The following is a 72,089-nucleotide window of genomic DNA, read 5'->3' as shown; positions in this document are numbered from 1 at the left end:
ACAAAAAATGAATACAGGTGTAATATATAGGCCAAAGACATTATCATTAGCAGACGACCAACTGTTATTTCAAGAACTGTCTAGTTTCTGCAACCGGGATTTATTGATAATGGGTGATTTCAATTTTACTGACATTGATTGGATGACCCTTGAACATGGCCATATAGGTAGTCGCTTGATTGATTTTCTTGGTGACAATTACTTAATTCAGCATGTAAAAGAGCCCACAAGACATGGAAACTTACTCGATCTTTTGATCACTAGCCGCGAAAGCATGGTAACTGATGTAGAAGTCGGTGAATCTGTTTTAAATAGCGATCACAACTTAGTTAGATTCAAACTCCTAAACAATTTTAGAATAGATACTTGTTTCTAAAATACCCGATTTCAGTAAAGCTCAGTTCATAGGACTACGTCAGGAGCTTCAGCTTACAGATTGGGAGGCAAAATTAAACGAAAGACCTGTAGATCAGATGTGGGAAATATTTCAAAATACGTTCACTAAGATGATTCATACTTACATTCCTTCTAAGGACAGACGTCCCCCAAATCAGGCTCGCCCAAAGTGGCTCGACAAAGAAACTGAAAAAAGTATTGCTAAAAAGAGACAGGCTTATAAGAAATATAAGTGCTCGGGTGCATCTAATGACTATGAAAATTATGTATCAATATAGAACGATTTAAAAAAAGACAATATGGAAAAGAAAACGACAATACGAAATGAACATCGCTGATAAATCCAAAGAGAATCCCAAAGAATTCTATAGTTACATTAGAGATAAAAAGGTTGTTAGGAATCACATTGGTCCAATATTATCTGCTGACGGTCAACTTGAATATTCAAATGAAGGAATGTGTAATATCTTAAACAATTATTTTAGCTCGGTATTCGTAAACGAAACACCTCAAAGTGAATTCCAAACTGAAACCTGTGAAAAGTCTGGGGTAAACTTACTCACTACGGTAAATATAACAAAAGAAAAAATTAAAAGGTGTATAGACAAACTCAAAGTTAATAAAACACCAGGCCCTGACGGTTGGCATCCAAGAATCTTAAAGGAAATGAAAAATGAGATTGTTGTTCCATTAGAAATTATTTTCAAGAAATCAATCATATCCGGAGATGTCCCAAGAGAATGGAAGCTAGCTAACGTTACTCCCATATTCAAAAAAGGTGACAAAAAGAAACCAAATAACTATAGGCCTATCAGTTTGACTTCAATCGTAGGAAAAATAATGGAAACTATCATCAGAGATGCTATCGAACATCATTTAGAAAGTAACCGTTTGATAAATGATAGCCAGCATGGTTTCAGACGGAAACGTTCATGCGTGACTAACTCGAATTCTACAACACAGTTATCTCGAATTATGACAAAAGAAACAATATAGATTTGATATATCTAGACTTTGCAAAAGCTTTTGATACCGTCCCACACGAAAGACTACTTACTAAATTAGCTTTGCATGGAATAAGTGGTAGCCTATTAGGTTGGACTAGTAATTGGTTGAATGGTCGAAAACAGAGAGTTGTTTTAAATGGAAAAACTTCTGGATGGAAGAATGTTGCAAGTGGAGTTCCTCAGGGTTCCGTTCTTGGGCCACTTCTATTCATAGTATATATAAATGATATAGACCATGGACTAAAATCTACTGTTTCCAAATTTGCTGATGATACAAAACTGTGCTCAGTGTCAAAAGATCACTCAAACAAATAATATATTCAAGAAGATTTAGATCAAATACAGCAATGGACTGAAAAGTGTCTAATGAAAAATAACACAATTAAATGCAAGATTATGCACATAGGTTTATATAACAGTAAGTACGATTACAATTTATTTGGTAATTATTTAACAAAAGAGGAAAGTGAAAAAGATATCGGAGTAATCAATAGTAACTACCTCAAATCATCCAAGCAATGTATTTCAGCCTCTGAGAAAGCAAATAAGATTCTAGATCTGATTGCGCGATCTTTTGATTTCAAAAGTCCATCACTCATTAACAAGCTATATAAATCGTTAGTTCGTCCACATTTGGAATATGCTGTTTCTGTATGGTCACCGAATCTCATTAAAGACATTGACAGACTGGAAAAAGTACAACGGCGAGCCACAAAACTGATTCCAAATATCAAAAATAAATCATACGAAAATCGACTAAATCACGTGAATCTGTTTTCCCTAAAAAAGCGTAGACTCAGAGGTGACTTGATACAGGTCTTTAAGATTTTAAAGGGAATTGACAACATCAAAAGTGACAAAATTTTCACATTGAATGAGAATCAGACAAGAAACAATGGTCTCAGACTATCCGGAAATAGATTCAATTTAGAAGTAGGTAGAAACAACTTTGCCAACCGTGTAGTAAATGAATGGAATAAACTTCCTGAACAGGTAGTGCAATGTAGTTCAGTTCGAAGCTTTAAGAATCAGTTAGAAAAATACCTAAGTAAGATGCTGTAATGATTATAATTTATGTTATATTATTTGTTTTTGTTTTGTTATCATTTGTCTGTCTGATTTTCATTTATTATTAGTTATATGTCAATTTATTATTATTTACTATTTACCTGTTTGTTTATTATTTAACTATACCTATGCATTTATTTATGTATTTTATTTGTTATTTACATTATTATAGTTTTTATTTATTGTTTTATTATTGATATGATTTTTTTTTTCGCATCCGACCTAGATATGGATCAAAAGGTCTCCTGTCGGCATGCTCCGCCTTTGTAATCCTTTGTAATTTGGGAAATTTTTTCCAAATAGGCATACCAAGGAATACGTTGCTCTGACCGGTTTAGTGGTCAAATATGGCGATGTTTTCGCCTTGCCAGGGGATCCACTTACTGTGACGCCTCACTTCCTACACGAGATCCGGACCATTGGACCTCCAGTCTACCGCAAATCTTATCCCATTCCTGAGATGTATAGAGCGGAGATAAGGGAACAGATTAGTGATATGCTCACTAAGGGGATCATTCGCCCATATCGTTCTCCTTACAATGCTCCTGTTGTTCCGGTTGTTAAGAAGGATAAAAGCCTTCGTCTTTGTCTTGATTTTCGTGCTCTAAACAGACACATCCTTGATGATAGGTTTCCTCTTCCACACATTGACTCCATGCTTCGAAATCTCTGCTCCAGCGTCATATTCTCACTGCTTGATCTCAAGCAAGGGTATCTTCAAATCCCATTAGCGGAAGGTAGCTGTGAGAAAACGGCGTTCTCGACGCCTGAAGGGCATTACGAGTTTACGTCTCTCCTTTTGGGCTTAAAGACGCTCCATCGTGCTTTCAGAGAGTGATGAACCAGGTGCTCTCGGGCCTGTTAGGGGTTAGTGCGATGGTGTACATGGACGATATTATCGTTCTGGGAACATCTTGGGTCGACCACCTCAAGAATCTTGAGGATGTCCTTCGGAGATTGCAAGAGGCAAGCCTCTCTTTGAGGTTGGAGAAATGTCATTTCTTCCAGAAGGAGGTCGCTTACCTGGGTCATGTTATATCCCAGGAAGGGATAAAGCCTCAGAATGATAAAGTCCAAGCTATCAAAACTTTTCCCCGGCCGGTGCGTATGAAAGAGCTACTTTCATTTCTCGGTTTAGCGGGATACTACCGCAAATTCATTCCGAACTTTGCGGCCATTTCCTTGCCTCTGGTAGATATGACAAAGGGTGACGTAGCAGGGAAGCACAAGAATCCTGAGCTTGGTCCTTGGACACCTCCTCAGTTAGATGCATTTGAGTTCCTCAAGTCCCATTTGTCATCCACAGTGGTCCTTCCTTATCCTAACTTTAATAGGAAATTCTTGCTTACTACTGACGCCAGTGATTCGGCGATTGGGGGCGTGGTTCAGCAAGAGGATGACGAAGGTAGGAGACGCCAACTCCCCTATTTCAATCGCACTCTGAACGAACACGAGCGTCGTTACAGTACAATAGAGAGGGAGGCGTTAGCGGCAGTGTACGGTCTCGGGATCAATCGCCCGCTGATTATGGGATACCCGGTAAGACTTTTGATCGATCACAGACCGTTGGTCTGGCTCTTCACTGCTAAGGGCACAAACACTCGGATTCTCCGGTGGCAAATGGCGATCGCCGACTTCGATATCGAAGTCACATATATCCCAGGAAGACTGAATGTTGTCGCGGACGCACTCTCTCGGATACGGGGGGCTGACCATCCTATAGATGATTTCATAATTTCCCACATATCCACGCGTGGACGGGGTAACTCTGAGCCAAATTCTGAGGAGGATACCATCACGTGAGACCAGGTAACCATCTGCAAGGAGCAAGATGCCCACCCTGATTGGGGTCGGATTAAAGAGTACCTCCGAGGGGCCACGTCAGGAGTTCCTAAAATTCCGCGCTTACGAGTTCCGATAGGGGAGTTTCGACTCCTACCCGACGGACTCCTATATCATGCGCGTAGAAATGCGTACCAGTTAGAGGAGCTTCGACTGGTATGCCCTGAAGGAGCAAAGGCAGCAGCCTTACGTATTGCACATTGCCTTCCTATGGCGGGCCATGGCGGGCCATGGCGGAGTCCAAGTTACTCTGGAACGGCTACAAAAATTTGCATTTTGGCCGAGAATGACGGAGGATGTGAAGGAATTCTTAAAGAAATGCAAAATCTGCATCATGTGTAAACCTTCCTATGACCTCCCAGCTCCACTTAGACAGTTCCCTGACGTAAACACTCCATTTGAAAGGGTCCATGTTGACCTTATTGGCCCATTAATCACCACCTTACATGGTGCGAAATACATTTTGACAGTTGTCGATGTTCTGACCCGCTTCTTGGTTGCTGTACCAATCAACTCTAAAGAAGCGCGGATTGTAGCCAAAGCCTTCCTGGACCACGTCCTGGCAATACATGGTGCTCCGAGACAGGTGATCTCTGATGGGGGAGGAGAATTCATAAACGACACGTTCAAAGAGGTGATGGAAATGGCGAACATCAAGCATCACAAGATCACTCCTTGCCATCCCTCGAGCAACGGGATCGTTAAGAGAGTCAATGGCACCATCATAAAAATCTTACGGTCCCTTGTGCAGGACAATCAAACAGGCTGGGATCAAATGCTCCCTTTAGCGGTCTTAGCCTACAATTCTGCATATCATAGAGTCCTGCGGGATTCCCCGTATTTCCTCTTGTTCCACAGAGACCCTGTCCTCCCTATAACGGAGTTCACGAGGCCAAATGTCCCATTGTATAATATGGACAAGTTATCGGCCGAAACAATGGCCGTAGCAAATTCATGTTTTGACCGGTGTCAACAGTTCATCGAAGCTGCCACAGTTGAAAGGCACACCAAACGGCCGAGGACACGCATAAAACAGCTTGCCCTTGGTGATAGAGTTTATGTCACAACAAGACCTAAACAGGGGGTAAGTAAAAAGCTACAACCATTGTTCCAGGGCCCATATAGGATCACCAAAAGGGTGAGTGATGTAATATACTCAATTAAAAATATAAAATCAGGACGTGAGTTCTCTGTCCACACGGACAGAATCCGGCAAGAAGGAAATCTCTCTGTGTGTGAGAACAAAAACGTAAGGAGAGCATTCCCCACACACGAGAAGGAACCCCTGGACCTCCAGGAGGATAATGGCGGCTCACATTAGCACGCCGATTCAAAGGTCTTATAACTGCTCCGTGTGTCACATAGCACGTGAGATGATCATTAGAACTATGTTTTTCTCATTTTCAGGTCTTCTTCTTTTGTCCATATTTGGTTTGCAAGGCCCCCCCCCAATTTTTTTTTAATAATAATAGTAATAATAATAATAATAATGATTAATAAACACAATCTTTGATAAAAAAAAAAAAATCTTTCTTTTTTTTTCTTTTTTTCTTTTTTATGTCGGCGCCCACGCCATCCATGGAAACAAATTTCTGCCGTCTCTTTTTGTACTTCTCCACATATTCCCCATTCACCCCGAGTCGGAACAGCAATTTCCTGCCAGCGGGGGACCACCATGGAACAGCACGTCGCATCATCACAGGCGAGAACGTGGAGCATGGAACAGCTCTATGAGATCACTGGCAAGGCGCGTAGTGCATTATTATCCTACTGTTAGCAATTTTCTTGATAATAATGACTCTTGATAATAGTGTATTCTGTACATATCCATTGTGGTTATGATCCACGCATATACCCCTCCTGTGCAAAAGTTAATGCTGCTGATATTTTTTACAGATCTACGAAGGACAAAATTGCAGCCAGCAGCATTATGAGCACCAGCGCGGAGTTCCCACCACGTTGACAGAAGGACCTCACGCCTACGCACGACCAACACATCTGCTCCGTTCTCTTCTTCCTATTTTTTTTTTTTTTTTTTTTTTTTTTTTTTTGCATTACCATTATATTTTTTGTTGGCACGTGTGTCGCGAAGGGTTTTTTCATCGATGTGATTGCTGTCTTTAGGGAACGCACTTTGGTGTGTTACCTCCTGACGCGTACGCATCGATTTTTCCCTCACGCCAGAGTAGATTGTTTTTTTGTTGTTTCGGTAGTCGTTGACTTTTTGGCGGGGGGAGGAATGTGGCAAGTTGGTTTTGGCGCGTATGGTGACCCAGAGAGTGGCGTGGCTTGGACCTGGTTTGGCGCCAAAGAGTGGCGTGGCTTGGACCTGGTTTGGCGCCAAGAAGTAGCGTGGTTTGGTCAGTGCCCACGCGGAATGCTGGTCAGTGCCCACACGGAGTGCCCACGCGGACAATGAACGCACCCTTGTCCGGGCTGATTCCGCCCACCGTAGACCGCGTGGGGTAGGCCTAGAAGTTGATTGGACCACGCATAGCATCTGGCCGCTGGGCAGCTTTAAAAGGCAAGGACTCCAAGCACTGAAGGTCAGTTCAATCGTGTAGGTCCAGGGAACAGACGCGACGCGGTGTCAGCTGACAGTGAAGCAGTCCATACGCCACGTGTAAGGCAATCTCCAGAGTAAGTACTTGCCACAGTTCAGTGTCCCCTTATAGTCAGACTCCGAAACATTTGAGACATAATAAAGAGAGCCAACCCACCTGTGTTTAATATAGCCCAGCTCTGTGCCAGTCCTGGCCGAGTGGTATGTCAACATACCACACATACAAGTCTCCCTTGCAGAGAACATCCGGTACTTGTGGGCAATGGCATACACCTCAAGAGCCTGTTTAACAGACTCTAGATCCATCTGATCCACGTAAATGTGATCCAAAAGTTTCTGGAAAGCATGAGGGGAATCCTTTGGAAGGATGAGCTCCTTCTCAGTAGCCAGGGGTCCCATCAGCATGGTGCCAAACACAGAGGAGCTCATAGACAGGATCACCCTGTGGGCCTGGGGGAGTCATGGATTACTTCAAAGTCTTCTTTGGGCAACTAGTATGAAAGCCTCATCCACCTTCCTGAAGGAGGAAATTTTGAATGCGAGTCCCCCCAGACCTACCTTGAAGGTTAACTCATACTCTGGAAATACAATGTCTAGGTCACTGTTCTCATCCGGTGTGTACATATACTGCAGACGCTCCTTACTATTCTTCATTAAAAGCTGCCACTCCTTGCCCGTTCCTGAATTGGCCATTTTAGCTCTTCAATTGCTGTCTGAAAATATCCTATGATTTAGTTATGTCAATGAAAACACTCGCATAACCACTGGCCTTTCCATCAGTGATTCCCTGGTTGAATATACTTGTATGGCGCATAATTTGAATTATGCGTCCTTATTTCAAAACAATCTATTTTGATGTGAACTGCATTCCAACACCTATATTCTGTCTTATCCAATATAAATTCATCAACAGTGTTACTGTTTTATTGCTAAATGGTGTCATGAGCACAATCATGCAAGTGTGGTTATCAGGTGCGGGAGGGTTCTTTCTATGGGGCTTATGTCTGGGGGTTGTTTTTGGAGTATTGAGTTTGATGGACTGTCTTGAAGCACTTGTTTAGTGATTTAAGTGTATGTGCTTTTTCTCCAGATGTTTTCTGTGGTATAAGCAGTCTCTTATAATATTTGAGTAATATGGTCCTGTTTATTTATTTTTTTTTTTTCATTCTGTTAAAGGTGCTTCTAAAACATAGTGTGCAGGGTGTATAGTGTGTAGGGTTTTGGTGAGTTCCTGTTCATTTTCAAGTAGTTTTCTATGGGGAGGATTTCGGTTTCTGTATGCAGGTATCCAATAGGGGTGGTTATGGTGAATCCTGTCATTAATCTTAGTGTTCCATTCTGTATACACATTAATACATATATGCATACCATGGGAATAATAAGAAAATGGGAACCTTTCTTGACATTTACAACCTGGGACTGAACAAATATGTAAAGATTAATGGAAGGAAACAGAAACAGGCCTGGTTCAAAAAAGAGTGTGAGATTGGAAAAATGTAATTTTCGCAGGAAAATTAATATTTCCCTGATACAAACCTGAGGTACTCCTTACCAAAGGATACTTTCGCGTAGCGCAAGTTTTCTACCGCTAAACACTGTGTGTTGTTTTAAAAACACCTCACTCCGTGGGGCTGGGCAACGGTTATCCTCAGTAAGGGGCCCTACTAGGGCAAGGGGGGGCCCCCCTTCCCCCACAAGCCTAGCACGCTAAACTCCATTCTCTGAGCCAGGTATGAAATTAATCACAAGGTTTGACAGGCAAGGGAGAAGGAACTATTAGAGGGGTGGCTGAGGAGGGCCATTAGAGGTAAGGAGTACCTCAGGTTTCATATTCAGCTCACTACTGAGGTTGAGTCTCACGGCCGCCTACCTTTTCTGGACTCCGAAATAATAAAAAACTGTAAAGAATCTCTTTTCAGAGTTTACAGGAAGCCCACAAATAAAGACGATTTAATACACTTCTACAGCGCACATGATGAAAGAACAAAAACAGAAGTGGTAATAGGTTTCTTCCTTAGAGCACTGAGAATTTGCAGTGTTGGATCTGTTGGTATATTCCTTAATCGTTTTTATACTCGGCAGCTACACAATAGACCATAATCTATTCAATTTTCTCACAACTATTCAATAGATTCAATGTTTAACAATGGCGGGTGAGCAGCGAAGTTTGGCTACTGATACGTCACACTTCCGAAATTTTCTGATGATAGCCGAAGCTGTTTTCGAAGTGGAGACGGTCTAATCAAAGTTGAAAAATAGTTTCTGTTGCCTAAATTCAATTTTAAGAGCAAAAATATTTAATGGGAATGATCGGCAATGCTTGTTTATTTACTTTCCTTGGAGTTTTGAGAAAAAAAAAGTATCTCACTTGTGTATTGTGACCTTTGAACTGCGAAAGCTGTTTTGTTTATTCATTTATACTCGTACTGTGTTGATTTTATTTTTCTACTGTACTAGATTTTTAGATATTGAATTTTAGTATAGATAAATCACAAGGACTGATGTAATAATTTCTTGATCCCCCAGCACTGAAAAAATAGCAACAGACAGTGTACTGGCGTAGGGTTGCCGTTTCGTAGAATTTTGTACCAAAACGTTGAAAAATAGCGGCATGTGGCAACTGCACAAGGGCATGAGGAATTTTTTTCTACATATCAGTGGGCTGTTCAAAACATTCAAAAACTCAAACTTTTGTTTAAAAATCATAGAACTAGTTATCAAATAATAAATGGTACATCAAAATATGACTTTTATTGGTAATTGTGTTACTTATGAAATATTGCACCCCAAAAGATACGTTATCGGCTGAAAGAAACCTGCACAGCGAAGCTATAGCGATAATCCCATACCACACTCCTGGTCATATGGCCATTTCCCGAAGGTTGAGTGTGGTTTGAATTTTCCGCCAAAATCATCGGAAATTTAAAATTCCCGGCTCTGTGCAGGCATGCGCATTGTCGACCCCACCTCCCCCTCCCTATCCCCTCCCTTCTTACCCGGCTAGCTCGAGCCGGGCGTCGCGTCACTTAGATCGCGGAAACGGGACGGAGTGGTTAACTCGCTGCCCACATGGGAGCAGGCGGTCCCGTTTCCTGCTGGTTAATCGTCTGTTAGTTTTATCGCTTTCCGCTTGGCTGCTGGTTTGTCCCATTCTTCGACTTTGATTTTATACGAGCACAATCCGTCCCCGTCTTCGAGCCGTCCCTGGTAAACAACCCGGGTCCTCTCGGAGGACAGGGGACGTGTCTTATGGTACGGAGTGTGGCGCCTCCAGGGTCATCAGGCCTCTCGGCAGCGCCATACCTCCGACCATCATCGGTCCTCTGTTGCCTCACGGTTTGTATCAGCCCCTAGGCGTAGACTTTGACCATATACGATCGCAATACGTCCGTCTCCAGGCCGTCCGTGGTAAGAACCCGGGCCTCTTTGAAGACAGGGGGACGTGTCTTATGGTACGGAGTGTGGCGCCCCCCAGGGTCATCGGGCCTCTCGGCAGCGCCATACCTCCGACCATCATCGGTCCTCTATTGCCTCACGGGTTGTATCAGGCCCTAGGCGTAGACTTTGACCATATACGATCGCAATACGTCCCCGTCTCCAGGCCGTCCGTGGTAAGAACCCGGGCCTCTTTGAAGACAGGGGGACGTGTCTTATGGTACGGAGTGTGGCGCCCCCCAGGGTCATCAGGCCTCTCGGCAGCGCCATACTTCTGACCATCATCGGTCCTCTATTGCCCCATGGTTTGTATCAGGCCCTAGGCGTAGACTTTGACCATATACGATCGCAATACGTCCCCGTCTTCAGGCCGTCCGTGGTAAGAACCCGGGCCTCTTTGAAGACAGGGGGACGTGTCTTATGGTACGGAGTGTGGCGCCCCCCAGGGTCATCAGGCCTCTCGGCAGCCCCAAACCTCCGGTCATCAATGGTCCTCTAACAGCCTCATAGCTTGCTTCGTCAGGCCCTAGGCGTAGACTTTGACCTTATACGATCGTAATCCGTTCCCCATACGTCTTCGGGTCGTCCGCGGTAAGAACCCGGGCCTCTTTGAAGACAGGGGGACGTGTCCTATGGTACGGAGGGGGTGCCCCCGAGGGTCATCAGGCCTCTCGGCAGCCCCATACATCCGACCAATAATGGTCCTCTAACGCCTTAATGGCTCCCTTTGTGAGGCCCTAGGCGTAGACTTTGACCTTTTCCACTCGTAATCCGTTCCCCATACGTCTTCGAGTCGTCCGTGGTAAGAATCCGGGCCTCTCGGAGGACAAGGGGACGTGTCCTATGATACGGAGGGTGACGCCCCGAGGGTCATCAGGCCTCGGCAGCCCCATACCTTCGACCAATAATGGTCCTTTAACGCCTTATAACTTTCTTTGTCAGGCCCTAGGCGTAGACTTTGACCTTTTCCACTCGTACTCCGTTCCCCATACGTCCTCAAGTCGTCCGTGGTAAGAACCCGGGCCTCTTGGAGGACAAGGGGACGTGTCTTATGATACGGAGGGTGGCTCCCCGAGGATCATCAGGCCTCGGCAGCCCCATACCTCCGACCTTCAATGGTCTTCTAACGCCTCACGGCACCACCCTCCTTCCAAGTTTCTTAAAAAAAAAAAAAAAAAAAAAAAAAAAAAAAAAAAAAAAAAATCACCACCCAGTCCTTCTCATGAGCCACAGCCAACCTCTTATCAACTTCACTTGGCTTGAGTTTAAAGATGACTTACCTGATGTTCCACCCCCAAGTAAAACACAAAAGAACTTTAGACTTAGGGAGTCTAGTGTTAGTTAAAATGAGTATAAATTAGTTCAAAGAAACTACAATCATTTAGTGTAATGAGAAGAGGAAAATCAGTTTTAAATAGTACAGTTTAAGTTGGCGCAAAGTGCTAGGTATTACATAAATAAAATGCCTTGACCTTGAAAAAAAAACACAGGTCGAAATGGACATGACTTCTCCTATTCAACTTAAGTTAATATATAGTCATGATGGTCAAGAATTTTACCATGTTGAAATTAATTTCAACGCTCACTGTAACTCAGATCGAAATGACCATGACTTTTCCTATTCAACTTAAGCTAATCTACAGTCATGATGGTCGAGAATTTTACCATGTTAAAATTAATTTCGACGCGCACTGTGACTCAGGTCGAAATGGACATGACTTTTCCTATTCAACTTAAGCTAATCTATAGTCATGATGGTCAAGAACTTTACCATGTTAAAATTAATTTCAACGCTCACTGTGACTCAGGTCGAAATGACCATGACTTTTCCTATTCAACTTGAGCTAATCTACAGTCATGATGGTCGAGAATTTTACCATGTTAAAATTAATTTCGACGCTCACAGTGACTCAGGTGGAAATGGACATGACTTTTCCTATTCAACTTGAGCTAATCTACAGTCATGATGGTCGAGAATTTTACCATGTTAAAATTGATTTCGACGCTCACTGTGACTTAGGTCGAAATGAACATGACTTTTCCTATTCAACTTAAGCTAATCTGTAGTCATGATGGTCAAGAATTTTACCATGTTAAATTAATTCAACGCCCACTGGGACTCAGGTCGACATGAACATGACTTTTCCTATTCAACTTAATTTAATCTACAGTCATGATGGTCGAGAATTTTACCATGTTAAAATTAATTTCGACGCTCACTGTGACTTAGGTCGAAATGAACATGACTTTTCCTATTCAACTTAAGCTAATCTGTAGTCATGATGGTCAAGAATTTTTCTATGTTAAACTAATTCAACGCCCACTGTGACTCAGGTCAACATGAACATGACTTTTCCTATTCAACTTAATTTAATCTACAGTCATGATGGTCGAGAATTTTACCATGTTAAAATTAATTTCGACGCTCACTGTGACTTAGGTCGAAATGAACATGACTTTTCCTATTCAACTTAAGCTAATCTGTAGTCATGATGGTCAAGAATTTTACCATGTTAAACTAATTCAATGCCCACTGTGACTCAGGTCAACATGAACATGACTTTTCCTATTCAACTTAATTTAATCTACAGTCATGATGGTCGAGAATTTTACCATGTTAAAATTAATTTCGACGCTCACTGTGACTTAGGTCGAAATGAACATGACTTTTCCTATTCAACTTAATTTAATCTACAGTCATGATGGTCCAGAATTTTACCATGTCAAAATTTATTTTAACGCTCACTGTGACTCAGTGATGTCACGGTATGATAAGATGACGTCATTATGTGATAAATTGACGTCACGATGTAGTCCTATGACGTCAATTTGTGTCCCTGTGACGTCACGAGACGATCCTATGGCGCCATGATCAATCCGGTGACGTCACAGTATAATCACATGATGTCGCTAGGTATTAAACATATAGAAGTCCGCTTGTGGGTGATGAGACGTCACAAATTGCCATAGCACACTATTGGATGAAGACGCTCGCCACGGGCTTCGAGGACTTCCCGCGGGAAGACTTGGGGTGAGTTGGATACATACCGAGGGTCCAGGCCCGTCTTCGTAGGAGACGCTCAGGGAACGTCTTCACCCAGGACGAAGCCTCTTGACTAACGCCCACGGACGAGGTCGCTCGTAAACGAACTTGGCCTCGCATACTCCCTTTCGGTTTCTCGCTTACCCCGAGGATCTTCACGAAACTAGTGAGAGTGGTAGGCGTACGTTGGACGGAAGCAAGCGTCTCCACACTCATGTTCCTAGACGGCTAGTTGATGCATTTGCCCACCGGGGAGGGTGCATCGGCCGACATCTCAGTGGCTCTGAGTGTGTTGGCGGACGTGGAGTTCGGGGTGGACTGGGACGGGTCTGCCCTTGCTCCCACACAGAGACTTTATTGGCTCGGGATTGAGTGGGACACAGTCAGCGTCCTTCGGGTGCTCCCCTGCGCCAAAAGAGCGTGCTTCTCTCACACGTCCTCCCTCCTTCGGTGGCGGGGGGGGGGGGGGTTGCCTCAACTTCGCGACCCCGGCCCTTCCACTGAGCCGCTTGGGGCGCCGACGGCTGGTCCGGGAGGTCGACAGGAGCATACTGCTTCTCCCGCGTGACCTGCCCGGGCCGAGACCCTCAGCACTCCACAGGTTGTTGCGTCCCTGGCTTCGGTCGGGGGCCCTACGCCGGTCGCTCTATCCAGGTTTCAAGAGATCTACGTAGTGTAGCAACTACGCCCACAAGTGTTCGAGTCGTTCTCCCTCCGCTACGGCACCTCAGAGGTGGACCTGTTTGCCTCCCCAAACACGACCCAGCTCCCCCTTTACCTCACCTGCATCCAAAGGACACGCACAGGAGTCCCAGACGCCTTCACGGAGGACTGGAACAGCTGGAGGTACGTATTCATTTTCCTCCTCCAGCGACACTAGTCCTCCTGAAGGTGATGCAGACCCTCAGATCCTTCAAGGGTCAGGTCCTCCTGATAGCTCCCTACTGGCTAACCCAGCCGTGGTTCGGGGAGCTAATGAGATGGGGCCCTTCTCCCCTTCTACTGGGGTCAGCCTGCCTAGCCAACAGCTTTACCGCGCCTCTCCAAGCGTCACTCCAACTTGATAATTGGAGTTTCTACGGGGAGCTCTCAGCCAACTCTTCTCTACAGAGGCAGCAGACAAGATGCTCAGAGCTCACCTTCCGTCCTCAGTGCGGCAGTGTGGGTCCTGCTGACGGAGATTCCGGAACTGCCTTCGGAGACGCGCGATGGTGACCATCTCCGCCAGCATGGTCCCGGACTTCCTGACTTGGCTGGCTACCTCCACCAACAGGGCACCGGCGACTATCTTGCCTCACTATACAGCCCTCACTGATCCGCTACTCTTTGGCATGAACATCCGAGTGCCACAGAGGGCGTGAACCCTCCTAATGAAGGGGATCAGCGCCTCGAGAGAGCCGAGACATCAACCGGTCCTGGCCTGGTCCTTTCATCGTGTTCTGCTGTACCTTGCGTTCGAAAGGGCCATCATGGTGGAAGAACACTTCCCTCGACGCGTCGCCTTTCTGCTCGCCTTGACTACGGACTACAGGGCTTCACAGCTGGCGGCAATCACCCGCCACCCGTCCGTCTCCAAACTGGAGGAGGACAGCTCGGCCCTAACCCTCTCTCCATCACCAACATTCCTGGCCAGGAACGGCCGAGCGGACGATATGATCGGCCCTCTCAGAATACAATCCTTCCGGGAGGGAGGACGCCCACATCCACTGCGCCCGGTCCGTGCGTTCGAAGACTACGTGGACCACACGGAAGAGATTTCTGAGGATCATCTCTTCTACAACTCGAAATTTAGGATTCCCCTAACCCCGAGGTCCGGGCGCACCTGCCCTTCCGCTTTTTGGGAGAGAGCCGACCCGGGCCATGCCCCGAACGCCCACAGCATCAGGGACTTTGTGGCATCGCTGGAGTTTCTCCGCACCCACTCTGTGGTTTGGGTGCGGGACCTAGGGACTGGACATCGACGACTCCCTTGGGGACACGGTGTCTCTACCACTCGGTCGCCCCTGTCCCATGTGTCGCCATGGAAACGGCTCCACCCCTCTCATCTCAAAAAAGTGGAGGGGGCAAAGGGCGACCGAGGAGTGGGGAGGGGCCAGGAACCGTTGAACAGGATACAAATTTCGTATAATTTACGCATTGTGTGAACAGTGCAATGTTGTGCATATCACATTCTTCGGCGTGGGTACTTGACGTTTCTTTCTCCCCTCTACTGAGTGATAAAATGAATAAGTCTCCCATAGGAAAGACACACGTAATAACGGTTTGATTCAGGCTTCACCTCTCCTCCCACCTGTCCTCGTCTCATGCATAGCTTCGCTGTGCAGGTTTCTTTCAGCCGATAATATTTCTTTGTCGCGGCTCGTGCCGCTTAAATTCTTCTTATCGGCTTAAGAAACCTGCACAGATTTAGGGTCCCTCCCTCCTCCCACAGGCGAAGCCTTCATTTCTCATTGAAGTGACGCGACGCCCGGCTCGAGCTAGCCGGGTAAGAAGGGAGGGGATAGGGAGGGGGAGGTGGGGTCGACAATGCGCATGCCTGCACAGAGCTGGGAATTTTTAAATTTCCGATGATTTTGGCCGAAAATTCAAACCACACTCAACCTTCGGGAAATGGCCATATGACCAGGAGTGTGGTATGGGATTATCGCTATAGCTTCGCTGTGCAGGTTTCTTAAGCGATAAGAAGAATTTAAGCGGCACGAGCCGCGACAAAGAAATATTTTTACGGTGTAGAAAAAAAATCTACGCTAAAGTTTCAGCTTTCTTTTAGCGATAAAAAAATATATATATCTTTTATATCTTACTGAATATGTTAGGGCATGGGGGCCTTATATACATTCAAGAATAAAAAAAACTAGAACCAACATTTTGTCAAAGTTTGACAAGTATATCTTGCTGTGGAAGTCTGCACACGTCCGAGAAAAATTAATGCCCAGGTATGGCAACACTCCCGTTCTACACGGCAGTGTAGAAAAACGCGGCAACCCATGTCAGACTATAAAAATAGTCTTTGCAGTGCAGTCTTCCACTGAACCACACTCAGGATCAGGTTAGCGCTTGGCTTTTGTTTGACTTCCTTTGTTTACATCGTCTCTGCTCCGCCCGCTTCTTTCATTTACTTTTCTCTTGTTTTCCAAGGTTTGACACTATTTGATCATTACAAAATTTCTTCTCTAAAGGAACCATGGCAAGGATTTGGGCATATTATTGTGTAAGATGCATTACCCTCAGATAGGGCCATATACGAGCCCTGAGCTCACCCGAGAGGGTAATAGCCGTCAATCACGTGTCCAACACGTGATCCAAGGCTGTGGTGAATCACAGATGGCTTGATAATTCAAAGAACTTCTTATATATTTTTTATAAATTAATGTAATGAAATACAGACAGAAATTTTAGTTTTATGTGAAGGTCGTCTTATACGTCGGAGACTCGGAATATGTAGTATTTCTTCCACCTCCAGCCATTTTTGTTAATCTGTAATCTGTAGAGGTACCCTCAGCCTATCAAAAGGTTAATGAAACCTTTAGATGCACGCAGTTAAATTTTACTTTCCCTACACACACACACACATATATATATATATATATATATATATATATATATATATATATATATATATATATATATATATATATATATATATATGGTTTGTCAATGGAAAATATCGGTAGGTACTGAATTAAAGTGGGCTTTCAAGTCCTTATTGCCTTACATTCTAAGCCAATAATTGAGGAAGAATCAAGATAGAATTGAGGTAAAAATTAATGTAGATATTTATTTCTGGCACTGACATCAGTACCTAGTTTTACTTATGAGTTGTTTTACAGTAGTTTCTATCGAAAAAAGTATTTGTTACTAGTTGGTAACAATAGCAAAGTTACACTTCAAATTCAGATATTGTCCTTCTTGTTAGACATGATTAGGGTGTTTGCCATGTGTATCATCATGCTTCTTCTCGATGTGTTTGGGCTTAGTCACGTGATGGGATTTCGTTTTGTGGACAACGTGATCCTTGTGAGGAGGTTCTTCCTTTTTGGCTTCCTTTGGCGCAGCTACTTTGGCAGTCTTCGGTTGTTTCGCACGGGATGGCATGGTACAATCAGAGGTGTCAACGTTGTAAGGCCAGTCACAGGAAATGATGCCCTGGTTCCACACAAGACCTGGTGGACACTGCTCTTCATGGGCAACTCCATTGAAGCACCAATAGTACTGGTAAGAAAGAAAAAATAATGGGTCTCAGTAGTCCATATATGGGAAGTCGCTCCTGTGGTAAGTGCCAAACACACTGTACTTTCTGGTAGGAGTTTATTGTGTAGGTCTACACACAAGTATGGCCGGAAGTAGGGCATGAGCGCGTCATGATGGCAAGGCTGGGACCCCTAGTATTCGCTGGTGACAGATTGTTTCCGACCATGCTTGTATGTAGACCTACGCAATAAACTCCTACCAGAAAGTACAGTGTGTTTAGCACTTACCACACTCCTGTTGGAAAAAATTGAATGAATCTGTCTCAATAGTCTATATCTATATACAAAGATAAAGTGTTGGGTGGGTGAGTGCTTGCCTTGACTGCCTACCTCCTTTACAAAGGGAAAGAAACATTTTGGTGTATACTTAGATAGATACATGGACCATAGAGAGAGCCAACACTCTCACCTATATGTCCCCCAAGGCCTCAATCAACTCTGATTATTTTCCCCATATTTTCACAAGAGTAGTATCTGCTTGCTTCCTCCTCGTCCATCTCCTCTTGTTAGCACATATCACAGGAACACATTCACACTAATACAACACAAACCATAGTCCAAAGTTTCTTCCCTGAGAGATCTAAAGGAAAGCCTCAAAGATCATTTACTGATATTAGTGTATTACCTTATCACACATTACATGGGGGAAGTAGTCCTGAACAGTACAGTTGATTACACCTGGGGGAAGAGTGGGACCAGGCGTGGTGGTTGTGCTTGGGGTTGTACTAACATTAGGGTCCCATGTAGTAGTTGTTGTAGTGGGTGGTGTCCATACCTGTGGGCCATAGAATATATCCATTAGTCACATGTCGATCAAACGTGGTGTATAGCTTATGAGGATATTAAATGGCTTATTTATTAATAAAGTTAAGGAAGCTTACTCCTTCTGTCGTTGACGTTGTTACATCGGGAACGTCAGGAACAATATAGTCCTTCATTCCTTCATAGAGGACACTGCAAGAATTAATTAATGTTGTGTGTCATATCCATGATTTCATATTATATATCAAGTCATGTAAAACAGTGATTCTCAAACTGAGGTCCATAGACCCTACTAGGGATCAGAGTTCATAAATGGATGTTAAATGATTAAATTCACTATTGAATTGGTCTAATCGAGGATGAGCAACAGCAATATACAAACATGAGATACAAGAAACCAGAGTTTCATAAATGGGATACCACAGATAAAAGAATATTGGGAAGTAGTGGATGATAGATAATAAAACTCATAAATGGATGTTTAATGATAAAATTTACAATTGAATTGGTCTAATCGAGGATGAGCAACAGCAATATACAAATATGAGATGCAAGAGAACTAGAGTTTCATAAATGGGACACCACAAATCAAAAACCAATGGGAATTATTGGATGACAAATGATCAGATTCATTATTGAATTGGTTCTCAGGAGGATGAATAACAACAATACATAAGTATAGGATATATAAAAACACAGGTTGAAAATCCCTGGTGTTTGTAAAAGATTCAGATTCCCTTTCCAATAATATAGTTTTTGAAATTAATTTTTTTCTACTCACGTCATCATTGGGTTCTTTCCTAGTCCACACCAGTTGTTGAAGTCATCTTGGTCAATAGCCCAGGTCATGGCACCAAGGAAACCCACATCTCTAATGTAGTCCATCTTAAGTTTTAAGCTGTCTGGATCTTCATATCCAACCCATTGGTCCCCTGCAGAATAATGCCAGGTTAATGATATTGTTCTGTTTTATAGTGGAAACACTGTGAGTATTTATTGTATTTGTAGTTCTGACTGTGGGAATAAAGAAGAAAATAGTGGATACGTTACCATTATGAGTGTATGGAACGAGCCCAATATCATCGTAACACTTAGACCAGTTGGTATCTTCAATCATCATGCTACAGATCTGGTAAGAAATCAAGTAGGATACAAAGTGACCACCTCCAATCTAATTTAAGAGTATGTATATGACTTCAATTCAAATTCATATGTCATCCTATAGCACAGGTTTTAGTTTCCACATTTCATTAGTTATTTCTTACCTCAAAGTAAGCCAGTGTTCCTTTGGCACCGGTGTAAGGACCAGCATTTCCTCCTCCTTCCCATTTTTTGATGTTTGCGTGGAGGCCGTTGTTGTCTGGGCTGCCCAGAGTGTAGGTTCGTCCATAGAAGGGTGTGCCCACCACCAGCTTATCTCTTGGGCATCCAAACTCCTCCCACAGAAGTACTCCATCGTTCTGGCGGTATTGCATGTGAGAGAATGTAATAGCATATAATGAGACAGAAATGTACAGTATATGTACTGAACATGAACTCCATTAATCTCAAGAGTCAATAAGGGTTCTACCATTAGCAATTGTCTTTCCTTTTAACTGTTATCCTCGACTAAGGACTATTATGGATTTTTTTTTTCACAATACATAAAGTTCACTGATTTTTTATATAGCAGATGGATCTGACGTTTGCTTATTGTGGCACCCAAGAACTTCCACAATAGTACAGCAGATATCTATACTCCACTTTGAATTTCATGTCACATTTTGTGTTTTGTATCCAGGGATTATTCATTCGTAAAATACCATGAAGTATTTAATACTACAGCTTCAGAATCCTTTATTCGAAACGCTTTGGGCCAGAGACAAATCCGAGTTCGGATTCTTTTCGGTTTTCAGAATATGTGTTGATTCTATATCGACAACTGGGGTAGCCTGGGAGTGGGGTTGATTTACATATAATAAATCAGCCTATACAGGAACGCTGAAGGTAGTTATGTACATATTCATAATTATTTCAAGGTTATACATGTGTTTTCAACGCTCAGATTTTACATGAATATAAACAATAACGTTTGTGTACCTCACCTAATTTACTTCCTCACTAGTTTATAGATTCGACTTCAGTCTGTGCGAAAATAAGGTCGAAAACATTAAGTGGGAAAACAACCGTCTGATATAACGAAATTTTCTTTTATTGTTCTTGTAATCTGAACTTTAAATGTTATCATTGAATACCAGTCATACGAACGTTTCCCCCCAAGAAATATATAATTTGCTATATATGAAGTCTTTTGTTGTTAGCTTCTCCAATTGTAGAGGATCGTCCTCACTCGAAAAGTGTTCGGTTCTCGGAAGTTTTCTGTTTTTGGAATTTCGGATAAAGGATTCTCAACCTGTACTACATTTTTAATCAAGTATGAAGTGGTAGGTGAGAGTAGATGTAGCCAAGAGGGTCTTGTCTCTATGTCTATCTGTTAAAGGTGGTGTGTGTGTGGGGGGGGAGGCATGCATAACAGTACCAACCACGTTAAGTTTCTCGTATGCCCACTGGTCTAGCTTTGGTCGCCGATAAAGCATCGAGTGCACGTCTGCGAATCCGCACCAGTTCCCACGTAGATCGTAGGTCGTCAGATGGATAGCGTCCAGCAAGCTTTTCAAGAGTGATAAAGAGAGAGAAAGAGGGGGAGGGATAATAAGACTGTGTTAAAAAAAATAACCACTCATTGATGGGGATGTTGCTGACACACAAGTTGAGAAATGGAAGGAATTAGTGTGACACTGTTCAGAGTTTCCTAAGCTGTCCTGAGTTAGTGCTCACACCTTATTGGTCATTTGTGAGCACATGGTGTTTACAGGCGTGTGTAGGAGAATCCACATGGGAGAATGGAATCACCAAGATAGATAGTCAGACCTGTGCCCCATAGGCCTAAAGAGGATAGATATGATCCTGCATCGGGGACTTCCAAGAATTAGTAAGTTACCTTAAGATAACCACGACAAACATACAAGTCGATCTGTTCATTAAAAAGGATAACGCTTTGGAATGTAAGTATGGGCATAGGGAATGCTATTCCAAGATAATTGTCAAATATAAAACATGTGAGGATGGAGCCTTCATTAGTTCGACGTTTCGCTTGTTACATTTATCTACCTGATCAGCGAAACGTCATAGTTAACAAAAGCTCCATCCTCATATGGTGTTTATTTTGACAGACTTGTCGACAACTTTCAATATCACACCCACTGGCAAGTACCAATGCTAAAGCTCACCCGCACAGCTCGGGCACATGGTAGCCCTCCTGTAATCGGAACTTGGCCACGGGCACGGCGCAGGTGATCTCCCAACCGAGCCCAACTGAGGTGAAGGCTTCTCGCAGTTCTCGTACCTGCGAGAGGACAGGATAAGGTGAAGGAACGCTTAGCGCAAAGCATCTTTGTGATGCACACGAAGAAGATTGGTGTTTTTGGAAAACAGGTGTTTTATTGACCTATTTTATTCGTTGGTTGATTAATTTATCTATTTGTTAGTTTGTTTATTTAGGGGGGTCAGACTTAAGGAGAATAAATTATTACGTATGTGAGAACTGTTAGGCATGATGTGTCGGTGATATAAACGCTGGTCAATTGTGATCGACGAAATCTCGTATAATATAATTACACGAATACTCTCACACATTCTCTCTCTCTCTCTCTCTCTCTCTCTCTCTCTCTCTCTCTCTCTCTCTCTCTCTCTCTCTCTCTCTCTCTCTCCCTCTCTCTCTCTCTCTCTCCTCTCTCCCTCTCTCTCTCTCTCTCTCTCTCTCTCTCTCTCTCTCTCTCTCTCTCTCTCTCTCTCTCTCTCTCTCTCTCTCTCTCTCTCTCTCTCTCTCTCTCTCTCTCTCTTTACGAACTCTAGAATTAAGTTGAGACAACATACAAACGTGAGGAAGTTCTTCTTGTCGGCATATGTGCCACCGCGGTCCGTGGCGCCGGGGTATTCCCAGTCCAGATCGAGCCCGTCGAAGCCGTAGTCTGTCAGCATTTCTGTAGGATAAAGGAGACGCCGACAGGAGCGAGACAAGAGCAGGAATCAAGAAGGAGACTTGTCTTACCAAAGTGATGTGCCCCTGAAAGCATTGGTGACTATAAATCCCATACGTCTCTCATCGCTTGGGGTAGTCTCCCCATAGAGCCCTCTCTAACTCCAATGACAACACTTCATCTCGGCCTCGACCCGCCACTCACCTCCGAAGGACTGGCGCGACACCTCACCGTCTCTCTTTCCGAGGCAACCCTCAGCCCCTTGGAGCTGCCTTAAGTTGAGGGGCGCCCTCACATTCTGATCTCCTGCGGCCACCGCCACCCCAAACAGTGGCATCCTGTGGACACCACCTCCTGATTTCATGTAGGAACTGCTCAGGTCCGCCGCAAGGTTGAGATCCGAGCGGGTGACAACCTCGCAAAACCTAAATCTACCCCTTTCTCTTCTGGATGACAGCCTTCTGACGGAGTGGAACTCAGCAAGGAGGGAATGACCAAATATGGTGAAAAAGGCTGCATCAAAACTGTCATTAAAAACGGGACGAACGTCACAAAGCAAGATGGAAAAGAAAGGAGTCCTTTTTTCAGAGGATTTAGGTGGAGGGAGGGGAGGTGGAGAAATAGCATTAGCCTCCATTAATGACCTGACTTACCTCTCCCATAGGTTGCCTAGCTTGTCAGGGAAGTTTGCAATTAAAGTTAATGTTCGTACTGACTATTTTGGATTTTGTTATGCGGCCAGAAGCGAATTTTTACCCGTTCTCAGCCGCCCAACTTAGATAGAATTCAAACTACTCCAGAGTTTGCCTTCAGCCAGGCCCACATCCCCTACATTCCTGACACACTTACGGACAACACTCGAGATGAGAGCCGATCGCTTTGAACAGAAGAACATAAGAATGGAGGAGCCAAACACTTACGGACAACGCTCCTGATGAATGAATCCCTGCGTTCTTTGCTGCCGACCATCTGGGAGTACTTCTTTCCTCCCTCGGCCCAGCCACCAACCGCTATGGCTGTCTTTATGTTGGGGAACTTCTCCTTAAGTGCCACAAATCGTTGATACCCGTTTTGGTTGATGTCAAGCTGCAAGAGGATCATAGAATTGAATTACTGATGGTATGGAATGAGAGCCACTAAAGGCATGAACCTAAAACCTACCAATGCATTCCCAAGCTTTGTAATAGTACATTTGAAAGAACGAAGTTTTTACTAAAGGCAGTTTCATGCAACTCTTTGAAGACTAATAGGCTAACAAGGTTGCGTATTTTCCCTCATTCTGTCTGCCGTCATACTATTCCATAAATCTCATTGACACCCCTTAGGTAGCGAAGTGATCATGTTCAAAAGACCCGCATTTGGTATTCTTTCTACCCATTCAAATGTGACTTGATAACATTCCTTCTTTCTAACCTCCATGTAATGAGACTTTTAGTGTCTATACTAGTTATAGTGAAGCTTTTAATCTCTATATTAAAAATAGTAAAACCTTTAGTCCCTATATCAAAGTCATGAGCATTAAGGAACCTTTTTATAGAGAACTCTCATATACCAGCATACTTCCATGGATCAATCTAATTCCTCTTGTTACACAGTCCCAGAACCGCCCACCGTCATGCTTTCCAATAGAAACTTTACCTCAGGGTCAAGGACGAGGACTTCCCAGGTGACGTTGGAGAGGCCGCAGAAGGAGTATATGAGATGTGTGCACAGGTCGGCGGGGATGTCCTCTATGGTGTAGCTTCCCTCCCCTGGACGGTATACTCCCCACGACTCGTAGTAACAGACGCGTCGTCCCTGGCGGGAGTCGAGATGTGGCGATGGAGGCTCATGTTCTGAAGACAACAAAATGGGAGCGTTAGTTTTGGTACAAACCTGGACCAAACATTAAGGAAAATAAGCATGTTACTTAAAACGATGATAGTGGGATTGGAGTTGGATAGCCAAGGTACTGGTCACTCACCTCCAGGTCTAGCGTTCCTGGGATCTGCTGAGGTCAGGGCAAAGGCAGAGGCCAGCAGAACCACTGCCACAAGTACCAGGCGCTCCAGCGAGCTTCCTGCCATCTTCGATCGTTGTTGTTAGTTGTCACTCGCCTTGGTCTGTAATGCAAAAGGAAAAGATGTACAGTAAGTCTCGCTTCGTGATGTAAAGTGACTGACGCACTACTTGTCCTACGCAGGGACAGCGTTAGGGCTCGTGCGCAAGAAAATCAGGTTTACCCGCGCAAAGCTGTAATGTCACATGAAAGGTTAAGGAGCCTACGTCAGGAGGCGCTAAGTAGCTGCTGTCGAAGACGTTTCCTTTGCCCCCCCCCCTTTTTTTACGTTTTAAAGACTGTTGGGGCTGGTAGCTAACAATCACTGCTGGAAATCGGAGAGGAGTTGGGGATTCGAACCCACAACTAGGTGAATGCAACACCAGAGCGCTTCCGATTAAGCCACCAGAGAGAGCTCGAGAGTTGTACATTTTAGTATATGTAGTGCCGGCTCTTGTCTTATATTGTCATGTTACAGCTTTAGGAACTTTAAACCAGGTTGTGAGGAGACGGTGTTGATGATGTGTCGCGATAAAAGGTCGAATGGGAAAATAGGGTTCTTTTATTCTGAGTTGGGTTGCACTGATAACAAACCTTTGAGATACTCCGACACCGACAGACTCCTTATCTCGGCTCCTATTTCCTGTAGAGATATGACGTGTAGCACAATCTGCTGTAGATTATTACTCTTTTTGTTACGCCCCTTGTCTCCCTACCTTCCGAAAAGTAAGGAAACCGTAAGGGCGCCGTTTTTGTCAGTTTTAAGCGGACCCTATACGATCAATATTATTGCGCAATATTCCGTATTGTGCAATATTATTGACGATGTAGGGATGGTATTGATAACACAATATATTGAAGACATCAAACGTACAGGCCAAACACGTGTAGTTCTTCTATATCATCCCTATATTATCAATGATATTGTACAATACGGAATATTGTGCAATAATATTGAACATGTAGAGTCCGCTTTAAGCCGAGTGAGGTTAGCTGTCTGTAATGACGTCACGGATTTAACGCCTCCCATATGGCCCTGTTCATACTAGCGGCTTCAGCAGCGGCCGTTCATTTACAATGTAAGTCAGTAGAGGCATTCACACACAACCGCGAAAAAAACCCATGACTATATGGTACCGCCGCGGCTTCCGCGCAGCTCAAACCGCTATACTATTTCAATTATCTCGTGACCCACAAGGTGTCTGCCGTGTTGTCACCTACTGAATCAAAACATTCACCATATACCGGAAGCTGTCCACTACCCTGAGTATATTAACATGGAATATTCTAAATGCATGTTGATTTTTTCATTAAATGGTAGGTGATATGAGTAACCGCTATACATATAAAGAAAAGAAAAGACTAGTTAAGCGATGTGGCATCTCAGGTCAGGCGACGTTGCCCCGCCAACTTTCTTCGGGCCACTTGCAGTCTCTATACCGGTCATACATGCAAATATAAAGAAAACGGTGTCTCCCCCGTTTTCTTTCAAGATGGTTTAGACGTGGCAACGCTGCTGGTTTTGCTGGCCACATCTTATGGGTCAGCAGATAATGGAAGAAGTATATTGTGAACAGGCCCTTAGTCTATATTCAAAATGAGGTATAACGTACCAGGAATTCTTTTCTTATTTTTAGTTTTTGTCCGTGAGGTCGTCCAGGGGTAAAAGAAGAATAAAAAGATAGAAGTTAGAAGAGATTTTTTTTTCAGTGGGGATTAGTTTTTTATCGTAAGAAAATTCTTGCATGGCCTTGGTCTCTAAGATATTAACTGAACAACACTTTTGCGGTCAATACGTAATTTAGTTTTATTATTATTATTATCATTATTATTATTATTATTATTATTATTATTATTATTATTATTATTATTATTATTATTATTATTATTATTATTATTATTATTATTATTATTATTATTACTATTATTATTATCATTATCATTATTATTATCATTATTACTATTATTACTATTATTATTATGTTCATTATTAGTAGTAGTATTATTATTTTTATTATTATTATTATTATTATTACTATTATTATTATTATTATTATTATTATTATTATTATTATTATTATTATTATTATTATTATTATTATTATTATTATTATTATTATTATTATTATTATTATTATTATCATTATTATTATTATCATTATTATTATTATTATTATTATTATTATTATTATTATCATCATTATTATTAACATTATTATTATTATTATTATTATTATTATTATTATTATTATTATTATTATTATTATTATTATTATTATTATTATTATTATTATTATTATTATTATTATTATTATTATTATTATTATCATTATTATTATTATTATCATTATTATTATTACATACATACATATACCCAGGCTTTTTCCCCCTTCCAAGGGAGGTAGCCAAAAAGGGAAAGGCATAAAAACACTCCCACCCATTTCATCCCTAAATACACTCCACACCCCTCCCACCCTCCCTCTCATCTGAGCATCTCCTGGATGACGGGTCATCCCTGCACCCTGCCCACCGCCCTGGGTCAGAAGCAGTGTCGCAAGACACAGCACATCCACAGCAAGGCCGCTTCATTTAATCGGCGACCCCCCCCCCCTCTCCGTCCCCCTTGCATATAAGGAGAGGACGGGGAGAAATCCCTTCGGGCTGCGTCAAAATTTACTCACACATACTACCCCACCCCCCACCCCACCCCCGCCCATTCCTCCTCATGCAATCACAACATCATCCATATACAACCATTCTCCACTCACCTCTGTCTTCCGTCCTCTCCCTTCCTTCCTCAACAGACATTCCCCTCTTCCCCAAAGACCCCTTCACCCCAACCATCCACCTCATCCTAGGACGTCCCCACATGTTTACTTCCTCCCCATCTGTCTTCCATACCTCTTTTACTAGTCTTTCTTCACTCATTCTTTCCATGTGTCCAAACCATCCTAATATTCTTTCATCAAACCTATCTCCCAAATCCTTTTTCACCCCTGTTCTCCTCCTCACCTCCTCATTTCTCACTCTATCCAGCCTAGTAACCCCCACCATACTTCTCAGACACCTCATCTCAAACACATTCAAACTCCTTCTCTCTTCTTCTCTTATGTTCCACGTTTCTGCCCCATACAGTGCTGTTGGCACAATCACTCATTCATACAGTCTCCTCTTCGCATCCATTCCCAAATGTCTATTCCTCATTACACTCTTTAATCCACCAAGGCATTTACTCGCTTCTCTCAATCTACATTCTACCTCCACCTTCACTCCACCTTTTCCTGCTACACTTGCACCCAAGTATCTAAAACTATCCACTTCCTCCAGTCGCTCTCCCTTAATGTTCACTTCCAGTCTACTGCCACTTTCACCCCTTGTACATCTCATCACCTTACTTTTACCCACATTTATCTTTAGCTTTCTTCTATCACATACTCTCCCAAACTCTGCCACCAGCTTCCTCAATCCCTCCTCTGACCCTGCCACAAGCGCAGTGTCGTCCGCAAACAACAGCTGGCTCACCTCACACTTTTCTCCATTTTCTTTAACCATCTCCAATCCCTGACCCACTACCCTAGCATTCACCTCTCGCACCACCCCATCCATGTATAAGTTGAACAGCCAGGGTGACATAACGCATCCTTGACGAAGTCCCACCTTTACTTCAAACCACTCACTCTCTCCATTTCTAATCCTGACACAAGCTCTACTACTCTCATAAAAACTCTTGACAGCTCCCAAAAGCTTTCCTCCTATCCCATAAATCTGCATAACCTCCCACAGTGCCTTTCTGTCTACCCTATCATAAGCCTTTTCCAGATCCATAAAAGCCCAAAAAACATCCTTCCCCTTTCCTATAGCTTTCTCACATATCTGTCTTACCACAAAGATCTGATCTACACAACCTCTACCTGTCCTAAATCCACACTGTTCCTCACTAATTACTCCTTCTGTTCCTCTCCTAATCCTCTCAATTAAGATCCTCCCATAAGCCTTCCCTACTACACTTAACAGGCTAATCCCTCTGAAACTACTACATTCACACTTGTCCCCTTTTCCCTTGTAAAGAGGAACTATACAGGCACTTCTCCAGTCCTCCGGTACTCTACCCTCTCTCCAGCATACATTAAATAACCTCACCAACCAGTCCACCATCACTGAACCTCCCTTTTTCAGACATTCTGCATGGCATCCATCCAGACCAGATGCCTTACCTGCTTTCATCATCTTTACAACTGCCTTCACCTCATCCTTCCTTATTTCTCCTCCATTCTCCTCTCTCATCACTCTCATTTTCTTCGCATTTCCCACTGCAGCTATCTTTCCTTCCCTATCCTCCTTCACATTTAGCAACTCCCTAAAATATTCTGCCCATCTTCCCCTTACTGCCATCTCTTCCATTATCATCTCTCCATCTGTACCTTTTACCTTTTCTTCCCTACTTGATTCGCCTCCTCTTCCTCTCTTAATTTCTTTCCAAAACATCTTTTTATTACTTTCAAAATTTTCTGTCATACTCCTACCCCATTTCACATCTGCTCTCCTCTTTGCCTCCTTTACCTTTTGCTTTACTTCTCTTTTCTTTTCTTTGTACGTCTCATATGACTCCCCCGTCCTCTTTTGTAACCAATCTGTGAATGCTCGCTTCTTCTCTTCTACAACCTTCTTTGTTTCCTCATCCCACCATTCACTACCCTTTCTTCTATTTCCCCCTGTCCTTCTTGTTCCACACACCATCCTTGCACACTTTAAGACTCCCTCCTTGAACCATCCCCATTCCTCCTCCACACCCATCTCTGCTCCATCCTTTACTCCCTCCCACTCCTCCTTCAGCTTCTTTTCGTACTCCTTCTCCTTTTCCTTTTCATTCAAGGAGTTCACTCTAAGAACCTCCCTACCTTTTGTCCCTTTCCTCTTTCTCCATCTATCCTCCACTCTCAGCTTACCTTCCACCAAAAAATGATCTGATATTCCCCTACCCTCTCCCCTTAGCACATGTACATCCTTAACTCTTCCTATCATAATCCTATTTACCACTACATAATCCATTAGCGCTCTATCTACCACCCTTCCCTCCACCACCCTCTCCCATGTGTACTTATGCTTGACTTTCTTCCGAAACACTGTATTTGCTATCATCAACTCTCTTTCTAGACACATTTCCACCATCAACTCTCCACTACGATTCTTTCCTGGAACTCCACACTTCCCAACCACTCCATCGATTGGACCATTTCCCACCCTAGCATTAAGGTCTCCCAGTACTATTACATTGACATTTCTTCCTAAACCCTCTATGCACTCATTTAAATCTATCCAAAAGGCCTCCCTTTCTTCCACGCTCTTCTCACTGCCAGGCCCATATGCACTTACAAAGACCCACATCTCCTTTCCCAGTTTCACCTTCATCCACATTATCCTTTAGGAAACCTCCTTCCACTCCACTACCTGTTTACCTATCTCCTCACTTACTAGAATAGCCACCCCTTCCCTCCCTCGCCCTCTCTTCACTCCTGATAACCTCCCACTTACACTCCCAAACTTACACTCACCCTTCCCTTTCAACTTAGTTTCACTCAAAGCCAACACATCCATCTTTCTTCTCACAAACATACTACCTATCTCTTCCCTTTTACTCTCATCTGTACCACATCCACGCACATTAAAAGACCCAAACCTTAGGGTGCTGGCCCGAGGCCCTCCAGCACCCCTTATGCCTTCACTTTTCTTTTTAGGATATGTGCCCCGTGGGAACTACAGGGAGAAGGATGCCTAGTCCCTCTCCCCGTCCCTTTCTTCTCGCCTCCTACGATCCAAGTGGGATACTTGGTGGCAGTATTCTTTTCCCCCACCACAGGGAATTCCCCCATCACAGAAAGAGAATACTCAGAGAAATGGTACAGGACAGCAACAAGGGGTTGGGGGACAGCATAACGGAGGGACAGTCGTAGTATAAAAGTGTCATCATTTCTCTATGAACAGAGTTTTCCTCTATCATAGACAAAATTGTGTGTGTATCTGGTACGTAGGGGCGCCCCATATAGACCCCTATTATTGTCATTATTACTGTTATTATTGTTATTATCATTATTATTACTATTATTATCATTATTATTATTATTATTATTATTATTATTATTATTATTATTATTATTATTATTATTATTATTATTATTATTATTATTATTATTATTATTATTATTATTATTATTATTATTATCATTATTATTATTATTCTTATTATTATTATTATTATTATTATTATTATTATTATTATTATTATTATAACAGGATCAGTCGAATCACATGGCGTTAGCTAGAATAAAAATTCAGAAAGGTGACACTTCATCAGAAATCTAAATCAAGGTCACATTCAAATTAATAAAATTGTCAGGCAGTGGCATAAATTTCCGTTTAGTGTTCAAGACGACACAAACCGTTATTTTCAATTTTAAATGCGTTTTTCCAAATTAATTTGTCAGAACGATATGAAGGGATGAGGTGGAAATGTATTTTCTATTTATTTAGTTATTTATCTTTTTTTTCGAAATATAAATTATTGTTTTTGTATTTAGCACCGAAAGGGTGGGAGGGAGGGAAGAGAAAATGTGCGTAATTGTCATAAGATAAATTCCCGTTTTCTTTTAAACAAATTTCAAAATCCTTGTGTTCACCCACCGACACTGTTCAACGAAACGTCAGCAGGTCTGAGAATAAAATCTAATTTCTACCTCCAGGTCTTCAGAAATCTAAAAAGAAAAAGAAAAAAAGAAAAGAAAAAAGAAAAAACGCACGAAAGAGGTTTATTGAAAACTTACCTTTGCAGTTGGGACGTTGCTCGGCGAACGGTCCCGGGAAGAATGGCGGGATTAGTCAAGCCGACCTTGCAGAACGCTTCAGCTGAACTGAATTATCAGTTCCAAAACTCCTCCCTTACTCCCTCAGATCTCCCTCACCCCTCCAACTCCCTCCCTCACACACACACACACAATTGAATTTGAGGTTAGGTATGATACTTTGGAGAGACGGGACCCCACGAATGTTGCCTTTTTCCTGTATACTGCAATTAGATAAACACAATTAGGTGCTTACAATTGGGTAAATACGCACATACGCATGCACAAACGCACATGCGCATACACAAACACATACACACACACACATAAATTATGATGAATCTAGATTAACATATAGAGAATTCATTAGCATTAGAAAAAAAATACAATGATAGAAATATTGCAGCCGAAATTATCACACTAAATTGATCAACAAACGATGAAAAAATGGTTTGGGGCGAAAGAGTAAGGAGCGTTGGTGTTTCCCATCATGTGAAAAGAAGATGGCGGGCGAGGTAGCATGGGGGCGGGGGCCGCCTTGCAAAGGCAAGTCTGTCGCATCGCTTTCCTCAACTTTCCTCTTTCCGTCCTCGTCCTCCTCCTCCTCCTCCTCCTCCTCCTCCTCCTCATGGGATCGGAACAGCTCGGCTAGGTCGAATCGTGCTACACTCCCCCATGGGCCTAACTAAAAAAAAAAATAAATAAATAAAATAAAAAAAAATCCCACATCTCCCTATTCTTTCTTTTTCTCTCCCTCTCTCGATCACTTTCTCCCTTTCCATCTATGAGTCACCTTTTTATCATTTTTTTTATCTATCCATCTAAAATAAATCCTCTTCTTTGCCTCTCCTTTTTTTTTTTTTTTCTCTCTTCCTTAGCCATATGCCAAGTTCTAGAGTCATCAATTGCTTTCTAGCTGTTTAGTCTGTACAGCCATGGCTACTCTGCCTGGCTCATTATTCAGAACCATGCTCCAACAGGAGGGAGGGGGGGAGAGTGGGAGAGGAAGGTGGAGAAATGGTGGGGAAAGGGAGGTGGAAAAGTGGTGGTGGGGAGGAGGGAGAGGTGGAAGGTACATTCTGGCTTGGGAGGGAAAGAATGGGGAAAGTGTGAGAATGTAGCGTGTGTGTGTGTGTGTGTGTGTGTGTGTGTGTGTGTGTGTGTGTGTGTGTGTGTGTGTGTGTGTGTGTGTGTGTGTGTGTGTGTGTGTGTGTGTGTGTGTGTGTGTGTGTTTACCTAGTTCTATTTTACGGGAAGGGGAGCTATGCTCGTGGTGTCCCGTCTTCATATCTCATTTTATCTAAACTATCTTTAAATTTATGTATTGTTTTTGCACACACCACTTTCTCATCTAACTTGTTCCAACTGTCTATTACTCTGTGAGGAAAGCTGTTCTTTTTCAGATCTCTTCTATAGCTGTCTTTCTTGATTTTCTTTCCGTGTCCTCTTGTATTTCTATCATCCCATCTTATCAGATTCTCTCTATCAATAATTTCTATGCCTTTCATGATTCTGTAAATAACTATCAAATCTCCTCTCTCTCTTCTTTGCTCTAGTGTCTGTAGTTCAAGTTTTGCTAGTCTCTCTTCATATGATAGTTTTGAGAGTGTTGGTGCCAATTTTGTATTGCTCTTTGTATTCTTTCAAGTTTTTTATAAAAAAAAATTGTACTTGATGACCATATCGTTGCTGCATATTCCAATATTGGTCTTATCAGGGTGATTAGGATTTTCTTCACCATTTCTTCATCCAGGTATGTAAATGCCACTTTGATTGTTCTTATTAAATTATAAGTTTCTCAAAAAATCTTATTTATAAGTTTCTCAGGTAACATATCATTCATATCAATGACTCCTAGGTCCTTCTCATTTTCTACTTTTTTTATTCCTTCTTCTCCCAATTTATATCATCCTATTATTCTGTTTTTGCTTTTTCCAAATTCCATTATACTACACTTTTTTGTATTGAACTCCATCTCCCACTTCCTAATCCATTCCTGTACTTTATTTAGATCACTCTGTAGTGACTCACAATTTTCTTCCGTGTTCACTTTTTTCAACAGTTTTGCATCATCTGCAAAGAAGCTCATATAACTTTCAATTCCGTCATCCATATCATTGATATATATAGCAAACATTATTGGGGCCAGAACTGTTCCTTGCGGAACACCGCTTATTACTTCATCCCATTTTGAGTGTTTGTCTCTTATCACTACTCTCATTTTTCTTTCTTGCAAAAAGTTTTCCATCCATTTAAGCAGTTTGTCCTGTATTCCTCCTTCAGTTTCTACTTTCTTATGCAACTTCTTATGTGGTACTTTGTTAGAAGCTTTTTTGGGTCTAGAAATGCACAATCAGCCCATCCATCTCTTTCTTGTATTATATCTATTAGCCTTGAATAGAAACATTAAATTGGTGACGCATGATCGTCCTTGTCTGAATCTAAATTGCCTTGGATTTAGCACTTTGTTTTTGTTTGTTTTTTTTTCTAAATATTTTACCCATCTACTTTTGACAATTCTTTCACAAATTTTTGCTATTGTACTTGTTAGAGAGACTGGTCTATAGTTGTTAGGGTCTTCTTTATTTCCTCCTTTATATATAGGTACTATATTTGCTTTTTTCCAATCTTGTGGAACTTTACCTTCTTTCAATGAACTGATTATTATGCTATGTATTTTGTCTGCCAGTTCATTCCTGCATTCTTTCAAAATCCATTTTGCTATTTCATCTGGTCCATGCGATTTTCTGACATCAAGATTACTCAAGTGTTTCAATATTTCGTTCTTTGTTACTCCTATTTCTTTCATGGGAGGGACTTTCTCTTTCCATTCGATCTCTTCAGGCTGTATGTTCTCCCTTGTAAATACTGATTTAAAATGCTTGTTCATGATTTCCGCCATTTCAATTTTCTCTGTGTATTCAACTCCTTGTCTTAATTTCTCCAAATCGTGTTTGTTTTTCAGTTTGCTGTTTACAAATCTGTAAAATAGTTTTGGTTGATCTTTACATTTTTCTATGACATCTTTTTCATATTTTCTCTTTTCCTTTCTGCACGCTTGTACATATTCATTTCTATAACAAGTATATATTTTCCATTTTCAGGTCTTTTGTCTTTTTTTCCTTTGGTCCAAGCTTTGTCTCTTTTGTCTTTTAACTCCCTACAGCTTTTGTTGTACCAGCACTTTACATATTCTTTTTCTTGTTTTTGTCTTGGGACATACTTTTCCACTCCTTTTTTATAATATTTTGTCATAATATTCTATTTCTCTTCCACTGTTGTTTCTTCTTTGTATATTCCTTCCCTGTTTTTCTTTTAAGAATTCTCTTATTTTATCAAAGTTTGTTTTTTCATACATCATTCTTCCATTTCTATATTGGTCATTACTTTTCATGTATTTTTCCTCATTTAGTTCCAGTTCAATCAATATATGGTTACTTTCACTTATTGGTGTTTTATATTCAATTTTTTCCACTATTCTAGGTTCAGATGTGATTATTAGGTCTAGCCTCGATGGTTCTTCTTCATTTTTATACCTAGTGTTCTCCTGTATCCACTGTGTCATTGTATGGTGAGTGATCATCTCAAGTAGAGCGTTTCCCCATGAGCCGTCTCCACCCTTTACTGTCATCTCTTCCCAGCAGACTTCTTTGCAATTAAAGTCGCCCATCATAACTATTCTTCCTCCATCTTCCATTATCTTATTTAATGTTATCCTTGTGTCCTCTAACATACTTTTATGTTCACTCTCTTCCCACGAGGCTGTTTTTGGAGGCACATAATTTATCACAGACTTTCTGCTCTTATCTGTCTTCCACTTCGATCATAATCATCTCTACTGTATTCTTTTCATATGTGACACACCTCACATTTATATCCTTCTTAGTCAGGAACATAACTCCACCCCTTGCTTTGTGTCTCTGTTTCTAATGCAATAATTATATGCGTCATGTCCTACACTGTTGGGTGGTAGTGGACCTTTTAATTTCGTTTCTACAATTCCCATTATGTCCGGTTCTTTTTCCTCCAGATAATCATTCAGCTCATTCAATCCTGTTATTAATCCATCTATATTTGTGTAAGACACTCTTAGTTTTCTGCCACTTCCATTGTATTCTCTGTTTCCCTTTTGTTTTTCTTTTGTATGTCGTATTTCCTTACTTTCATATGCACTACTCTCCAATAGAATTTCTCTTTTTCTGTCTCTGTTCTGTTCTCTTTTTTTTTTTCCTTAGCTTGTTGTCTCTTCCTTATTTCCTCCTCTCTTTCCTCTTTATTCATTTCCCTTTTTATCCATACCTTTTTATATTGTTCACTTGTTGCTAGTTTCCCTGTTTTTGATAAGACATTTTCTGCTGTCATTTGTGACTTGAATTTAACCTTAATTGGTCTGGTCTTATCTGTACTCAACTTTCCGAGTCTATACTTCTCTTCAATTTATTTCATGATTTCAGGTTCATCTTCCTGAACTAATTCTAGTAATCTGCTTACTTTTTCATTTTCCTCATTGATTCTTGTGGTTCTATCTGGGTTATGTTTCTCTTCCATTCCTAATATGATTACACATTTTATCTTATCTGCCAAGTCTCTTACTATATTCTCCTTCTGTCTCATCACTTTAATAACTGAGTCTTCAGTTTGTTCTTTCATTTGCTGTTTAATCATGTCAGTAAATGCAACTTTACTATTTTCTTGGATTTTTCTCCAACCCTGTGCTTCTTTTGCTATGGCCTCTTTGTTGTCTTTGTTATTCCTCTTTAATTCTTCATTTTCCTCTTTTATTCTTTTAACTGTCTTTTTCATTCTTCTATTTCATTAGTTAAGTTTTTGTTCGCCTTCTCTAGTTCTTCCAATCATTCAACCCTTTGCGCAATTTTTGACATACTACCGAACCTAATCTCCCAATGTTCGGTCATTTGTTCAAGTTTTTCCTCTGGTCTTGCCAGTCAGGGGAGGTTGGTATCTGCCTCCCCACCCTTAAATCCATGGAAATTATTATCCTCACCTTCTATTGTGCTGCTCTTATCTATATTTCTAATCTTTACATTTCTGCTAGTCCCTTCATCGTCACTAAATTGTTTTTATATGGCGTCTGCCTGCCTGGACCAAGTCCTCTCCTTCCTCATTTCCCTCAGTAATCCCTCCCCTTCTCCTTTTTCCTCACTTTCCCACTACACCACGAGCAATCCCCTTCCCTGTAAATACAATAGGTACTTCCTTTGCGTTGAGATCCACGAAAATTTCACTTTTTCTTCAGGACGTCAATCCTCGCCGTCCGTCCGACGAAAGTGTGTGTGTGTGTGTGTGTGTATTTACCTAGTTGTATTTACCTAGTTGTATTTTACGGGAAGGGGAGCTATGCTCGTGGGGTCCCGTCTTCATATCTCATTTTATCTAAACTATTTTTAAATTCATGTATTGATTTTGCACACACCACTTTCTCATCTAACTTGTTCCAACTGTCTATTGCTCTGTGAGGAAAGCTGTTCTTTTTAAAATCTCTTCTATAGCTGTCTTTTTTTATTTTCTTTCCGTGTCCTCTTGTATTTCTGTCATCCCATTTTATCAGATTCTCTCTATCAGTAATTTCTATGCCTTTCATGATTCTGTAAATAGCTATCAAATCTCCTCTCTCTCTTCTTTGCTCTAGTGTCTGTAGTTTAAGTTTTTGTAGTCTCTCTTCATATGATAGTTTTGAGAGTGTTGGTGCCAGTTTTGTAATTGCTCTTTGTATTCTTTCAAGTTTTTTTATACATTTTTTTGTACTTGGTGACCATATCGTTGCTGCATATTCCAATCTTGGTCTTATCAGGGTGATTAGGATTTTCCTCACCATTTCTTCATCCAGGTATGTAAATGCCACTTTGATTGTTCTTATTAAATTATAAGTTTCTCCAAAAATCTTATTTATATGTTTCTCAGGTGACATATTATTCATAACAATGACTCCCAGGTCCTTCTCATTTTCTACTTTTTTTATTCCTTCTTCTCCCAAATTATATGATCCTGTTATTCTGTTTTTGCTTTTTCCAAATTCCATTATACTACACTTTTTTGTATTGAACTCCATCTCCCACTTCCTACTCCATTCTTGTACTTTATTTAGATCTCTCTGTAGTGATTCACAATCTTCTTCAGTTTTCACTCTTTTCAGTAATTTTGCATCATCTGCAAAGAAGCTCATATAGCTTTCAATTCCTTCATCCATATCATTAATATATATAGCAAACATTATTGGGGCCAGAACTGTTCCCTGCGGGACACCGCTTATTACTTCATTCCATTTTGAGTGCTGATCTCTTATCACTACTCTCATTTTTCTTTCTTGCAAAAAGTCTTCCATCCAATTTAGCAATTTACCTTGTATTCCTCCTTCATATTCTAATTTCTTAAGCAACTTCTTATGTGGTACTTTGTCAAAAGCTTTTTTTAGGTCTAGAAATGCACAATCAGCCCATCCATCTCTTTCTTGTATTATATCTATTAGCCTTGAATAGAAGCATATTAAATTGGTGACGCATGATCGTCCTTGTCTGAATCCAAATTGCCTTGGGTTTAGTACGTTGTTTTTTTCCAAGTATTTTACCCATCTACTTTTGATAATTCTTTCACATATTTTTGCTATTGTACTTGTTAGAGAGACTGGTCTATAGTTGGTAGGTTCTTCTTTATTTCCTCCTTTATATATAGGTACTATATTTGCTTTTTTCCAATCTTCTGGAACTTTTCCTTCTTTTAAGGAACTGCTTATTATGCTATGTATTTTGTCTGCCAGTTCATTCCTGCATTCTTTCAGAATCCAGTTTGCTATTTCATCTGGCCCATGCGATTTTCTGACATCAAAATTACCCAAGTGTGTCAATATTTCATTCTTTGTTACTTCTATTTCTTCCATAGGGGGGACTTTTTCCTTCCACTCAATCTCTTCAGGTTGTATATTTTCCCTTGTAAACACTGATTTAAAATGTTTGTTCATAATTTCTGCCATTTCCATTTCCTCAGTGTATTCAACTCCTCCTTGTCTTAATTTCTCTAAGTCTTGTTTGTTTTTCAGTTTATTGTTTACAAATCTGTAGAATAGTTTTGGTTGATCTTTACACTTTTCTATAACATCTTTTTCATATTTTCTTTTTTCCTCTCTGCACTTTTGTACATATTCATTTCTATAACCAGTATATATTTTCCATTTTTCAGGTCTTCTGTCTTTTTTCCATCTGTTCCAGGCTTTGTCTCTTTTGTCCTTTAACTCCCTACAACTTTTGTTGTACCAGCATTTTACATATTCTTTTTCTTGTTTTTGTCTTGGGACATACTTTTCCACTCCTTTTTTGTAAATTTTTGTCAAAATATTCCATTTCTCTTCCACTGTTGTTTCTTCTTTGTATATTTCTTCCCAGTTTTCTTGTTGGAAGAATTCTCTTATTTTATCAAAGTTTGTTTTTTCATACATCATTCTTCCTTTTCTATATTGTTCATTTCTTTTCATATATTTTTCTTCATTAAGTTCCAGTTCAATCAATATGTGGTCACTTTTACCTATTGGTGTTTTATATTCAATCTTGTCCACTATTCTAGGTTCAGATGTAATTATTAAGTCTAGCCTCGATGGTTCTTCTTCATTTCTATACCTAGTGTTCTCTTGTATCCATTGTGTCATTGAATGGTCAGTAATCATCTCAAGTAGAGCATTTCCCCATGAGTCATCACCACTCTTTACTGTCATTTCTTCCCAGCAGATTTCTTTGCAATTAAAGTCGCCCATCATAAATATTCTTCCTCCGTCTTCCATTATTTTAGTTAATGCTATCTTTGTGTCCTCTAACATACTTTTATGTTCACTCTCCTCCCATGAGGCTGTTTTCGGAGGCACATAATTGATCACAAATTTTCTGCTCTTCTTATCTCGGTCTTCCACTTCTATCATAATCATCTCTACTGTATTCTTTCCATATATGACACCTTTCACGTTTATATCCTTCTTAGTCAGGAACATAAATCCACCCCCTTGTTTTTTCTCTCTGTTTCTAATCCAATAATTGTATGTATCATGTCCTACACTGTTGGGTGGTAGTGGGCCTTTTAATTTTGTTTCTACAATTCCCATTATGTCCGGTTCTTTTTCTTTCAAATAATCATTCAGTTCATTCAATCCTGTTATCAATCCATCTATATTTGTGTAAGACACTCTTAGTTTTCTGCCACTTCCATTGTATTCTCTGTTTCCCTTATGTTTTTCTTTAGTATGTCGAACTGCTTTATTTTCATGTTCACTACTCTCCAATAGAATCTCTCTTTCTCTGACTCCGTTCTTTCCTCGTTTTTTGCCTTAGCTTCAATTCTTTTCTGCTTTTCTGCCTCTCTTTCCTCCTTATTCATTTCTCTTTTTATCCATACCTTTTTATATTGATCATTTGTTGCTAGTTTCCCTGTCTTGGATAGAATTTTCTCTGCTGTTGTTTGTGACCTGAATTTAATCTTAATTGGTCTGGTCTTATCTGTACTATATTTTCCGAGTCTGAATTTTTCCTCAATTTCCTTTATAATTTCTGGTTCATCTTCCTGGACTAATTTTGATAAACTGCTTACTCTTTCATTTTCCTCCTTGATTCTTGCGGTTCTATCTGGGTTATGTTTCTCTTCCATTCCTAATATAATTATACATTTCTTTTTGTCAGCTAATTCTCTTACTATATTCTCCTTCTGTCTCATCACTTTAATAACTGAGTCTTCATTATGTTCTTTCAATTGCTGTTTGACTATGTCAGTGAATGAAACCTTATTCCCTTCTTGAGTTATTCTCCAATTTTTAGCTTCTGTAGCTAGTTTCTCTCTGTTTTCATTACTATTCTTCTTCAATTTCTCATTCTCCTCCTTTACATTTCCTAACTGTCTTTTTAGGTCCTCTATTTCTTCAGTTAAGTTTCTGTTAGCCTTCTCTAGTTGTTCCAACCTTTCAATTCTTTGAAAAATGGAGTCTACGTTACCTAACTTACGCTCCAAGTCCTCGATCACCTTATCAACTCTCTCCTCTAGTCTTATCAGTCGGGGGGGGGGGGGGGGGGGGGGGGTGGCGGTCCACTGTCCCCCCCACCCTCTTTAAATCCCTGGAACATATTCTCGTCACTTTCTTCTGTATTGCTCCTCTCTATACTTCTAATCTTTACATTTTTATTAGACATTTGATCCTCGCTAAGTCTTTTGTTTACCTTCCGCTTGTCTGGCTGGTCAAAGTCTACTCCCTCCTCATTTCCTTCCATTTCCCTCAGTAATCCCTCCCCTTTTCCTCTTTCCCTACGTTCCCACTACTCCACGAGCAATTTCCCCCCCACCCTGCAAAAACACTAGGCACTTCTCTTTGCGTTGGGATCCACAGACTTCACTTTTCTTCAGAACGTCTTCTAAGCCGTCCATTCGTTGAAGTGTGTGTGTGTGTGTGTGTGTGTGTGTGTGTGTGTGTGTGTGTGTGTGTGTATTTACCTAGTTGTATTTACCTAGTTGTATTTTACGGGAAGGGGAGCTATGCTCGTGGGGTCCCGTCTTCATATCTCATTTTATCTAAACTATTTTTAAATTCATGTATTGTTTTTACACACACCACTTTCTCATCTAACTTGTTCCAACTGTCTATTGCTCTGTGAGGAAAGCTGTTCTTTTTAAAATCTCTTCTATAGCTGTCTTTTTTTATTTTCTTTCCGTGTCCTCTTGTATTTCTGTCATCCCATTTTATCAGATTCTCTCTATCAGTAATTTCTATGCCTTTCATGATTCTGTAAATAGCTATCAAATCTCCTCTCTCTCTTCTTTGCTCTAGTGTCTGTAGTTTAAGTTTTTGTAGTCTCTCTTCATATGATAGTTTTGAGAGTGTTGGTGCCAGTTTTGTAATTGCTCTTTGTATTCTTTCAAGTTTTTTTATACATTTTTTTGTACTTGGTGACCATATCGTTGCTGCATATTCCAATCTTGGTCTTATCAGGGTGATTAGGATTTTCCTCACCATTTCTTCATCCAGGTATGTAAATGCCACTTTAATTGTTCTTATTAAATTATAAGTTTCTCCAAAAATCTTATTTATATGTTTCTCAGGTGACATATTATTCATAACAATGACTCCCAGGTCCTTCTCATTTTCTACTTTTTTTATTCCTTCTTTTCCCAAATTATATGATCCTGTTATTCTGTTTTTGCTTTTTCCAAATTCCATTATACTACACTTTTTTGTATTGAACTCCATCTCCCACTTCCTACTCCATTCTTGTACTTTATTTAGATCTCTCTGTAGTGATTCACAATCTTCTTCAGTTTTCACTCTTTTCAGTAATTTTGCATCATCTGCAAAGAAGCTCATATAGCTTTCAATTCCTTCATCCATATCATTAATATATATAGCAAACATTATTGGGGCCAGAACTGTTCCCTGCGGGACACCGCTTATTACTTCATTCCATTTTGAGTGCTGATCTCTTATCACTACTCTCATTTTTCTTTCTTGCAAAAAAGTCTTCCATCCAATTTAGCAATTTACCTTGTATTCCTCCTTCATATTCTAATTTCTTAAGCAACTTCTTATGTGGTACTTTGTCAAAAGCTTTTTTTAGGTCTAGAAATGCACAATCAGCCCATCCATCTCTTTCTTGTATTATATCTATTAGTCTTGAATAGAAACATATTAAATTGGTGACGCATGATCGTCCTTGTCTGAATCCAAATTGCCTTGGGTTTAGTACGTTGTTTTTTTCCAAGTATTTTACCCATCTACTTTTGATAATTCTTTCACATATTTTTGCTATTGTACTTGTTAGAGAGACTGGTCTATAGTTGGTAGGTTCTTCTTTATTTCCTCCTTTATATATAGGTACTATATTTGCTTTTTTCCAATCTTCTGGAACTTTTCCTTCTTTTAAGGAACTGCTTATTATGCTATGTATTTTGTCTGCCAGTTCATTCCTGCATTCTTTCAGAATCCAGTTTGCTATTTCATCTGGCCCATGCGATTTTCTGACATCAAAATTACCCAAGTGTGTCAATATTTTCATTCTTTGTTACTTCTATTTCTTCCATAGGGGGGACTTTTTCCTTCCACTCAATCTCTTCAGGTTGTATATTTTCCCTTGTAAACACTGATTTAAAATGTTTGTTCATAATTTCTGCCATTTCCATTTCCTCAGTGTATTCAACTCCTCCTTGTCTTAATTTCTCTAAGTCTTGTTTGTTTTTCAGTTTATTGTTTACAAATCTGTAGAATAGTTTTGGTTGATCTTTACACTTTTCTATAACATCTTTTTCATATTTTCTTTTTTCCTCTCTGCACTTTTGTACATATTCATTTCTATAACCAGTATATATTTTCCATTTTTCAGGTCTTCTGTCTTTTTTCCATCTGTTCCAGGCTTTGTCTCTTTTGTCCTTTAACTCCCTACAACTTTTGTTGTACCAGCATTTTACATATTCTTTTTCTTGTTTTTGTCTTGGGACATACTTTTCCACTCCTTTTTTGTAAATTTTTGTCAAAATATTCCATTTCTCTTCCACTGTTGTTTCTTCTTTGTATATTTCTTCCCAGTTTTCTTGTTGGAAGAATTCTCTTATTTTATCAAAGTTTGTTTTTTCATACATCATTCTTCCTTTTCTATATTGTTCATTTCTTTTCATATATTTTTCTTCATTAAGTTCCAGTTCAATCAATATGTGGTCACTTTTACCTATTGGTGTTTTATATTCAATCTTGTCCACTATTCTAGGTTCAGATGTAATTATTAAGTCTAGCCTCGATGGTTCTTCTTCATTTCTATACCTAGTGTTCTCTTGTATCCATTGTGTCATTGAATGGTCAGTAATCATCTCAAGTAGAGCATTTCCCCATGAGTCATCACCACTCTTTACTGTCATTTCTTCCCAGCAGATTTCTTTGCAATTAAAGTCGCCCATCATAACTATTCTTCCTCCGTCTTCCATTATTTTAGTTAATGCTATCTTTGTGTCCTCTAACATACTTTTATGTTCACTCTCCTCCCATGAGGCTGTTTTCGGAGGCACATAATTGATCACAAATTTTCTGCTCTTCTTATCTCGGTCTTCCACTTCTATCATAATCATCTCTACTGTATTCTTTCCATATATGACACCTTTCACGTTTATATCCTTCTTAGTCAGGAACATAACTCCACCCCCTTGTTTTTTCTCTCTGTTTCTAATCCAATAATTGTATGTATCATGTCCTACACTGTTGGGTGGTAGTGGGCCTTTTAATTTTGTTTCTACAATTCCCATTATGTCCGGTTCTTTTTCTTTCAAATAATCATTCAGTTCATTCAATCCTGTTATCAATCCATCTATATTTGTGTAAGACACTCTTAGTTTTCTGCCACTTCCATTGTATTCTCTGTTTCCCTTATGTTTTTCTTTAGTATGTCGAACTGCTTTATTTTCATGTTCACTACTCTCCAATAGAATCTCTCTTTCTCTGACTCCGTTCTTTCCTCGTTTTTTTGCCTTAGCTTCAATTCTTTTCTGCTTTTCTGCCTCTCTTTCCTCCTTATTCATTTCTCTTTTTATCCATACCTTTTTATATTGATCATTTGTTGCTAGTTTCCCTGTCTTGGATAGAATTTTCTCTGCTGTTGTTTGTGACCTGAATTTAATCTTAATTGGTCTGGTCTTATCTGTACTATATTTTCCGAGTCTGAATTTTTCCTCAATTTCCTTTATAATTTCTGGTTCATCTTCCTGGACTAATTTTAATAAACTGCTTACTCTTTCATTTTCCTCCTTGATTCTTGCAGTTCTATCTGGGTTATGTTTCTCTTCCATTCCTAATATAATTATACATTTCTTTTTGTCAGCTAATTCTCTTACTATATTCTCCTTCTGTCTCATCACTTTAATAACTGAGTCTTCATTATGTTCTTTCAATTGCTGTTTGACTATGTCAGTGAATGAAACCTTATTCCCTTCTTGAGTTATTCTCCAATTTTTAGCTTCTGTAGCTAGTTTCTCTCTGTTTTCATTACTATTCTTCTTCAATTTCTCATTCTCCTCCTTTACATTTCCTAACTGTCTTTTTAGGTCCTCTATTTCTTCAGTTAAGTTTCTGTTAGCCTTCTCTAGTTGTTCCAACCTTTCAATTCTTTGAAAAATGGAGTCTACGTTACCTAACTTACGCTCCAAGTCCTCGATCACCTTATCAACTCTCTCCTCTAGTCTTATCAGTCGGGGGGGGGGGGGTTGTGTCCCCCCCACCCTCTTTAAATCCCTGGAACATATTCTCGTCACTTTCTTCTGTATTGCTCCTCTCTATACTTCTAATCTTTACATTTTTATTAGACATTTGATCCTCGCTAAGTCTTTTGTTTACCTTCCGCTTGTCTGGCTGGTCAAAGTCTACTCCCTCCTCATTTCCTTCCATTTCCCTCAATAATCCCTCCCCTTTTCCTCTTTCCCTACGTTCCCACTACTCCACGAGCAATTTCCCCCCCACCCTGCAAAAACACTAGGCACTTCTCTTTGCGTTGGGATCCACAGACTTCACTTTTCTTCAGAACGTCTTCTAAGCCGTCCATTCGTTGAAGTGTGTGTGTGTGTGTGTGTGTGTGTGTGTGTGTGTGTGTGTGTGTGTGTGTGTGTGTGTGTGTGTGTGTGTGTGTGTGTGTGTGTGTGTGTGTGTGTGTGTGTGTGTGTGCATGTTTCCGCTTGTGTGTAGGTATGTCCGTGACCACTCTGTGTTGACATTCAAGCGCACCTACATTTCATTTGACGTCGCCGCCTGTGCCTCGGAGCCGAGTCTTTAGCATAATATATACACAACGTCAAAAGACGAAAGTGGAGAACAAGCAGACATGCATATGGAACACGCATTCAGGCACGCAAATGCACACAGAACCAATATTCTCTCAACCCCTCTCTGCACACACACGCCGCCAAAGAATACAAAAAGATATTCCCGGCACAAGACTATGGGAATTCCCTCCCCCCTCCCCCTCACCCCCCACGGGCTGACGACGGCGCTGAAGGAGAAGGAAGCCAATTAGGGAGTGAAATAGCCTCCCGCCCCCGCCCCCAAGCGACCCACTAAAAGCGCCTCGACCAAAGCACACTCAAGTTAAAGATCACATGATTTGCGTCACGCCGGGAACAACGGCCACGGCATTCTTCGGTGGACGGTGGTCGAGACCTCCTCGGAGGTTCGCAGGGATTCCTGTCCCGACTTTAAGAAGAGACGGAAATGTCCGTGACTGCTCTGTTTGAAGAAAATTCTCCGACGAGGGGTGACTTGCTTGAAGAAACTTCCGGGGCAAAAGACGAGAGGTGACCTCCTTGAAATAAGCCCCCAGCTCATAAGACGACGGGTGGCCTTCTTGGTGAAAATATCCGGCGTATAAGACGATAGGTGACCTGCTTGAAACAAGTCTCCAGCGTATGAAATGAGAGGTGACTTGCTTGAAACAAATTTCCGGCGTATAAGACGCTGGGTGACCTGCTTGGTAAAAATATCCGGCATATAAGACGAGAGGCGACCTTCTTGGTGAAAATATCCGGCGTATAAGACGATGGGTGACCTGCTTGAAACAAATCTTGACCAGGCTTGACCTATGAGTTGGACCTCTGTCATAAACTCGCTCACACACGCGCGCGCGCACACACAAACACAGCTATATATACTTTATTGTATATTTAATAAGTTTTATATGGTCAATATTTTGGGAACCTTAGTAACACCTTTACGGACCAAAGTCACGCAACATTCTTTGTGTAATTGGAGACCATCTTGCACTATTTTTTTTTTTTTAATCCTCCTTAAAACTCTATATGACTCTATCCCTTCGGTGTCATATCCCCCCCCCCAAGGACAGAAGCGCTGGCAATCGCAAGCGCAATCGTTTCATGTCTTTAGACCAGTGGTTCCGCGGAACCCTAAGGTTTCGTGAAAACCTTTCAAGGGTTCCGTGGCAAAAAAGAATATATATAGATATATATATATATATATATATATATATATATATATACATATATATATATATATATACATATGTATATATATATACATATATATATGTATATATATTGTATATATATATATATTGATAGATAGATAGATAGATAGGTAGATAGATAGATAGATATTTGAACAGGAATGAATAAAAGGAAATATGAAAGTGATGAAATATTTTGCATTTGAGGCGAGAGAAAGGAGGAGAGAGACTGCACAAGTTTACGACTATATACTGTGTTTATGTTGTTGACGGTTATTTTTAAATCTTGTTAAGTCTGTCATTTTTTTTTTTTTTTAAGGCTCCGTCGAGTACCAGCAAATATGAAAGGGTTCCGTTAGATGGAAAGGTTTGAGAACCACCTCTCTAGACTGAATTGCGCGACATTTTTCTTCTTTTTTCTTCTTTTTCTTATGTGAGCGGTCACTGCCACCCATGGATGCCCCTGACACCGATAAGAAAAATAAAATAAAATAAAAAGTCTGAGGTACTTAACTGAAGCCTTGACGTCAATCGGAAAATTACAAAAACGTCACATTTTTTTCACCTCCAGTGGACGATAACGGGATCCACAGTCGGCGACAAAAGAACCAAAGTTCCCGGTACAAACAGTTCACAAGGTTCGTTACGTAGGAGATGATCGTTCATTTATTTATTTATTTATTTATTTATCTATTTATCTGTTTATTTATTTGTTTATTATTTTGCAAAAGAAATGTACTAGTCCAGCGTGAGCATTCATATGCATGTCGTGAGTAGCCTTTTTCCTACCTAGGGTAATTTGAATATTCACATCATTCGCCTTTATTTGTTTATCTATTTATTTATTTATTTATTTAGGAATGCCCCCCTTTGGAGTTACAGGGCGCCTAGTCCTATCCCCGTCCCGTTTTTGTCGCCTTATACGACTCAAGTGGAAATACTTGGTGGCAGTATTCTTTTCCCCCACCACAGGGTTAGGCAAAGAGGGGAAATGAATATTCAGAGAATGGTACAGGACAGTCACAAAAGTTGGGGGACAGCATAATAGAAGGACAGTCGTAGTATAATAAAGTATCATCATTTTTCTACGAATAGAGATTTCCTCTACCATACACAAAATTATGTGTGGCTCTGGTCCGTAGGGGCGCCCCATGTAGACCCTAAAGTATCAGCCGCATGCTACTTAGCAGCTTTTAACCCCCCAATAACGTACAGTCACCACATCATCCGCGAACCGTACAAAATTATAAATTTAAAAGTCGACCTATTTTGTTTTGTTTGTTTGACAAACATTTAACTTATTTTAAAAGTAAAATTTACGCGTTATTAATTTGATACAATTATGATAATATCATTTTATACAGTTATGAATAAATCTTAGGACATAGATTTATTTAATTTCAAGTCGAGCCTACGCTTGTCATGGCGGGCAACACTAAATTCTTACGCGTCAGACACTTCACCCCTAGGTTTGGTAGCTTCTATGATTTCCAGCAAGAAAGCAGTGGGAGTACAAATGTCAACAGAATATTTTGTAAACAATGGATGATTTCTAGCAGAATTTAGTAGTGTCATTCATTATTTCCACTGTGATATCTGGCCAACAGAAATCCATTGAAGACTTGAAGTCTCGGTGAGCAATGCACGGTTGCATAAACACGAAAATATGTGAAGAAGATAAAGGTAAGACAAAGCCAATACAGTTTTATAATTTCATAGTTTGGTCTTTGGACAAATTGTTCAAGGATTTTTTGTAATGTGTGATCTACAGTATTGCAAATATTCTTATATAACTACATATACCGATGTACAATGCGCAATAAGACGACTCAAACCCATTTTGTCATCTTCAAAACAATTTATTTATGTGTTCACGACTCCATGGACTTTTTCCTAATGTGTAAGTTTTGTATTTATTTGCAAATTTCATGTGTTTATTTTTATATTTTTAAGAGTTCTATGGTAATATTCGAAAAAAGGAAATACTTGTGTAGATTGTGGCGCGGGCTGCCAAGGGACCAAAGTACTGTATACACAAAGGATTACAAAGGATTACAAAGGCAAAGCATGCCGACAGGAGACCTTTTGATCCATATCTAGGTCGGATGCAAAAAAAAAAAAAAAAATCATATTAATAATAAATTAAAACTATAATAATGTAAATAACAATTAAAATACATAAATAAATGCATTGGTATAGTTGAATAACAAACAAACAGGTAAATAGTAAATGATAATAAATTGACATATAACTAATAATAAATGAAAATCAGACAGACAAATTATAACAAAACAAAAACAAATAATACTAATATAAAAAAATTTAATGGTTGCTTACGCCGTCCGGTGGTAATTCGGTCACACACAGGTGGTGGTTGGCAAGATCTAAGAATATAAGGTCTAACCACTTCCGACCGAATTTCGAGGGAGTTGGCGCAGCGGGCCCGTGAACGTCACCTGGCTGTACAAAGTGGGGTTAGCGGGTCCTATAGCTGTCAGTTGAAGCTGGTCCGTCGTTCGAAAATGACGTCGCCTTCGCTCGCACCGCTCCACTCAATTAGTTATATTCTGACAAATATTATATAAAATATATATATAAAATATTATAGTTCCTGTCTATATATATGAATATATAATATATATGATATATAATATATATATATATAATATATAAAATATTATAGTTCCTGTCTTCCTTGGCGTTTCAGTTTTCTTCAGTGTATCACAGAGAGAAAATGGACGCATCCAAATGACGTCAGAAGCTGCGCAGAACTGGTCCAGCGGTTAGACCTGTTTACTTAGACCTTGGTGGTTGGGAAGGATGGCCGGGGATTCGTCAAAGTTAAAGATGCAACGGTATCGTCACTTCTGGAGTTGGGTGACGAAGGAAAAGAAGTTCAGTAAAGGAGAGTTAATGAAGAATAGGAAATTGAACCAAGCGCTAAAAAGTGAACATGAGAAGGCGTTTCCTCACCTTTACGAACAGACCAAGGGGTTACAAGTAAGGGAGTCGATAAAGATGTTTCAGCGAAAGCTACTAACGTTTAACAAGATGCTAAAGGAGAAGAAAGACTGCGTCTATAGCGACGATTTGTTGGATTCCTTGGAAGTTTACGTTGGAGAAATTCCTGAAGAAAGGATAGAAGGTTTTGTGAAGCACTATTTTGCTGGATATAAAAGCTTCACAAAGCATGGAGGAAAATCTGATCACATAGAGTACCAGAAACAATATTTGCAGAGGAGTTTCGAGGCTCAAAAGCGCTTAGACAAGGCAAAAAAAGTACGCCATAAAAAGAGCCTGCCAACAAAACCCGAAGCCTGTAGAACCTTCTCAGAGTGAAACCACACCTATAGTTGTTGAAAAAGAGCCCGTGGCGGAGCCTTCAAATAGAGAAGAGGAGCCCGTGGCTATGTCTTCAGATAGTAAACAGGAGCCTGTTGTTTTGCCTTCGGATAGAAAAGAGGAACCAGTGGCTATGCCTGCAAATATAGAAGAGGAGCCGGTGGCGGGCCCGTCGACTGATGCTGATAATCCGGAGCCACTTTCGTTACCCGTTGATAGTACACTGGCAGAGATAAAGCAAAGCTTGAAAGAGACTAAAGCAGAAACCAGTCAAGCGAGGAAAAGTACGCCACTGAGACGCACTAAACGAACAAAAGCAGAGATCAAGGCGGCAAAAGAAAAGAAGGCTAAAGAAGCCAAGGTAGCAAAAGCTATAAAGGCAGAGATTAAACGTATGAATAGGAGCGATTTCCTATCTTCGCTTATTCCAGTAGCTGCCGCGGATATTCGTGCTGGAGCCGTTGAAAAGATAGCCAATATGCGCGAGGAACGCAAAGATCTCGGCAAAAAACCACAGTTCTTAGAGATGAAAGAGCGTCTGATGATGTCATTCTGTGGTTATATGACAGAAAGCGACGAGTCACGGGTACCTCCTCACTCAGTCGGTGAGATGGGCGCATTTAGGTGTAAGAATTGTCAAGCTTTGCTTTTCAAGACAGAAAGGAAGACCATTTGTTGCAACGGAGGCAAAACTCCCAAGGCGATATTTAAATTGACGACACTAGACGAGGGCATCAAGGGACTTTATGATGGTTCCTCTTCACTCTCAAGGCACTTTCTCGATAACATTGTAGCGTTTAACAACGTCTTCTCCTTTACCTCCTTCGCAACCTCAGGTTCCCTAAGTGACAAAAGAGAAATGGCGCTTTGTTACAAGATTCAAGGCAAGGTATATCACCGTTTGGGTTCGATGAAGCCGAACCTGTTGGTATCAGAACACGACGACTGGGGTTTAACAAACGCACCGTTTTGGAAATCTGCAGCAAGTTTCCTCGATTTGTACTTTTACCACGACAAGGAACAACAGCTAAAACTACGTTGTGAAACGGTCGAACAGTTCATGAATCAAAGAAAAAAGGGGCCGAAAGCGAACACCGAGACGATTAAACGTAGAAAGCGTGAAACCGCCGAATTCTTGAGGAACGAAGAGATCATAGAGCAACTATACGCGCATTTGGTTAAGCACAACGCATCACTGAAGGTAATCTTGGAAGAATTGGAAACCTCAAAGAAACTCATTCAGACTTACGTTAATAAGGAGAGAGCTATACCAAACGTGGCTATTACGTTAAAGACCGCAGAAGGGGTTGCAACCAGGGAACACAAAGGTGTCTATCATTTGCCAACGGCGTCCTGCCAAGTAGGAGCCATAGTCAATTTGGGGCCAGAAAAGGACACCTTGAAAGTTACAATAGCGTCCCCTCTTCCTGGTTCGAAATACGCCCTCCGGATGATTAACTCGACCCATTACTTCTACGATCTCTTTCAATATCCTCTGCTATTACCTAACGGAGACAAAGGCTACAGCTTTACGATGGAAAAGAAGGACTCCGAGAAAAGACTTTCAGCACTTATGTACTATTCAGCTCTTTACATGGAGAGAGAAGGTGTTTTTAACTACATTGTAAAAGGACGACGACTGTTCCAACAGTTTGTAATTGACAACTACGTTAAAATAGAGACGAGCCGTCTACGCTTTCTGGAACACAACCACACCGGTATGCGAAAAGAAAGGGTCGATCTATTGCAAGTGACTGAAAAAAGTAAGACGGGACAACGAATTGTGTTGCCTCCGACATTTGTAGGAGGTCCTAGGTACATGAAGCAGCGCCAGCAGGATGCGTTGGCTTATGTCACGGCTTATGGATCACCCGACTATTTCATCACCTTCACTATGAACCCTAAATGGGCAGATGTCACAGAAGCATTAAGCAAGCTTGACGGACCAGGGGCACGAGCATGTGATCGTCCAGATATTGTAAGTCGGATATTTAAGTTGAAGTTGGATAGTCTGATGGGTGATTTGGTGCACAAGAAGGCTTTTGGAGCCGTCAAGGCCCACCTTTACAGCGTAGAGTGGCAAAAAACGTGGGCTACCACATGCTCACATATTGCTTTGGATGGCAGTGCGTGTGACAGCGGATACAGTCGCACAGATAATAAGAGCGGAGATACCCGATAAGGAGAAGGAGCCAAGGCTATACGAGACGGTTACACGGTGTATGATACACGGCCCCTGCAAAGGTTACGACGAGTCCCAAATATGTTGTCATGGGAAGAGCGCGAAACCCGATCAGTGTGGTAAAGGATTCCCTAAGACGTGCAGAAGCACCTTATTGTTCGGAAACAACGGTTACCCGGAGTATGTTAGGCGTTCAGTAGGAGAAGGCGGTAACTCTTTTCAACTCAAACTGAAGGACGGTAATTCGTGGGTTGTGCCTTATAACCCCTATTTTTGTCTCAAATACGACGCACACATTAACGTGGAGTGCTCAAATTCTATAAAAGCTATAGCTTATGTCACCAAGTATGTTAATAAAGGTTCTGACAAGATATTGTTCACCAAAACTTCAGGAGAAGATGACTCTGTGAACGAAGTCAGAAACTACCAGGAGGCCAGATACATCAATTCTAACGAGGCGACGTGGAAGATTTTCAAATTCGACATCCACAAATCTTACCCACCGGTGTTTCCGTTGGATTTGCACTTAGAGGGTGAGAATTCAGTATTCTACCACGAACAGATGACAGATGAGCAACTTTCTCAAAAAGTTAAAAGGGACACTCAGTTAACCGCCTTTTTCAAGTTGTGTGAGAAGGACGCGTTCGCAGCCACGTTATACTACAGCCAGTTGCCCTTCCATTACATCTATAACGCACAAAAAGCCATATGGGAGGAACGAGTTGGGCGTACATACAGTCTGGGTCGCATTCGCGCTGTAACCACCAAGACGGTAGAACTGTTCTATCTGAGGCTCCTGCTGACACATAAAAAGGGGCCAAAGTCGTTCGAAGACCTTCGTACCATAGACGGCGTCATGTACGAAACAAATAGAGAAGCCGTTAAAGCACTCGGTTTGCTCAGTGATGAAGCAACTTGGAAAGAGACGATTATGGACATTATCAACCACACTAACGACAGAAAACAACTCAGAGAAACTTATGCAAGTATGTTGGTCTTTTCTGATCTCGAGGACCAGTCCGGCATATGGGAAGAGGTCAAAGACTACTTTTCCAGCGATTACTTGCATCAAGCCAAGCTGACAGAGTACAACGATGAAATCTATTTGGACGCCTTGGATGAGATCCAACACTTTGTGTGGAACTGCGGCGGGGGTTCGATCACACAGTACGGTCTTCCAGCTTCAAGAGGAGGTGCACGGTCATCTAATGTCATCAGAAGAGAGAAGGCGTACAACAAGCAGAGGCTGAAACAGTCTGTTGAGGAAAAGTCTAAGCTTCTGAATGACAAACAGCGAAATGTCTTCGAAACTGTTATGAAGCGAGTGGAAAAGGGATACCTCTATAAGAATAACGGCATATTTGTCAACGCTGCAGGAGGCACCGGGAAGTCTTTTGTCTTGAATTTGTTGTTGGATGCTGTTCGTTCCCAGGGAGAGATCGCTTTAGCTGTTGCTTCGTCTGGGATTGCAGCAACCGTCCTTTCTGGGGGAAGAACGGCTCACAACATGTTCAAGATACCCTTGATGGAATACGATGAAACTAGAGCGTGTAGCGTCAAGAAGAACACAGAAATGGCAAGACTGCTAGAACAAACTCGACTGATAGTTTGGGACGAAATCGTAATGGCGAACAAGAACATGTTGACGTCTTTAGACATCACTTTGAGAGACATCATGGAGAACGAAAAGTTCATGGGAGGCAAGGTGTTTGTCTGCGCAGGAGACTTCCGACAAATCCTGCCGGTCATAAGAAACGGAGGGAAGACAGAAGAACTGGCTTACTGCATCAAATCGAGTTACATGTGGGAAGGGCTGACAAAGTTGGAGTTGACAGAAAACGTACGCCTTAAGAAGGATGACGTCAAAAACAAGAGGTTTGCCAAACAACTTCTAGCCATCGGCACCCATAACGACGGCGAGATCGTCTTTGAGAGGGATTTTGGTGTTCGGGCAAACTCACGAGAGGAGTTAGTGTCTAAAGTTTACGACGAGTTTGAAGAGAACCATCTCAACATGTCTTACTTCGAGAAGAGAGCAATAGTATCACCCACAAATGACGACGTGGGAAGTATCAACCAGTTTATATACGACCGTAACCAGGAGAAAGAGCGGATTTACTTCAGCGTCGACACACCCGTGGACAAAGAGACTGACGTCCAAGCGTCAGTTTTTAACGCCATGACAAGCCCGTCGTTGCCTCTACACACTTTGAAGGTGAAAGTAGGATGTGTCCTCATGATCATCAGAAACATCTGTCCTCCTAGGCTTTGCAACGGAACCCGGATAATGGTGACTAACTTGAAGAAGAACGTGATAGTCGGAAAGATACTAGGAGGGAGCTACCGCGGCGAGCAAGTTTTGATTCCACGTATAGTGTTAGAGTCTCAAGATACCCCAATCCACTTCAAGCGTAAGCAGTTTCCCGTCAAGCTCAGTTATGCCATGACCATCAACAAAAGCCAGGGGCAAACTTTCGAGCGATGTGGACTTCTGCTTGATTCCGTCCAATGCTTCGCACATGGACAACTATACGTGGCCTGTTCACGAGTAACCAACTGAAACGCGTTGGTGTACTACACGGGCTGGCGTAGAGGTGATGAAGGAGTTGAACGCCGGCCGGCCTTTAACAGGGTATATAAAGAGTTGTTTGTTGAAACCGAGACAGTAGATGTCGAGGAGGAGCCAGCGAAGGACGCTATTGGTAGTAAAGCTCTTTTTGAGGAGGAAGAAGTTGAGTTCGAAAGCAAAGACATACCCGAAGGTATTCACAAGATCACAGAAGAAGATTGCATCAAGATGATCATGCCAGATTGGGTAATGCGTGATGAAGAGGAAGAAGAGGAAGTTAACGCACCCGAGCAAGGGGATGAAGGGGTTGTCAAACCACCTCCGTCTCCTGACAGCGACGAAGAAGTAAGCGATGAGGAGCTGTTAGCGTATTTGAGGAGAATCATTAAGCGTAAAATGTCACCGAAGAAAAGACAGGGTTCAGAAGACGAAGAGGTCACCCAAGGCGATCAAGACTCCGAGGACAGAGGATCACCGAAGAAAAGACGGACTCCAGAAGACAAAGAGGTCAACCAAGGAGATCAAGACACCTCCACCACCAAAGAAATGTAGGGATTGTAAATGTGTTGAATAAAGTACCAATTGCATTCTTATTCCTTTAATTATCCATAGGCTATAGTATCCACAAAGTGGGCGAAGCCCAGGGCGCGAAGCGCCCGCGAGCGCAGCGATCATTGCCGAAGGCCAAGCCCCCAGGCGAAGCCTGGCCGGCGCAGGCGTTGGGCTTGTATATATAAATTATAAAATTACAGCATCTTACTTAGGTATTTATCAGGTACTACCACGTCCCAGCTATGCATACACCACCTTACGGCGGTACCACGCCAGGGCATGCTACTTGATTTTGCCATTTAATTTCAGTAGAAACGACTTCGGTTACAATATTCTAGACTTCCGTAAGAACATCTCAACAATGTACATTCGCACAGGTTTAACTTCTCTTAGTTCGTCGTTCAGCTTCTCAATATATGACGCAAGAATCATTTGGATATTTGAAAAACACAAGATCGTAACCGAAGTCGTTTGTACCCAAACGAAGTATTTAACCAACTAGCCTCATTACCACCTCCAAAATAAAATAAAATAAGGGTCTCTCCATTTTACGGCATAATGCAGAATTTTTTCACCAAATTTTCGCCAGTAAAGCAGATGTTAGTGCTGAATATGAAAATAACATTTATTTTGTGGATAAATGAATGGAAGTTGGAAAAAAAAATTAGTGCACACTAGTTTACGCGGCGCAATACACAAATGACAATATTCATTGGCGATTCATTGGAACTGGGATATGTCAAATAATATTTTTTTAAACAAATCCTCATTTCTATTTCGTTTCCGCCACATAATTATATACACAGATACGAGTCTAGCATCTGACGGCGAGTACCGCCATGATTTTCATTTCTGTATTTAAAAGCGTGCCATGTACTCTCAATTTCTTTAGTGTGCGCTCAGCTGGTTGGATTAGGTTAGGTTCGGTTATGTTAGGTTTGGTTTGGTTAGGTTTAGTTAGGTTAGATTAGGTTATATTTGGTTAGGTTTGGTTAGATTAGGTTTGGTTAGGTTAGATTTGATTTGGTTAGGTTAGATTTGAATAGGTTAGGTTAGATTTGGTTAGGTTGTTAGATTTGGTTAGGTTAGGTTAGGTTAGATTTGGTTAGGTATTTAAATACAACCACTGCAAGTTATATTCGACATCGTCCTCCCCACGGACTCTTCACATACTACCGCGTAACGCCGAACTTCGCTAGGGAGCCTAGCGCGTGATTGCGCTTCGCAAAATAGTGCGCATTAAATGTCCATTTTTTCATCTTCCTTTCATTTCTCCACAAAATAAATGTTATATTAGTACTCAGCACTAAAATCTCTATTACTGGCGAAAATTTTGTAAAAAAAAAAATGCATGCCGTAAAATGAAAAAGATCCTAAAATAAGATAGACATGAATAAAATATATTAACGTGAATTTAGCTCTGCCGTTGTCACTAACACTGCGTTCTGAATTTCGACCAAATGCCGCGAACTTCTCAAACAAATAACGTCATAACGTCACACTCTTGTATTAACTTGAATAAAAGAGTTATCACACTGGGCTTCCTCGCCAGCCCCGACAGTTGAGAGTTCCTGAGTAAAAGCGGCTTTGGTTACAATATTTTATTTTTCAAATTTCCAAATATCAAATTATCTTTACGTCATATATAGCTAAGTTGAATGATGAACTATACGAATGTTATTCACACTGTTGAAATATCCTAAGTGAAGTCTAGATTTCTGTAAGCAAAATCATATTCTAGTTTTTCCTAATGTGTAAGTTTTGTATTTATTTGCAAATTTCATAAATGTTTATTTTTATACTTTTAAGAGTTCTATGGTAACATTCGAAAAAATAAATACTTGTGTAGATTGTGGCGCGGGCCAGTAGCATGTAACCGTCACCACGTTAGTATGTTTGGTGACTGAGATACACTAACTGTTAACAAACTCAAGATTATATATTTTCTCTTCATGAAAGAAAAGACTGAAAAACAAAATGAGAGAGAATATGCAATAATAACATAGCCCCGCACAAGATAAGAGATACAAATAAGATCATTGCAACTGGGAATTAGAGAAAGAGTGCGGGATTCGAACCCACAACTAAGCGAATGCAAGACCAACACTATTTTGATAACACCAACGTAAATTAAATTAGAATAAAATTTAATTGACGGAAAAAGAGAGACGGAACCTTGTGAGGATATTTCTTACTGCAGGCTATTACTTACAATAGGGTAAATGATGCGCGCGCGCGCGCGCGCACACACACACACACACACACACACACACACACACTTTCAACGAACGGACGGCTTGAAGAACGTTCTGAAGAAAAGTGCAGATTGTGGATCCCAACGCAAAGAGAAGTGCCTTTTTGTATTTGCAGGGTGGGGGGAAATTGCTCGTGGGGTAGTGGGAAAGTAAGGAAAGAGGAGAGGGGGAGGGATTGCTGGGGAAATGGAAGGTAATGAGGAGGTGGAGGAATTGGCCCTGACGGGCCGCCGAAAGGTGGACAAACGACCGCAAGACGAGCTGGATGATGACGACATGTCTAATAGGAATGTGAAGATTAGAGGTATAGATAGGAGCAATACAGTAGAAAGTGATGAGAATATTTTCAAGGGATTTAAAGAGGGTGGGGGGGGACACAACCCCCCCCCCGACTGACAAGACTAGAAGAGAAGGTCGATAAGATGAACGAGGACTTGGAGCGTAGGTTCGGTAATGTTGACAGTATAATACGAAGAATTGAAAAATTGGAAGAACTAGAGAGGGCGAACAAAAACTTAACTAAGGAAATTGAAGAATTAAAACAACAGTTAAAAGAAGTAAAAGATGAGAATAAAGTCTTAAAGGAGAATAATATGGAGAACAAGGAGGGTTGGAAAAAAATTCAAGAAAATAGCAAGGTTGCATTCACTGACAGAATCAGACAGCAAATGAATGAACAAACTGAAAACTCAGTTATTAAAGTGATGAGACAGAAGGAGAATATAGTAAGAGACTTAGCAGACAAGAAGAAATGTATAATTATATTAGGAATGGAAGAGAAACATAACCCAGATAGAACCACAAGAATCAAAGAGGAAAATGAAAGAGTAAGCCAATTACTAGAATCAGTTCAGGAAGATGAACCAGAAATTATTAAACAAATCGAAGAGAAATTTAGACTCGGAAAGTATAGCACAGACAAGACCAAACCAATTAAGATTAAATTCAAGTCACAAACAACGGCAGAGAATATCTTATCCAAAACAGGGAAACTAGCAACAAGTGAACAATACAAAAAGATATGAATAAAAAGGGAAATGAATAAAGAGGAAAGAGAGGAAGAAAAGCAGAAAAGACTGGAAGCTAAGGCAAAAAACGAGAACAGAACGGAGTCAGAGAAAGAGAGATTCTATTGGAGAGTAGTGAACATGAAACTAAGGAAGTTCGACATACAAAAGAAAAACATAAGGGAAACAGAGAACACAATGGAAGTGGCAGAAAACTAAGAGTGTCTTACACAAATATAGATGGATTAATAACAGGATTGAATGAGCTGAATGATTATTTGAAAGAAAAAGAACCGGACATAATGGGAATTGTAGAAACAAAATTAAAAGGCCCAATACCACCCAACAGTGTAGGACATGATGCATACAATTATTGGATTAGAAACAGAGAGAAAAAACAAGGGGGTGGAGTTATGTTCCTGACTAAGAAGGATATAAACGTGAAAGGTGTCATATATGGAAAGAATACAGTAGAGATGATTATGATAGAAGTGGAAGACAGAGATAAGAAGAGCAGAAAATTTGTGATCAATTATGTGCCTCCAAAAACAGCCTCATGGGAGGAGAGTGAACATAAAAGTATGTTAGAGGACACAAAGATAACATTAAATAAAATAATGGAAGATGGAGGAAGAATAGTTATGATGGGCGACTTTAATTGCAAAGAAATCTGCTGGGAAGAAATGACAGTAAAGGGTGGAGATGACTCATGGGGAAACGCTCTACTTGAGATGATTATTGACCACACAATGACACAATGGATACAGGAGAACACTAGGTATAGAAATGAAGAAGAACCATCGAGACTAGACTTATTAATTACATCTGAACCTAGAATAGTGGACAAGATTGAATATAAAACACCAATAGGTAAAAGTGACCACATATTGATTGAACTGGAACTTAATGAAGAAAAATATATGAAAAGAAATGAACAATATAGAAAAGGAAGAATGATGTATGAAAAAACAAACTTTGATAAAATAAGAGAATTCTTTCAACAAGAAAACTGGGAAGAAATATACAAAGAAGAAACATCAGTGGAAAAGAAATGGAATATTCTGACAAAAATTTACAAAAAAGGAGTGGAAAAGTATGTCCCAAGACAAAAACAAGAAAAAGAATATGTAAAATGCTGGTACAACAAAAGTTGTAGGGAGTTAAAAGATAAAAGAGACAAAGCCTGGACCAGATGGAAAAAAGACAGAAAACCTGAAAAATGGAAAATATATACCAGTTATAGAAATGAATATGTACAAACATGCAGAGAGGAAAAGAGAAAATATGAAAAAGACGTCATAGAAAAATGTAAAGATCAACCAAAACTATTCTACAGATTTGTAAACAATAAACTGAAAAACAAACAGGACTTGGAGAAATTAAGACAAGGGGGAGTTGAATACACTGAGGAAATGGAAATGGCGGAAATTATGAACAAACATTTTAAATCAGTGTTTACACGGGAGAACATACAACCTGAAGAGATTGAATGGAAAGAGAAAGTCCCCCCTATAGAAAAAATAGAAGTATCAAAGAATGAAATATTGATACAATTGAGTAATCTTGATGTCAGAAAATCACATGGACCAGATGAAATAGCAAATTGGATTCTGAAAGAATGCAGGAATGAACTGGCAGACAAAATACATAGCATAATAAGCAGTTCCTTGAAAGAAGGAAAAGTTCCAGAAGATTGGAAAAAAGCAAATATAGTACCTATATATAAAGGAGGAAATAAAGAGGAACCTACCAACTATAGACCAGTCTCTCTAACAAGTACAATAGCAAAAATTTGTGAAAGAATTATCAAAAATAGATGGGTAAAATACTTGGAAAAAAACAACGTACTAAATCCAAGGCAATTTGGATTCAGACAAGGACGATCATGCGTCACCAATTTAATATGCTTCTATTCAAGGCTAATAGATATAATACAAGAAAGAGATGGATGGGCTGATTGTGCATTTCTAGACCTAAAAAAAGCTTTTGACAAAGTACCACATAAGAAGTTGCTTAAGAAACTAGAATCTGAAGGAGGAATACAAGGTAAATTACTAAATTGGATGGAAGACTTTTTGCAAGAAAGAAAAATGAGAGTAGTGATAAGAAACCAACACTCAAAATGGAATGAAGTAATAAGCGGTGTCCCGCAGGGAACAGTCCTGGCCCCAATAATGTTTGCTATATATATTAATGATATGGATGAAGGAATTGAAAGCTATATGAGCTTCTTTGCAGACGATGCAAAACTACTGAAAAGAGTGAAAACTGAAGAAGATTGTGAATCACTACAGAGAGATCTAAATAAAGTACAGGAATGGAGTAAGAAGTGGGAGATGGAGTTCAATACAAAAAAGTGTAGTATAATGGAATTTGGAAAAAGCAAAAACAGAATAACAGGATCATATAATTTGGGAGAAGAAGGAATAAAAAAAGTAGAAAATGAAAAGGACCTGGGAGTCATTGTTATGAATAATATGTCACCTGAAAAACATATAAATAAGATTTTTGGAGAAACTTATAATTTAATAAGAACAATCAAAGTGGCATTTACATACCTGGATGAAGAAATGGTGAGGAAAATCCTAATCACCCTGATAAGACAAAGATTAGAATATGCAGCAACAATATGGTCACCAAGTACAAAAAAATGTATAAAAAAAACTTGAAAGAATACAAAGAGCAATTACAAAACTGGCACCAACACTCTCAAAACTATCATATGAAGAGAGACTACAAAAACTTGAACTACAGACACTAGAGCAAAGAAGAGAGAGAGGAGATTTGATAGCTATTTACAGAATCATGAAAGGCATAGAAATTACTGATAGAGAGAATCTGATAAAATGGGATGACAGAAATACAAGAGGACACGGAAAGAAAATAAAAAAAGACAGCTATAGAAGAGATTTGAAAAAGAACAGCTTTCCACACAGAGTAATAGACAGTTGGAACAAGTTAGATGAGAAAGTGGTGTGTGCAAAAACAATACATGAATTTAAAAATTGTTTAGATAAAATGAGAAATGAAGACGGGACCCCACGAGCATAGCTCCCCTTCCCGTAATATACAACTAGGTAAATACAACTAGGTAAATACACACTTCATCGAATGGACGACGTAGAGGACGTTCTGAAGAAAAAGTGAAATTTTCGTGGATCCCAAAGCAAAGGAAGTACCTATTGTATTTACAGGGTGGGGGGAAATTGCTCGTGGTGTAGTGGGAAAGTGGGGAAAAAGGAGAAGGGGAGGGATTACTGAGGGAAATGGACGGAAATGAGGAAGGAGAGGACTTGGCCCAGGCAGGCAGACGTCATGTAAACAAAAGAGGGCCCGACCAATTTAGTGACAACAAAATGTCTAACAAAATTGTAAAGATTGGAAACATAGATAACAACAGCTCAATGGAAGGTGAGGATAATAATTTCCAAGGATTCAAAGAGGGGGAGGCGGATACCAACCTCCCCCGACTAGCAAACCTGGAGGAAAGGCTTGAACAAATGACTGAACATTGGGAGATTAGGTTTGGTAAAATGTCAAAACTTGCAGAAAAGGTTGAAAGATTGGAAGAACTAGAGAATGCGAACAAAAACTTAACTGATGAAATAGAAGAACTAAAAAGACAGTTAAGAGAAGTAAAAGAGGAGAATAAAGACTTAAAAAGGAACAATAAAGACGATAAAGAAACATCAAAAGAGGCACAGGGGTGGAGGAAGATACAGGAAAATAGTTAAGTTGCATTTACTGATATAATTAAACAGCAAATGAGAGAACAAACTGAAGACTCAGTTATCAAAGTGATGAGACAGAAAGAGAATATTGTAAGAGACTTAGAAGACAAAAAGAAATGTATAATTATATTAGGAATGGAAGAGAAACATAACCCAGATAGAACCTCAAGAATCAAAAATGAAAATGAAAAAGTAAGCAGTTTACTACAATTAGTTCAGGAAGATGAGCCAGAAATAATTAAACAAATCTAAGAGAAGTTCAGACTCGAAAAGTATAGTACAGATAAGACCAGACCAATTAAGATTAAATTCAGGTCACAAACGACGGCAGAGAATATCTTATCAAAAACAGGGAAACTAGCAACAAGTGAACAATACAAAAAGGTATGGATAAAAAGGGAAATGAATAAAGAGGAAAGAGAGGAAGAAAAAAAGAAAAGACTTGGAGCTAAGGAAAAAACGAGACCAGAACAGAGTCAGAAAAAGAGAAATTCTATTGGAGAGTAGTGAATATGAAACTAAGGAAATGCGACATATTAGAGAAAAGCAAAAGGAAAACAGAGAACACAATGGAAGTGGCAGAAAACTAAGTGTGTCTTACACAAATATAGATGGATTGATAACAGGATTGAATGAGCTGAATGATTATTTGAAGGAAAAAGAACCAGACATAATGGGAATTGTAGAAACAAAATTAATAGGTCCACTACCACCCAACAGTGTAGGACATCATGCATATAATTATTGGATTAGAAACAGAGAGACAAAGCAAGGGGGTGGAGTTATGTTCCTGACTAAGAAGGATATGAACGTGAGGTGTGTCACATATGGAAAGAATACAGTAGAGATGATTATAATCGAAGTGGAAGACAGAGATAAGAAAAACAGAAAGTTTGTGATAAATTATGTGCCTCCGAAAACAGCCTCGTGGGAAGAGAGTGAACATAAAAATATGTTAGAGGACACAAAGATAACATTAAATAAGATAATGGAAGATGGAGGAAGAATAGTTATGATGGGCGACTTTAATTGCACAGAAGTCTGCTGGGAAGAGATGACAGTAAGGGTTGGGGACGGCTCATGGGGAAACGCTCTACTTGAGATGATTACTGACAATACAATGACACAGTGGATACAGGATGCAGGAACTTGTTCTAACAAACTATTAATGGCTATGCTGATGAGTGTAGGACTCAGAACACTTCTTTGGGGAATCCCTTCCTCTTGAAGATATGTAGAAGAGAAAGAAGAGCCCACTCTGACTTTTCAATAAAGGTCAGACATGAAATCCTTCAAACAATTGAAAATATTACCCCCAATACCCCACTCTGCAACTTACTTCCGAATGCCTCCCCGCCAGGTAGTATCGTAGGCATTTTTCAAGTCAAAAAACAAAGCAATGCTCGAATTCTCAATTGCAAAGGCATTCTGAATCTCACGAGTGATAAAAAGTAAGGGGTCCAGGGTGCAATTATTTCTTCTAAATCCAAACCGTCGGTTAGATAGGAGATTTTTAGATTCCAAAAACCAAACTAAACGCATGTTAACCATTCTTTCATAGATCTTACAAATGCAGCTAGTGAGAGCAATAGGTCTGTAACTTTGTGGGTCATGAGAGTCTTTTCCTGCCTTTAAGATTCCTATGATAATTGAAGTCTTCCAAGATTTAGGAGAAGATCCAGAAGACCAAAATTTGTTCAGCACATTTAAAAGGAATTTCTTCGACGATATGGATAAGTGAGCAACCATGGAGTAAAGAATGCCATCCTCTCCAGGAGAGGTTGGGGAGGATAAAGATAAAGCATGATCCATTTCATCCAAGGTGAAAAGAAGATTATATGCCTCCGAGTTCGTATTGGTAGGAGGAATAATCGTGGCCTTGGCTCTAATTCTTCTGAAATCGTGTGAATAATGTAGTGGACTTGAAATATCAGCATATTGTCTTCCAAAAGCCTCTGCTACTTCTTTTGTATCTGATATAAAAGAGTCATTTATCTTCAGAATGGGTAAAGGAGATGGAGTAAACTTTCCTTGTAATTTTCGAATCCTATTCCATACTAAAGTATGGGAAGAGTCGTATTTCAATTCGCTAATATATTTAATGAAGGATTCCCTCCTTGCTTTCTTGAAGATTTTCTTCTGCTTTGCTCGAGCTCTTCTGTACGTTATCTTATTGACTAAACAAGGATATCTCCGATATCTCTTATAGCAAGTTCTTGTAATCTATCTGCTTAAAGCACATTCATCGTTCCACCAGGGGACTACTGGGCGTTGAAGTTTACCAGCTGTCCTAGGAATGGAAGAGAAAGCACCAGAAAGTATGATGTCTACCAGATAATTATATGCATCAGAGTTAATACAAAAATCACTACTCTTACAATTAATCTCTGTGGATCTCCTAAATAATTCCCAATTAGCCTCTCCTGTCTTCCATCTAGGTAAGCAAGAGGAGGGAGTGTTCTTTAAATATTTGATATGGATAGGCCAGTGGTCGCTACCATGTAGATCTTCATCTATTGACCAACTGTAGTCTAATCTTAAGGATGATGAACAAATAGTTAGGTCTATAGCAGAACTTGAGTTGTGAAAGACATCAAACCTAGTTTTGGAACAGTCATTCATCAAAATGACATCGTTATTATCAATAAATTCTTCAATTATATTGCCCCAGGGGTCACACCTTGATTCACCCCATAGAGGATGCTTGGCGTTAAAGTCACCCATTATAATAAAAGGCTCAGGGAGCTGGTCGACCAAAGATTGTAAGTCATTTAACTCAAACTGACGGGGGTGGTTATATATGTCTGCGAGTCGATCTTCCAGTTCAGGTTCCAAATACAAAGAACATAAAGTCATCCATTTAGTGGTAAAGATTTGTACTGCACAAGCCTGCAACACTGAATGTATGCGGACACTTCTGTGGTTTACAGATTTCTTAACAATGATACCAGTACCTCCATGGGCACGGCCCCCAATCATAGGAGGAGATCTGTAAAATTTATAATTAAGTCCAACATTAGGGGATAAATTGCCAAGCATAGTTTCTTGGAGACAAATAGCAGACACATCATGTTCTTAGAGAATCCGAACCTGCCGTCGATGAGAATTAAAACCTTGAATATTCTATTGTATGGTCTGGAAAGAGAAGTCTGGGAGAGAGAGGGTCTACAAGATGGGTCCTTTTCTAATTTCTTTGCTTTCGCGGATGGCATTCTCCTCTCTGACAACGGTCCGACAGACGATGTAGAGTCTGGATTATTAGTTCCTTTCTTAGATTGCATATCACGATTTGGGGAAGAAGATGGAGATAAGGGTGGACTGAGGAGTCTTTTACTGCGCACAGCTTCAAACTCCATAGCTTTGCTTCTGTGCGCCTCAACTGAGTGAGGCACATCAGTCCGTGATCCTTTATTGAGGAGCCCCCCAAGTTTGGAAGGTTGACTGATTGCGGGGAGGCTTTATTAAAGGAACCCTGTGGGGTTTCAGCAATGGGAACTTTAGGTGCCCCTCCAGATGGGGCAGGAAACATTCCCTCAACTGGGGATGGGAAAACCTTCGCAGAAGAGGGTTGAGGAGTACTAGAATTTCCAAGTTGTGGAGAATAACGATTAGGTCTAGTAGTGACTCTTTCACGCTGAGGCTTGGGTTCAGTATTTGGTTGATCCTCATTGCTTCTGTGCACCTCTACTGAGTGAGGCACACTAGTCAGCAATCCCTCTACTGGGGAGTCCCCCAAGTCTGAAAGAGAGATTGCCCTAGAGGAGGCTTCATTAGAAGAAGCCTGTGAGGTTTCTACGATAGAAATCTTAGGTGCCCCTCCAGATGGGCCAGGGGACACCCTTTCAACAAGAGGTGAGGAAACCTCCGCAGAGGAGGGTTCAGAAGTATTAGAAATTCCTAGTTGAGAAGAAAGACCATTAGATTTCATAGTAACACTTTTACACTGAGGCTTGTGTTCAGTGTTAACAGAAGAACTCATATTGGCAATTTTATTTCTATTGCCTTCTACAGTTGGCTGATCCTCTTTACTATTTGTTTTAACAACATCACTGTATCTTTTGGAATTACTTAATAGTCTTTTAGCATGTCCTACACTTATATGTTCTGCATTAGCTTTTAGTAATATTTCCTGTTCCTTCTTATAAATTACACAGTTCTTATCTCTGGCATCATGCTCTTTACAATTCATACAAACTGTTGGGCGGGAACTTCTGCCAGCTGCAACTTCTGCAAGAGGGAGTTCGGAGCTCATCTGACCGCCTTAACAAAGCACAAGAAGGCGAAAATGCACATCAACAATACGAAGAAATTTCAGGATCCTCTACCTGAGGAAGAACCTTCACCTTCTCTTGGATATTCTTCGGTGGGTTTATGGATTATTCCACATTTTATTATTTGTTAATTGTTGAATTTATGTATAATAAAGATTATACACACACACACACACACACACACATATATATATATATATATATATATATATATATATATATATATATATATATATAATATTTATATATATATATATATTATATATTGTTACGGGACGGGCTGGTTATGTGAAGAGACGTTACGTATAACGGATAAGTGCTTAAGAACCAGCTCACTTCTAGAAACCACTGTAGGACTGAATTACCCAGTCAGCGCCTGGATAATTCGTAAGACTAGAAGTAAAGTAACAAAGAAGATTCCAGGAAAGGAATATTAAACTAGTGGTAAAACTAGTAAACGAAATTATTAATAGCATGGAAATATTTACAGGCAATAATAAACACAAAAGAGAATGGGCAGTTGGGTCAATGGGACCGTTACACGAATACAAGAATGTGGAAAGTATCGTTCAAATACGAAGCACAAGATACGTATACAATATGGTACTAATTACGTACAAAGAGGTCAGGAACATATGTATCAAAATAAGTAATAAATACAAATACAAGTATGATGCAATGCGAACGTATATAAGACAAGTAATGGAGACAAAAAGGGGTGATCACTTCACACTAATCGTCTCATGAGTCCAACCTGAGAGAGAGTCTTATCAAGAGAGCAAATTGCGAGAAATGACAAGGTATGAGTGATTTCCACAGCTTATATACCATTGGACCGGAAGCGGGATACTTCCGGTGAAGGGTGCGGGCGAGCGCAAAGGAGGGGGGGGGGAGGATAAGTTATCACACGTCAACATGGGGTAGTTTTAAGACCCTTGACTCGCTTGAACAATCTACCTATTTAGTAACTGTCAAATCTGTGCGCTCAAAACTATTTAGGATTACTTCGCTTGTCTGTTTGTTCTACAAGAGTGCGCACATTTTTCCGCACGTAGGCAAGATTACATATAGTGGACGGGCGTTACTAATTACCTTGTTACAATACATACATAGACAAGAAATATAAACATAGTTATATAATACAAAGGAACACAATTCTATAACATAATTACATACATGACGTAATATTTAATATTACGTTACACCTCCACCGTTTGGGAAAGCTTTTCATTTTCTGTTGAAAAGCTATGTTCTAGAAAGGACGTCAGCTAAAACATTATGGATGCCTTTAATGTGATGAATTGTTAGATTAAAGGGTTGGAGAAATAAACTCCAACGTGTAAGTCTCGGATTCTTGTTTTTCATAGTCTGTATGAACTTTAAGGGGTTGTGGTCCGAATATACTTGAATGGGAGTTGAGGACGAACTCAGGTAGACTTCCAAGTGGATAAGGGCCTGGACCAAAGCGAGCGTCTCCTTCTCAATTGTTGAGTAGTTCTTCTGTGCAGGGGACAGCTTCTTGCTGTAGTAGGCGATAGCGTGAAGAACTTCATTGTGTTCTTGCAAGAGGGCGGCACCGATACCGGTGTCGCTGGCATCGACTTGCAGAAGAAAGGGTCGTTGGAAATCGGGTGCCCTTAGAACGGGTGCGTTAGTGAGAAGGGACTTCAGATTTTGGCTGTCTCACAGGCAGGAGTCCACACGAAGTCGTGGTCTTTTCTCAACAGGTCAGTCAATGGTTCTGCTACATCTGAAAAATTAGGACAAAAACGGCGATAATAGCCACTCATTCCAAGGAAACGACGTACCTCTCTACGATTAGTGGGTGTTGGTACATCATTGATGGCTTTTATCTTGGCGTCTATTGGAAACACTTGGGAATTTCCAACTTTAAATCCCAAATAGGGGACCTGTGTATGTCCGAAATTACATTTGGACAAATTGATGGTAAGGTTTGCTTGGTCTGCTCTATAAAAGAAATTATTTAAGTGTTCAATATGTTCTGTCCAAGACTGACTAAATATTATCACATCATCTAGATAAGTTTTTACTCCTGGCAATCCTGCAACAAGACTACTTATCATTCTTTGGTAAGTGGCAGGGGCATTTTTAAGCCCAAATGGCATTGCTCGGAATTGAAACAATCCCTCTTCCGTAATGAAGGCGGTAACTTCCCTTGAGCGAGGGTGTACCGGGATTTGATAGTATCCCCTTAACATATCCAGCTTGGATACATACTTGGCAGTTCCTAGACTGTCTATGATATCATCTATCCTAGGGATAGGAAAAGCATCGGCCTTGGTATGAGCATTCATTTTCCTGTAGTCAATGCACAGGCGATACGAATTGTCAGGTTTAGGGACAAGAATGCAAGGAGATGCCCAAGGACTACTGGAGGGTTCAATTATTCCCTGTTGAAGCAGAGTGTTTATTTCTGCTTTTATGAACTCCTTCTTTTTCGGATTGACTCTATAAGGGGCTTGTTTGATAGCTCTTGGCGAGTCTAGAATTATTTCATGCTCTAGCAAAGGAGTGAATCTTGGGGAATCTAGGTATAATTTTGGATACTTCTTAAGAGAGAAAGAATGTCTTTACCTTGTTTCTCAGATAAGTGTCCTACTTTTATCTGAAGATTTTGTAGTATCTGAGAGTTTTCCAAGGGAATCTCAGGAGGATTAGGCAGGTTATCAGGAGGCTCTTCCGATTCTATTGTGGTAGAGCTGCAAGCTGGAATTGGATCTCTGGAATAATAAGGTTTTAAGGTATTTATGTGACAGAGACGGGAACTCTTTCTTCTGTCTGGAGTTTTGATTATGTAGTTGAGATCACTGGCTCTGGACAAGACTTCATAGGGTCCTTTGTATTTAGCCTGCAGTGGATCTCCTGGTATGGGAAGATAAAGTAACACTTGATCTCCTGGAGAGAAAGTTCTAAGTTTACAATTTTTATCATACCGACCTTTCATTACTAGTTGAGCATTCGTTAAGTTCTCTCTTGCCAACTTCCAAGCTTCTAACAACTTCTTGGTGACCTGGGACACGTATTTCAAAGAAGGAACTGGTGGTCTTTCTTTCATCCATTGTTCATGAAGTATCTTTAGGGGACCACGGACTTCATGACCGAAGACTAATTCTGACGGGCTGAATCCAAGGCTTTCTTGAATTGTTGTTCGGGTGGCGAACAGCAAAAAGGGGAGTCCGTCTTCCCAATTTCGTGTGTTCTCAGCACAGAAGATTGTCAACATTGTCTTGAGCGTTTGGTGAAAGCGCTCTAGAGCACCTTGTGATTGAAGATGATAGGCGGAGGAAGTTACATGATTTATACCTAGTGTTACAAGGGGTTTCTCTAAACTTGTTGGAAAGAAAATTACTTCCTTGATCACTTTGAATGTTCTTTGGAAATCCTACCATAGTGAAATATTTCAACATTTCCCTAATTACGGTGTGAGCTTTGATATTTTTCAAAGGAATTGCTTCTGGGAAACAAGTGCTCATACACATGATTGTGAGAATGTACTGATTTCCTCTACTTGAAGGAGGTAAAGGTCCTACACAGTCAATTAGAATTTTGCTAAATGGCTCTTCCATTACAGGAATGGGATGGAGTGGAGCTTCTACAATTTTCTGGTTGGGCTTACCTACAAGTTGACATGTATGACATGTTCTACAATATTGGGCAACATATTTGACAACTGTAGGCCAATGGAAATGTCGGGTTATACTAAATAATGTCTTTCTTAACTCTAAGTGACCTAGTAAGGAAGTTTCATGAGCCAATTTTAGAACAATATTTCTGAAAGCAAGAGGGAGGACTATTTGACTCCTTACTTGCCATGGCTGGTCAGCGGTTGCAGTGGATGCTCTCAATTTTTGCATAAGGACCCCGTTTTCTATATAGAAACCTCGTGACATATTTTCAACTTCTTCTGAAGACGAAACAAACTCGTACAAATTTTTAAGAGAAGGATCTGACTTCTGTTCTTTGATTAATTCTGCTCTAGATAGAGCAACTGGTGAAGAAGAAGAGGATGGGTCAGTTTGGGAGAATAGGGATTCTAAATTATAGGTCTCCTCTTCAGATTTCTTGTACTGAGATCTGGTTACAGCACAAGCGGGAAACAACTGTAAGTTATCTGAAGGGTCTACTGAGGTCTTAGGGTTGTTTGTTATTAAAGGAGAAATGACTTTGCTTCCAGCGATGTCATTGGCCAGCAATAAGGATATTCCTACTATGGGAAGAGAGTCTACTACTGCTACTTTAACCATTCTGGTTGTTAAATCAGCCCGCAATAAAACATTATGTAATGGACATTTTACAATTCCTCCAACTCCTTCTATTAATATATTATAACCTGTATATGACTCGCCCCGATCCTGCAAGACAGAATTTTAAATCAGACTTTGCTTTGCTCCTGTGTCTCGGAGTATGGAAACAGGATATTGCTGTGAACTATTACTATGAGATATAGTTCCTGAAGATACAAATGGTTTGAATCAAGGATCATGATCTGATGAGGATGGTTCTACACTACTTGACAATACCGGCTTCTTTGGTTGTTTATCCTGAATAAAGGATTTTGAATCATCTGACTTTGTATTACTTACAAGAGTTGGTGTCTTTTTGGAGAATGAGGGTGCCAGTCTCTGCAATTTGAAATGTGATAGCCAGCCTTTTTACAATTTGAACAGATTACAGGGGGATTAGTCTTAAACCTTTCCATTCTTTGCCAAGGTTGGTTTGGAGGATATTGATTGAAATCAGACCTGTAACTGGAATGTGATGGGCTAGACTGATTTTTAAAGGATTTCTTTGGAGACTAAGGATCAGAGCATTTTGTTGAATCTGGAATATATGACTTGGACTTTTGGGATTACATTTGTCTTGATTTAGGCTTATGATTTAGTGTGAACTCATCAGCCAATACAGCAGCTTTAGTTAAAGTTTCGGGAACATGATAATCTATAAAAATCCTAAGATCTGTCTCTAAGGTATTCTTAAACTGCTCCAACAAAATCAACCGTTTAAGTCTATCTAAGGTGTCTGTTTCACTAGCCAAACACCACCTATTGAATAACCTCTCTTGTTGGGCCGCATATTCTACGTATGTTAACTGAGGTGTCTTCCTATAATCACGGAATTTCTGTCTAAAGGCCTCTGGTATTAGTTCATAAGCTTTTAGAATACAAGCTTTCATATTATCATACTCGCTTTCTGCTTCTGAAAGAGAAGTATAAATTTGCTGAGCCTTACCCTTAAATTGTGTTTGAATGATTAATGGCCAATTTTCTTTAGGGATTTGTAACTGTCGTGCCAATTTTTCCCACTGAAGAAAGCATATTTCTGGTTTATCTGAAAACTGGGGCAAAAGTTTTACATACTTGGAAATATCTATATGACCTTCCTGAACTACGGGTTGTCTATCAACAATCCTAGCTTCTACTTCTGCCTTCTTTAATTCTAACTCTGCCAATTTGACTTTAGTTTCGTCCACTCTTACTATTTGTTTCACTTTAGCTTCCTCCTCTCTAGCTTTAAATTCTGCCTTCTTTAATTCTAACTCTGCCAATTTGACTTTAGTTTCGTCCTCTCTTGCTATTTGTTTCACTCTAGCTTCTTCCTCAATTTCTACTCTCCTGACATTTAATTCTAACTCCTTAATCTTAAGTTCGGCTAGTCGTGCCTCCATTTCTAACCTGTTTGAAGGAATTTGTATAGCTTTAATATTTTCTGTGTTGTTAAATACCTGATAAATCCTTGGCAAGGGTCGCCACTTTGTTACGGACGGGCTGGTTATGTGAAGAGACGTTACGTATAACGGATAAGTGCTTACAAACCAGCTCACTTCTAGAAGCCACTGTAGGACTGAATTACCTGGTCAGCGCCTAGATAATTCGTAAGACTAGAAGTAAAGTAACAAAGAAGATTCCAGGAAAGGAATATTAAACTAGTGGTAA

At 40.4% G+C, this 72,089-nt stretch overlaps 3 protein-coding genes across 3 annotated transcripts; 1 reads left to right on the top strand and 2 right to left on the bottom strand.

Annotated features, from left to right (window-relative positions):
• Nucleotides 1-5,880: 5,880 nt before the first annotated feature.
• On the bottom strand, nucleotides 5,881-7,542 carry LOC143034140 (BTB/POZ domain-containing protein 6-B-like). The gene is made up of 2 exons (XM_076200087.1): nucleotides 7,435-7,542; nucleotides 5,881-7,326 (listed from the first exon to the last, which is right to left on the bottom strand). The coding sequence occupies exons 1-2, from the start codon at nucleotides 7,528-7,530 to the stop codon at nucleotides 6,904-6,906; spliced, it is 519 nt and encodes a 172-aa protein (XP_076056202.1). The 5' UTR covers nucleotides 7,531-7,542; the 3' UTR covers nucleotides 5,881-6,903.
• A 9,570-nt stretch (nucleotides 7,543-17,112) lies between these two features.
• On the bottom strand, nucleotides 17,113-31,399 carry LOC143034357 (endochitinase-like). The gene is made up of 13 exons (XM_076200304.1): nucleotides 31,242-31,399; nucleotides 24,349-24,487; nucleotides 24,024-24,220; nucleotides 23,306-23,471; nucleotides 22,282-22,388; nucleotides 21,636-21,751; nucleotides 20,889-21,015; nucleotides 19,632-19,826; nucleotides 19,417-19,495; nucleotides 19,148-19,298; nucleotides 18,486-18,558; nucleotides 18,230-18,379; nucleotides 17,113-17,566 (listed from the first exon to the last, which is right to left on the bottom strand). The coding sequence occupies exons 2-13, from the start codon at nucleotides 24,449-24,451 to the stop codon at nucleotides 17,267-17,269; spliced, it is 1,764 nt and encodes a 587-aa protein (XP_076056419.1). The 5' UTR covers nucleotides 24,452-24,487; nucleotides 31,242-31,399; the 3' UTR covers nucleotides 17,113-17,266.
• Nucleotides 31,400-51,790: 20,391 nt separating this feature from the next.
• Nucleotides 51,791-54,871, top strand: LOC143034214 (uncharacterized). The gene is made up of 2 exons (XM_076200155.1): nucleotides 51,791-54,216; nucleotides 54,382-54,871. Exons 1-2 carry the CDS (start codon nucleotides 51,791-51,793, stop codon nucleotides 54,869-54,871), a joined length of 2,916 nt encoding a protein of 971 aa, XP_076056270.1.
• The last annotated feature ends 17,218 nt before the right edge of the window (nucleotides 54,872-72,089 follow it).

This window comes from Oratosquilla oratoria, chromosome 17 (assembly GCF_046742065.1).
Source record: "Oratosquilla oratoria isolate Oo_2021 chromosome 17, ASM4674206v1, whole genome shotgun sequence".
Classification (NCBI taxonomy): domain Eukaryota; kingdom Metazoa; phylum Arthropoda; class Malacostraca; order Stomatopoda; family Squillidae; genus Oratosquilla; species Oratosquilla oratoria.
Note: the sequence above shows the minus strand (reverse complement) of the source record. Positions and strands in the feature narration are given on the sequence as shown.

Bases quoted from the DNA above. Each gene is read 5' to 3' on its own strand.
- LOC143034140 (XM_076200087.1), bottom strand. From the start codon at position 7,530: ATGAAGAATAGTAAGGAGCGTCTGCAGTATATGTACACACCGGATGAG. The intron at 7,327-7,434 runs GTAGGTCTGGGG...TGACTCCCCCAG, and splicing joins AGTATGAGTTAACCTTCAAG to GCCCACAGGGTGATCCTGTC.
- LOC143034357 (XM_076200304.1), bottom strand. From the start codon at position 24,451: ATGGCAGGAAGCTCGCTGGAGCGCCTGGTACTTGTGGCAGTGGTTCTG. The intron at 19,496-19,631 runs GTAAGAAATAAC...ATTTCTTACCAG, and splicing joins GAACACTGGCTTACTTTGAG to ATCTGTAGCATGATGATTGA. The intron at 18,380-18,485 runs GTAAGCTTCCTT...TATGGCCCACAG, and splicing joins CAACGTCAACGACAGAAGGA to GTATGGACACCACCCACTAC.
- LOC143034214 (XM_076200155.1), top strand. From the start codon at position 51,791: ATGATACACGGCCCCTGCAAAGGTTACGACGAGTCCCAAATATGTTGT. The intron at 54,217-54,381 runs GCAAACTTTCGA...GGCCTTTAACAG, and splicing joins ACCATCAACAAAAGCCAGGG to GGTATATAAAGAGTTGTTTG.